The 70885-nt window shown below is 43.9% G+C and overlaps 2 protein-coding genes and 2 long non-coding RNA genes across 11 annotated transcripts in view; 1 reads left to right on the plus strand and 3 right to left on the minus strand.

The window, feature by feature from the left end:
* The window catches only part of LOC117762212, a 25182-nt gene extending 16699 nt beyond the window's left edge, over window positions 1-8483 (plus strand). Inside the window, exons 3-4 of the long non-coding RNA XR_004613968.1 lie at window positions 8110-8116; window positions 8447-8483. This is a non-coding gene — a long non-coding RNA (uncharacterized LOC117762212). The remainder of the gene's footprint in view (window positions 1-8109; window positions 8117-8446) is intronic.
* A 12343-nt stretch (window positions 8484-20826) lies between these two features.
* On the minus strand, window positions 20827-36549 carry LOC117762176 (DDB1- and CUL4-associated factor 1-like). 2 transcript variants are annotated; one of them, XM_034586687.1, is made up of 30 exons: window positions 36349-36549; window positions 35182-35378; window positions 35005-35081; window positions 34754-34827; window positions 34327-34440; window positions 33910-34047; window positions 33111-33686; window positions 32713-32814; window positions 31637-31795; window positions 30916-31095; window positions 30704-30813; window positions 30330-30429; window positions 29618-29787; window positions 29036-29160; window positions 28866-28942; window positions 28055-28219; window positions 27615-27770; window positions 26735-27367; window positions 26020-26297; window positions 25721-25919; window positions 25148-25230; window positions 24915-24999; window positions 24570-24803; window positions 24336-24429; window positions 23859-23963; window positions 23566-23639; window positions 22787-22876; window positions 22544-22696; window positions 22090-22201; window positions 20827-21246 (listed from the first exon to the last, which is right to left on the minus strand). In XM_034586687.1, exons 2-30 carry the CDS (start codon window positions 35370-35372, stop codon window positions 21176-21178), a joined length of 4725 nt encoding a protein of 1574 aa, XP_034442578.1. In that variant the 5' UTR covers window positions 35373-35378; window positions 36349-36549; the 3' UTR covers window positions 20827-21175. The 2 variants fall into 2 exon arrangements, with proteins under 2 accessions (XP_034442578.1, XP_034442579.1); XM_034586688.1 differs by lacking the exon at window positions 36349-36549 and having other exon boundaries at window positions 20827-21119; window positions 21162-21246; window positions 35182-35372.
* Window positions 36550-38125: 1576 nt separating this feature from the next.
* smpd4 (sphingomyelin phosphodiesterase 4) lies at window positions 38126-51412 on the minus strand. Of its 5 annotated transcripts, none has more exons than XM_034586691.1 (20): window positions 51296-51412; window positions 50869-50957; window positions 50230-50316; window positions 48737-48873; window positions 48558-48633; window positions 48369-48477; window positions 47967-48019; window positions 47579-47730; window positions 47135-47267; window positions 46939-47010; window positions 43987-44124; window positions 42259-42413; window positions 41754-41844; window positions 41492-41589; window positions 41251-41414; window positions 40481-40686; window positions 40133-40363; window positions 39899-40030; window positions 39654-39782; window positions 38126-39560 (listed from the first exon to the last, which is right to left on the minus strand). In XM_034586691.1, the coding sequence occupies exons 2-20, from the start codon at window positions 50905-50907 to the stop codon at window positions 39240-39242; spliced, it is 2523 nt and encodes an 840-aa protein (XP_034442582.1). In that variant the 5' UTR covers window positions 50908-50957; window positions 51296-51412; the 3' UTR covers window positions 38126-39239. The 5 variants fall into 5 exon arrangements, with proteins under 5 accessions (XP_034442582.1, XP_034442584.1, XP_034442585.1 ...); XM_034586692.1 differs by having other exon boundaries at window positions 39240-39560; window positions 44035-44124; XM_034586693.1 differs by lacking the exon at window positions 43987-44124 and having other exon boundaries at window positions 51296-51411.
* A 10765-nt stretch (window positions 51413-62177) lies between these two features.
* Window positions 62178-63981, minus strand: LOC117762206. 3 transcript variants are annotated; one of them, XR_004613960.1, is made up of 4 exons: window positions 63967-63981; window positions 63186-63261; window positions 62398-62589; window positions 62178-62297 (listed from the first exon to the last, which is right to left on the minus strand). It is a non-coding gene; the product is annotated as an uncharacterized LOC117762206 (long non-coding RNA). The 3 variants fall into 3 exon arrangements; XR_004613958.1 differs by lacking the exon at window positions 63967-63981 and having other exon boundaries at window positions 63186-63494; XR_004613959.1 differs by lacking the exon at window positions 63967-63981 and having other exon boundaries at window positions 62398-62528; window positions 63186-63200.
* Between the last annotated feature and the right edge of the window lie 6904 nt (window positions 63982-70885).

Consider the following 70885-nt stretch of genomic DNA (forward strand, 5'->3'; position numbering starts at 1 on the left):
TCCTGTGACAGTCAGCGGCTCTGAGGAGCGACTGCAAACACACAGACAACACTTGAATACTCTAAAGGGAAAAGTTAGAAAAACTATTTCGGAAAACGTCTTCCTCCCCCTCACTGTGTGTGTGTGTCTGTGTGTGTGTCTGTGTGTGTGTCTGTGTGTGTGTCTGTGATCTTAATCAATCAGATCAATCAAATACACTTTATTGTCCCCCTGGGGAAATCTTTCTTGGGCCACAGTGCTACAGCAGCTGCAGAACAGATTGTGAAACAAAAAACTAAAACCAGTGCAAAAGGACATATCGTGAAAGATCCAGATGTGCACGGTGCTGGTGTGGATCCTCCACTCAATAATTCACCAATAATTTGCCAAAAGACCAAATAAAATAAAAGGGCTGGAGACTGTGAACCCACCGAGGAGGTTTATGTCTTCAGAAGTTACAGAGAAGATTGAGTCTCAATGATAGAAACTGCTCTTCAGCTGTAAAGTTTCCTTTCTGTGCACACGGGGTTATTTGTCTCTTAAAAACCTCTGGATGTTTTTATCACAATAATGTATTTCCACATGATTTCAGCAGCTGTTTGATGATATTTCATTTGAGTGACTCTTGAAGATCTAGCCTGCAATCCAGTCCACTCACATGCATTACCCAGCATCCTCCTCTCTGTCTCTCTGTCACACACAAACAGTAGACGAGGTCAGATGCACCTTGCAGCCTGCAGCACACGCAGTGAGTCGCGAGCCTAAAAAAAGACCTCACAACAACATGTGAGTCCGTGTGTAAAGACCAGAGGACATGTGTGTGCGTGAGGATCTGCAACACGTCAGTAACTGAACACAGCGTCTGAGGCGTGTGTGTGTGTGTGTGTGTGTGTGTGTGTGTGTGTGTGTGTGTGTGTGTGTGTGGGTAAAACTCGAGAGTCCATGCACGTTCCAACAAGTCACAGAAAGTTGTTTAGCCCTGATGTGTTTGTGTTGTTGAACTAATCAACATGAATATTCACACATAAAAACACCTGATGTTAATGAGCTCGATGACAAAATCAATAAAACGTAGAAGCTGAAAAGAAGATGACGAAGATTCAGCTTCTACGTTAAAGGCTAAATGTTGATCAGCAGCTCAGACTGACGTACCTGAGCTAACTTAGCTCGTGAAGCTAATAACATGTTGCTAACGTGCAGCGGTGGGGAGGGTCAGCAGAAACAGTACTCAGGTAAAAGTATTGTTACTTTATAATTATAATCATTCAAGTAGAAGTAAAAGTACTTACTTGAGTAAGAGTAAAAAAAGTATCAAGTAGTGAGTAACTTCATTAGAATGTATTGTGTTCAAACGGGATATTAAGAGGTAATAACAGTGTAAAGAGCTCATTGAGTGTAATTAATAAAGTGATCGAGGTTGAAGACGACCAATCAGACAGTGAGACTACCTGCAGCATCACAGCTGGCCGTGTTGCACTGTGGGTAATGTAGGCACCAGGAAGAACAATGCATGGAACAACAGCTTCCACAGCTTCTGGTCAGACTCTCTCAGGTTACTGCTGTTTTATAACCCTGTTACTCTGAGTGACTGATGGAGATGAGGGTGTGTTAAAGTGTAGAGAGGCGACTGACACCGATAAGATTGAAACACATATATATAACGTGAAATCTACATATAAAAGCACTCACATCCTTAAGTGATACAAGTCTCACACACACAGACACACACTTACAGCCATTACTGCCACGGAGGCCTAACCAGGTCAATGGAAATGTCCATCGGTCCATCAACTGGAATTAGATAGAGGGGGGGGGGGGGGGGGGGGGGGGGGGGGGGTGAGAAGGAGTGTGTGATGGGGTCAGAGAGAGAGAGGAAGAAAGTGACAGAGCGACGGTCAGAGGGGAGTGAGTGGGGGGGGGGGATGAAGACGGAGTGAGAGAGTGAGAGTAACTCGTGAAGAGCAGAGAAGAGGCTGATAAAACATTTAAAGCTGAGGTCTATAATTTATGTTAATTGATGTTAATTTTGACCCAGTCTTACAGGCTCCTCTCCTACGCTTCCTCGCTCACGTTAACATGCACGCCACTGCAACAACTGTTGCCACGCGGGAAAGATACAGGCTTAAACTTAAACTACAGTCCAGCTCTGTGGTTTGTTTTTAATATTCTGTGTTCTTGTCTGTAATTTAAAGTATTTTACATTTTGGAACACCTATGAAATCCACCTAAGTATGGTGTGATTGGTTGAGAGGACTTTGGGTTTGACGTTCTCACATGCAGAACATTTCAGGTCTGAAAGCAGCTTGTGTCTCCGAGGTGCATTTCACCAGTTCACCATGTTGAGGAGGAAGGAGGCAACTAATGATGATGAAGAGCTGCTGAGGATGAGGAGCACAAATGCTCTGAACCATACAAAAGTGAAAAGTGTGGGTCACAGAATAAGGAGTTAATAAAGAATCTGATCATTTAACAATGAAACTAGTTTGTCTCTTGACAATCTGACCATGCAGGTCTCTCTCTCTCTAAACACCACACTCACACAGTCCCCGTCCTCTAACATCTATTTCAGACGAAGCTTTCACCATCAGCTCGCTGTGATGATGCTGTAAACCCATGTGACCTCCACGCTGTGAAAACCTGTCGGCTGCAGAGCGGCACGTTGACCTCCGGCTTGTTCCTGGACCCTCGTCACCCTCAACCACTCAGCGAGGCCCATTACCAGCCCATCATAGTAATTCAATGAGATGTTGTCTGCATGGACGCCTGCAGCTACCACACACACACACACACACACACACACAGACACACACACACACACACACACACACACACACACACACACACACACACACAGACACACACACACACACACACACACACACACACACACAGACACAGACATGAATACAAAGTGAATTGATCCACACACTGATGTATTAACAGTAAACACACAATCAGTCCAGACAAAATATACAAATTATCATCTGTTGGTTTGTCAAATCCTGGGTTCGGCCATTTTAGGTCAGTCTGAAACGTCCTGCTTGATTGACAGCTGAGACTGACTCTCCATTGGTCAAAAGTTTGTAACGTCACCAACACAAGATGGCGTCTCCTTTATCCAGTGGGCGGACGGAGTGATTATGTGTCTATGCTGCTGAAGTGAAGCCAAAGCATCTTGACCGTCCCAGCTCATAAACCTGCCTCCTCCATGTTAGCAGATTGCACATGGACCAAACTAAATCATCACTATTTTGCATCAGATAGATTATTTGTAAGTCAAAGCACAGTAAAAAAACAGGCATCATAACAATAGAATAATTATTTAAAATGTATAGTGCCGACATTAGATAATTGTTTGCATGATCCTGTAAAACAGCCTGGAGACGACTAAGGCTCAAAGAGAAAAACAAAGTGATTTAAAATAAGAGTAAAAGAGGAAAAATGAGAAGAAGCAAAGACAATATTTATCTTTTGTTCTGAAAACTGTGAAACACACAGATGTTTCTTATGATTTCATCAGCAGCGTCTCCGAGGTCCAATTTCTTCTTTGTTACTTCAGAGGAAACACAAACACACACACACACACAGACACACACACACACAGCGGAGCATGGATTCAGTCTAACTAAACCCATGGTCAAGCATGCATTCGACACTGCCATCCAATTTATGTGAGTGAATGAGCAGCCAGTGGGGTGAATAAGCTTTAATAGGTTAAAGGGGGGGGGGGGGTTCACGGCGTCTCTCTCACACACACACACACACACACACACACACACACACACACACACACACACACACAAACAGACCGATGAGACGTTGGTGAGAAGCAGTTTCATCTGAACCATCGTTTTAGACTAAACTGAATTTTAAATGTCTGTTGTGACCGGCAGTGCCACAGCGGTAAAGTAAGGGTGGAAATTTTTTTAAAAAAAGCTTGTTCTTCATCTCAGTCTGACATTTGCCTCCAGGTTGCTGCAGGTTGAAGAAAAGAAAAGCTCCAACAAACTGGATTTACTCAGGAAATCAGCAGGAGCACCTGAAATGTAGGAACCAAGCTGTTACTGCTGTGACGCGGCCGTGGGGATCGAACCCGTTTGTGATCAGATCAGTGAGCGTCCACTTTTCAGATTGAATCCTGGAATCAGGTCGACCACAAAACATTTGATTCAGAGCAAATAGATATCGGAAAAAACGGAAAATAAAGTCAAAGGTAAAAGACTGTGTATGTAATTATTTCAAGAATGAAGGAACTACACATCCCAGAATCCATTGCAGATTATCCTTTCCAATGACTTCCTGCTTCTTCTTGAATTGAACCTTGTTTTTATATAGTTTTGTAATATACGTCGTTTTTGTGTTTCTATGTTTGTATAGTGTTTCATATAGTATGTAGTGTAGTAACTTAGTGTAGTAACTTAGTGTAGTAACCTAGTGTAGTAATCTAATGTAGTAACCTAGTGTAATATCTTAGTGTAGTAATCTAATGTAGTAACTTAGTGTAGTAACCTAGTGTAGTAACCAAGTACAGTAACTTAGTGTAGTAACTTAGTGTAGTAACGTAGTGTAGTAACCTAGTGTAGTAACTTAGTGTAGTAACCTAGTGTAGTAACCAAGTACAGTAACATAGTGTAGTAACTTAGTGTAGTAACCTAGTGTAGTAACCAAGTACAGTAACATAGTGTAGTAACCTAATGTAGTAACCTAGTGTAATATCTTAGTGTAGTAATCTAATGTAGTAACTTAGTGTAGTAATTTAGTGTAGTAATTTAGTGTAGTAATCTAATGTAGTAACTTAGTGTAGTAATTTAGTGTAGTAACTTAGTGTAGTAATCTAATGTAGTAACCTAGTGTAGTAACCTAGTGTAGTAATCTAGTGTAGTAATCTAATGTAGTGACCTAGTGTAGTAATCTAATGTAGTAACTTAGTGTAGTAACCTAGTGTAATATCTTAGTGTAGTAACCTAGTGTAGTAATCTAGTGTAGTAATCTAATGTAGTGACCTAGTGTAGTAATCTAATGTAGTAACTTAGTGTAGTAACCTAGTGTAATATCTTAGTGTAGTAACCTAGTGTAGTAATCTAGTGTAGTAATCTAATGTAGTGACCTAGTGTAGTAATCTAATGTAGTAACTTAGTGTAGTAACCTAGTGTAGTAACCTAGTGTAGTAACTTAGTGTAGTAACTTAGTGTAGTAATCTAATGTAGTAACTTAGTGTAATATCTTAGTGTAGTAACCTAGTGTAGTAACTTAGTGTAGTAACTTAGTGTAGTAACCTAGTGTAGTAACCAAGTACAGTAACATAGTGTAGTAACCTAATGTAGTAACCTAGTGTAATATCTTAGTGTAGTAATCTAATGTAGTAACTTAGTGTAGTAATTTAGTGTAGTAATTTAGTGTAGTAATCTAATGTAGTAACTTAGTGTAGTAATTTAGTGTAGTAACTTAGTGTAGTAATCTAATGTAGTAACCTAGTGTAGTAACCTAGTGTAGTAATCTAGTGTAGTAATCTAATGTAGTGACCTAGTGTAGTAATCTAATGTAGTAACTTAGTGTAGTAACCTAGTGTAATATCTTAGTGTAGTAACCTAGTGTAGTAATCTAGTGTAGTAATCTAATGTAGTGACCTAGTGTAGTAATCTAATGTAGTAACTTAGTGTAGTAACCTAGTGTAATATCTTAGTGTAGTAACCTAGTGTAGTAATCTAGTGTAGTAATCTAATGTAGTGACCTAGTGTAGTAATCTAATGTAGTAACTTAGTGTAGTAACCTAGTGTAGTAACCTAGTGTAGTAACTTAGTGTAGTAACTTAGTGTAGTAATCTAATGTAGTAACTTAGTGTAATATCTTAGTGTAGTAACCTAGTGTAGTAACTTAGTGTAGTAACTTAGTGTAGTAACTTAGTGTAGTAATCTAATGTAGTAACTTAGTGTAGTAACCTAGTGTAATATCTTAGTGTAGTAATCTAGTGTAATATCTTAGTGTAGTAATCTAGTGTAGTAACTTAGTGTAGTAATTTAGTGTAATATCTTAGTGTAGTAATCTAGTGTAATATCTTAGTGTAGTAATCTAGTGTAATATCTTAGTGTAGTAAAGCTGAACCATCCGGTGATTTTCACAGTTGTGGTAAACACTTCCATGGTAACAGAGTGGTCTTACATGGGAGGAAAGGTTTTCTACTATAAAACTAAAAGAAAACAAATTGGAAACTGGCTGAGTTTCTTATCGAAGCTCATGTTATGAATTTAAAAAAGCCTGCAGGGTAAAGAAAGGATCCTGTGGGAACAAACGTAATGATAGAGAAGAAGAGGAGAAAAGAGCAAAACTCAATTAAATCATTACATCAAATTAGATCAGCAGGTGAATTTCTCTTCTGTGACATTAAAACGTTGATAAAAGTTGATCTGTGAAAAAAAAAAACGAATTAGTGCGGATCCTCGCTGTTGCATTAGTGACCGAAAGAGAAAATGGCTTCATCCTCAGAAGTGATGATGATTGAAAGTGACACGAAACTCAACCTCAATCTGATAACGACGGAACAAAACGTGCAGACGAGAAAGCCGAGCTTGATGGATGGACCCGAGGAACGATGTCACATCTACAAATAGACTTTCTATGTGAAATATTCATTAGACTAAGTGAGAGATGGATAGATGGAAGAGAGGAGGAGGGGGGGGGGGGGTTGGATGAGAAACTAAAAGAAAGGAACTCGGAGGTAGAAGAAGGAGACGGAGTGAAAAAGAGGCTAAGGAACGCAGGGAATCACACAGATAATTGGGCCAGGGTTTCTGCCCCCCAGCCTGCGGTGTCACCCACCATTTGTCTGCCCCCCCCCCCCGTGCACAGTGGACCAGCGGCGCTCGGGGGGGAGACGCAGTCAGAAAAATGACAGAAGCACACGGGCAGTCGTCCCTCTGCGGCACGAGAGTAAATCCAAAGTAAATGAGGAGGCGTTAAACTTTCCTCACTCCAGTGCCTGAGTAAGAGATTGTGTTTTTTCTCACCTTGAGGTCCGGCCTCATTAAAACGCAGCTCTGCTTTTATATGTGGAGACGAGTGTGAGTCACTGGGAGAGAAGCAGCATGGAAGGTACAGTGGGCGGGGGGGCAGGGATCATCTGTCCCAGAGATATTTCATCAACTAAACAGAAAAGTACGAAACTAACATTCGTCTTGACATTTAGACTTTTTATTTTTAAGAGATGGGCATGTGAAAGACTTTTATTTGAATGTTTCCTGTACCTCAGTGGACTCAGTGTCTCCCGCAGACGATTGGTCGACAAAGACGTTAGGTTGAAACTGTGGGCGGGTCTACTTGAAAAAAAATCGATTTTTATCATTTTGTCATGAAAAGCACTTTGTTACTTTGTTTTTATAAGTGCTACATCAATAAAGTTTTTTATTTTCATTATCATCGATCTACCTGGGCGGGTCTTAATCAAAGTGGGCGGGTCTTAATTTGTGTTTTCGGGCTCAATATAATAAATGAAGAACTACAACGTCAATCCACAAACGCTCACCTGGGTTTAACGCGGATGGAAGACGATACTCTGGTTATTATGTTTATTATTATGTCTCAAACACATACATGGTTCGTTATAAGTTCAACCCTTTTGGAAAATGTGTCATTTCAACTTAGTGATGTTTTTTAACACTTTTAAACAAACAAAAATAAATTTGGACACAAACTAAATGAACATTGAGTTTAGTTTGTTAAAAAAGAGCCTTTCAGGTCACAAGAACAAAATAATATATAAACCTGCTCTTTACCTAATTTACATATTTAAATAATCTGAAGATTCACTAAAATAAATGTGTAATTTAAAAGTTTATAGCATCCGACGTGTGTATTACTGGGTCAGTTCTGCCGACTCATCACGCTCCTGACTCAACGCATTTCAGAGAAGGAATTTGTTGACATCTTGTCAAAGTGCGACTCCGTTGAACCCTCTTTGGACTGCAGAGCTTTTTAAGCACGAATCAATAACTGCAGAGACAGACAGGCCGGCATCGCATTTCAGGAAACGGTCGAGAACAGCTGACTGGAAACAAAGAGTGAGCGAGAGGGGGTGAAAGAGAGGAAAGAGAACGAAAGTGAGGAGAGAGGGAGAAAGGACAGAGAAATGTTGAGGATGTTGGTCATAGACGAGCATGTTTATTTCACATCATGAGGTTAAATAAGAGTCTTATATAAAAGATGTTCGATACCGTTCCCAATCCCGATCTGATACCTGGACCTTTCATATCGGCCGATTCCGAGCACCAATCGGATACCAGTGGATTTCTAAAAACTTATAGCCATCCTGTGGTATAGTTCCCAGACTCTGGTGAGAGTGAAGCTGAACTGAGATCAGTTAAAAAGACTCAGAAGTTATTAAAAAACTGATTTTATCTCCAACATTCAGCAGAAAACCTTTAAAAATATGAAGAATTCTAAACAGAGTTTGGTGGATGTGTTACAGCGGCAGCTCTTCTGGTTCAGGAAGCAGAGGATCATGGGTAATATCCACTGACTCGGAGCTCCACAGATTGAATCCCCACTTGTGGCTGCAGGGGGCGCTGCTGCTTATATAGTGTTGCTTTAAGATGACGAGATAATATTTCTACTTGAGCTTTTCCACCCGAACTGAACAGATTCATGTTGAGAGTCACATCGAGTCGCTTTGACTTAAATGTAAATCACAAAAAAAAAAAAATCACAAATCGGTTTCAAATGAATTTGCTTAAAGACGATTCCCAGTAATTTTGAATCTGTTGTTTATTTTTTCTCAGGTGATTTTATTCTTGTGTTTTCAGTGTGATCCTCCTCTCTCCCCCCCCCCCCCCCCCCCCCGACTGCATGGAAGCTGAGAAGTTGGACCGTTGTTATGGCGATAGTGGAACCAGTCTTGCCAGGGTGTCCAGTGAAACTGAACGTAACCATAACAACAACGGAACTCTCCTCTAGAACGCTGTTGTGTTTAAGACCCTTGAGATGCACGAACAAACAAACAAACACACACACACACACACACACACACACACACACTGACTGACTGACTGCCAGATAGAGATTCAACCCACATCCAAACCAGAACTCGACACACTGGAAGGAAAAAGTTTCCCTGACCGAGCACCGCAAGAATTAAAACTTCAGGATTTTTATTCTCTTTCAAAGTTGCACATTTCTCTCTCTCTCTCTCTCTTGGTTCAAACGACGAGCCGTCCTCTTTGTGCATATTAACAAGACGACAAGCACTCGGCTGCTCGGGCCCGGCTCATGTCCCCGAAAAACCAGAACCACGGGGGGTGAGGAGGGAGGCCGCAGGAAGGAGAGAGAGAGAGAGAGAGAGAGAGAGAGAGAGAGAGAGAGAGAGAGAGAGAGAGAGAGAGAGGAGTGGAGAGCAGCGAGCGAGCGACTGATCATTACCCAGTAACCTTCAAAGACGTTTCGTGGATGGAGAAGAGTGTGTCACTACATGTGTGTTAACCTGTTCCAGTTACAGTCTGAGCATCACATTGTTTTCTCTAAATTTTTAAATGAACGTGATATTAAAAGATTTAACTTCAGGAGTCAAGATCCCAAAAGAATTCCAGCTCACGAGTAAAAACTCAAGTGAAAGCAGGTTTGTTTCCACAGGGTTTTTCATGGTTGTTCTTGTTTGTGATGTTAAATGAAGAATTAGAATATAGATCTAAAAAAGGGATGTTTGTCTTTCAGAGACGGGCGTGGAAGACCGGGGCTGCAGAGACGGATGTATCAGGAGATGGTGAGTTGTCAGATAAAGGCCATCGGCAGAGCGCGGCAGCGAGACAGTGACAGGAAGATTAAAGTCTCAAGTCGAAAGAGAATCTGAAAGGAGAGTAAAAAAAAACGAAGATTCTCCCTGAGGCCTCGTATTAAAGCTTTCGACACAGCGTCCAGGCTGCGGCAACACAAACCAACACTGGAGGAGGAGGCTCGTTAAGACACCGACATGAAAGTTCACAAAAAATAACAAACACTTAGATCAACACGCTCATGTGAATTAGAGATGTTCTAAAACCAGCATCAGAAATTCCTCTGATATGTTTCACACGGATAAAACTGCAAATTTCTTTTCCCACAAATCACATCTTGTGTTTCAGAGCAGAGGAAGAAGAGGGGATTTCCTGTGTGTGTGTTAGCCAGAGCAACTTGGCAATATCCCACCTCGTAAAGTCGTACAACAGAGACGTGAACTGTATAAAACAGCAGCAATCCCATAAAGCATTGGAGGAACCATCACACGAGAGAGCCTGAGCAGTTGTTTAAATACATGATGAAGGTTTTTATTTACCCGATCGGTTCTCGTTATCAGAAACAAACTAATCATCGATGTATGGCGGTAGCGGGGGGGGGGGGACTTCTATCGCCGGTAAAACTGACGACTGGACTAAACAGGACAAACTAAAAAAGACAAACAGGCACTGAAATCTCATCCACACATCTAGTTTGAGTTTTTGAATCTGTTGATCGAGCTGCTAAAGAACAGACATGTTAGTCCAGTACGACCCTGGAAGACCACTGGGATCACTGGGATCACTGGGGACTGGTGCTAATGGTGCCCAGGACAAAATCAAGGAGCAGCAGCTTTTAGTCAGAGTGCAGCACAGAACCGGAACCAACTGCCTGATGGCTGAAACTATTTTACAAAATCTAAGTTCATACCATCATTTTTAGTTAATTTAATTTCTATCTTTAATTTTACACATTTCTATACATTTTGTTTCTATTATTTTACTTTTTGAACTTATTTAAAGTTCAAAAATACAGATTTATTGTTTTTTATATTTTACCCGTTTTAGTCTCTTCACCCATTTAACTTGAATAATTGTTCTGAATTGTGCTTTTTGACTTTGAATTGATGTCTGTGCTGTTTTTAAACACCTTGTCTATGAAATGTGCTTCATAAATAAAACGGCCGCGTCTTGCCGTTAACACGCAGCCTGATGTTCCGCAGCAGGTCGGCCTGAGGGTTCATCTCCACTGTGATGTTACGGATGTTGATGGTGCAGCAGCATCAGTGAACGAGGTTGGAAACACGTGACGTCTCGGAGCTTGTTGCTGACACTGTTGTGAAAAGAGAGAACAAGAGGAATCCTCTCCTCTCCACCGGGTGTGTTTCAGCACCACGGACAGCAGCACTGGACTTAATCTCTAAGCCTCCTCACACGTGACACAAATACAACTTGAGGGGATGATGGAAAAATACAGCGTTGGGTGTTTTTTACAGTGTTTCCCCGCCTCTGCTTGAGAGCGACACTTGTTATTGTTTGTGTTAACAAGCTGCATCGTCCCCCCGCTGGCACCTACTCAACCAAACGTGGAGATATTCAGACCTCTCATCGTTCACTGAGGCTTCGCCAACACAAAATTATACCTCAGCAAATCAAACCAGCTGCTACTTAACAATCTGAGTGTGAGGGAGTCTCAGGATGAGGGTTCATTATTTTTCCTTTCACCGATTCCTCTGTGTGTGTGTGTTTGAGAACAACTTATTTTCATGGTGAATCATAATATGAGCAAATCGTACACGATAAATAATTCATCTGAAAGTCTACTGTGGTGGCGTGTGGTCCAGGCGTGTTTGCATGTGCTCTAAATGTGGCTCCACCCGCGCTGCCCACAGTGAAGTCTGCCGACACAGAGACTAAACTCCTTTCCCACGTACGCATCTAACGTTGAAAATAAATTGGCCCTTAGCTGAATGCGTACACACATACACACGTAATCCACAGCTGGAAAACACGACAACTTCACAATGTCGGCTCATCATCTCTCATTTCATTAACGATCTGTTTTTTATCCGTCTTCAAAACCCCCAAACTCATTGAGAGACTTTGACTTTCACGACGTCACCTGACTTCCTGCTTTGCTCTCGTCAAACCAACTAAGGCCACCAGATGTCACCAAACAACAAAATGTAACTATGGCAGTTTTCCACACTTTATAAGGGCAGAACGTCAAAGTGTATTGGTTGACACATTTCAGCATTTTCATGTTTCTACAGAGAATCAAAGATGGACGTTCTCTGGTACTTTAGAAGACACGAGTGGATATTTTACGAGAACATTAACGTATTTTGTTGAATCACACAATAAGAGGACTGCCCTGCTCAGATTCCAGTGTCTGGGGAAACACACAAGATCCTTGTTTCCAATTAGATGTTTCTCTCCCCTGAGAATAGCTTTTATTTTAAAGAAGCTGTACGATTAAAGCTGCAGATCTGGGTCAGGATAGATTCACGAGAGTCTCACAGGACTCTCTCTCTCACACACACACACACACACACACACACACACACACACACACACACACACACACACACACACACACACACACACACACACACACACACACACACACACACACTGCTGAATACAACACTGATCGTTTCACATGTTCACATCCCGCTCAGCTCATAGTGGTGCAGGTCTTCAGGTTCCAGGTCACTGAAGCTTCAGTTGAGCAAACGGGTGGAAATGGACTCACAGAGTTTTACATTTCCACATGAAGAATGTTCATGTACTGATATTTCCCAGGTCAAGTTATACGAGACACATGACTCAGCGTTTCTTTCCTCTAGTGTTCGGAAAGTTTTCGTGTGAATGTTGAAAAGTTCTGTTTAAAGAAAACACAGAAAACACTGAAGCTCCTGAAACACTTTGTCAGTCGTCCAGAACAAACTGCCTCGTCATTGTGATGTCACAAAGTTCCATCTTTATCTTTTTAAACCTTGGATGGTTAAAACATTCAGGCTGATAATCAAAATCTCTATTCAGAAAATGAACGATGGGATTTTTACTTCAGGAACTGTTGAGCTTTAAAGGCTGAGAAGAACAATCTGAATAGAACGTGAACCGAGCCGCTCTGAGCTTTAGGGCTGGTTGATACTTTCTAATTAATTGTGGTAATTTCATTTTAATGGCTGCATTACAGCAGAGAACAATCGCATCTGTGACACTCGCTGAAGCTTTCAACAGGATGACGAGAGGGGAGGAAGAGGAGGAAGAGGAGGAGGAAGAGGAGGGAAGCCTGTTTCCACGTCACCAGGGGAGATGAGAGAATTGCTGTAAAATACAACGCACACAAACCTCTAAAAAAAACAGGCCTAAATTAGCAAAGAGAGTCTGTGTGATGTGAGCTTGTTAACTCGCTGCTTTGAGATGCGATTGAAAAGGCCGAGCACCCTGAGGAGAGGAGGAGGGGGAGATGGAGCGAAGGAGGGATGGAAGCAATCAACTTGATTTGCTGTCAGTTTCCACAGGCGATGTGGATGTTGCAGCGTGCAGGACCCCAGAACTCTTCTCGCCTTAAATCGTTTGCCAGTGGGAGCGTCAGGGAGAGCGAGGAACATAATTCCTCCGACGCTTCGCTTCTTGTGTGAAAAGCTTCAGGCGTGAGCATCAGAATGTTTAGGATGAAACAAACTGTCTCTGAGGATAAAATCAGCATAAAGATTCGGTCCTGCAATTTGGTCTCCCACGCATCCGGCCAATCAAGCTAATTATTCAGATGTTGGGACGATCATCCGTCTGAATTCTGTCAGAGTTAGAGCAGCAGTTTTCAAGACTCGGACGAGACGTGACATGTGACGGATGAGGCCTGAGCCGACGGAGGGGGAAATAAATGACGGGGCCAGGGAGGGTCATTAAAGAGCGTTTAAAGACGTTTGGCAGGTTGCTCCATCATCCAGGAGGAGCCTCCACCAGGAGGCAGCTTCTGTCTCCGAACACAAGGACGCAACACTGACAGATGAGTAACGGCGGCAAAATGAAAAGCCAGCTCCGGATAAATGGGTCAGATAAAAAAAAAACGATGTGACGACGAATAAAAACAAGTGACAAAGAAAACAAAAGGTGTTTGACGTAAGAAGAGCATCCTTCAGTTTACACATCTGTCACTTCTCCCTGTGACCCAGTTCCACGGCTGTGGTTACGCTGGTGTGGGGGTGAGAAATACGGTGTGGCACATGTGTGTCGTACGTTGTGTTCGTGGCTCCGTCCACTGGTGTGTGTGCATCGTGTGTGTGTCACTTTTGTCAATTTGAGTCTTGGCCTGTTGTGTGTTTCGTGTCATTAGAAAAATATCTAGCGTCGTTTGAGTTTGTCTGTTTAAATAACATGTCAGATAAATTAGTTTGAGCTTTAGCGCAGGAATATTTCAGAATAAGGTCGATATCAGTGTCATGTGGATCTGAGTGTTTGATTCAGGCTGTAAACAAAAGATGGACGACGCGTCTCCACTTCCTCCTCAAATATCTCGGATGACGTTTGGAGTCAAAGTCGTGATCGTGGAGTGAAGCCGATCTTGACCAATCAGGAGTCAGTGTCAGCTGTCAATCATCACGTCTCAGCCTGTTTTTATATCATCAAATAACTGATTCAAACCAAACTGATCAGAAACACTTGAACAAACATCAGAGAGAGAAGAACGAGCTGAAACGACAGAAATATCTTTGACTAACATTTATTTAACATCTACTTTGATTTGTTAGTGTGGTCCATGTCCCATCTGCTAACATGGAGGAGGCAGAGTTTACGACCTATACTGTAGCCAGCCACCAGGGGGCGATCCAGGTGATTCGGCTTCACTTTTGAGATGTCGTCCATCTTTTATTTACAGTCTTTCGCAGGTGCATTTCATAAAGGGTGCGAGTCTGCGATGTGTCGTAACTCATCCTGTCTGTTTATCCATCCATCCACCCGTCTGCCCGCCTGTCTCTCTCTCTCTCTGCCTGCCTGTCTCTCTCTGCCCACCTGTCTCTCTCTCTCTGCCCACCTGTCTCTCTCTGCCTGCCTGTCTCTCTCTGCCCGCCTGTCTCTCTCTCTCTCTGCCCGCCTGTCTCTCTCTCTCTCTGCCTGCCTGTCTCTCTCTCTCTGCCTGCCTGTCTCTCTCTCTGCCCGCCTGCCTGTCTCTGCCCGCCTGCCTGTCTCTCCCTGCCTGTCTCTCTCTGCCCGCCTGTCTCTCTCTGCCCGCCTGTCTCTCTCTCCCTGCCTGTCTCTCTCTGCCCGCCTGTCTCTCTCTGCCTGCCTGTCTCTCTCTGCCCGCCTGTCTCTCTCTGCCCGCCTGTCTCTCTCTCCCTGCCTGTCTCTCTCTGCCCGCCTGTCTCTCTCTGCCCGCCTGTCTCTCTCTGCCCGCCTGTCTCTCTCTGCCCACCTGTCTCTCTCTGCCCGCCTGTCTCTCTCTGCCCGCCTGTCTCTCTCTCTCTGCCTGCCTGTCTCTCTCTCTCTGCCCACCTGTCTCTCTCTGCCCGCCTGTCTCTCTCTGCCTGCCTGTCTCTCTCTCTCTGCCTGCCTGTCTCTCTCTGCCTGCCTGTCTCTCTCTCTGCCCGCCCGTCTCTCTCTGCCCGCCCGTCTCTCTCTCTCTGCCCGCCCGTCTCTCTCTGCCCGCCTGTCTGTCTCTGCCTGTCTCTCTCTCTCTGCCCACCTGTCTCTCTCTGCCCGCCTGTCTCTCTCTGCCCGCCTGTCTCTCTCTGCCCGCCCGTCTCTCTCTCTCTGCCCGCCCGTCTCTCTCTCTCTCTCTGCCCACCTGTCTCTCTCTGCCCGCCTGTCTCTCTCTGCCCGCCCGTCTCTCTCTCTCTGCCCGCCCGTCTCTCTCTGCCCGCCTGTCTGTCTCTGCCTGTCTCTCTCTCTCTGCCCACCTGTCTCTCTCTCTCCCTGCCTGTCTCTCTCTCTCCCTGCCTGTCTCTCTCTGCCTGCCCGTCTCTCTCTCTCTCCCCGCCCGTCTCTCTCTGCCCGCCTGTCTCTCTCTCTGCCCGCCCGTCTCTCTCTGCCCGCCCGTCTCTCTCTCCCCGCCCGTCTCTCTCTGCCCGCCCGTCTCTCTCTGCCCGCCTGTCTCTCTCTCCCTGCCTGTCTCTCTCTGCCTGTCTCTCTCTGCCCGTCTGTCTGTGTGCGTCCTGTGTGAGTGTGAGAACTGAGCGCCGGGCCCTCGGCCCTGGGGGGAGGTGAAGCTGCATTCAGGAGCCTCAGTGGGAGCCACAAAGCTGCATTCATCCCACTGAATGGCTGTTTTTCTGCAACCAGGCACTAGTCATCCCGACTCCATTGGAGCGGCTCTATGAGTTACCGCTCTCCCTGCCTTGGTATGCACGGCCTCGTCCGGCGACAACGACACGGACGACAAAAGACACAACACTCACTAACATGAAAACACTGACGGGATACGTGACTCTCCTGCTCTCAGACATGGATTCTCACTCCCTGTATGAACGGAACATCGAGGATTTCCTCTTTCCTCTCGTGTGTTTATCTTCTCATTTGCCGTCACGGTGCAGAGACACTGGAGCATGAAGCCTGAAGAGTTGATGAGAACATGATGAAGACTCAACATCATCATGTTTAATATCAAACTGAGGGACTGAATATTTATTCAAACCTGCTTCCTCTCCTCCTAGTTAACTGGTGCTCCACATGTCCCAGAATGCTTTTTGGTATTCTGGCAGACTGGACAGGAAGCACAGATCATATGACAGGAACTTCCTGCTTTCACAGCCACTGTACAAACATGTCGGACGCTCTGGTTTAAAAAAGAAAACGTGCAAACACAGTGAACGCACGTCCATGTTTGTGTCACGATGTTTAAATTAACAGCAGAAAAACCAAACCTCTCGTGAAACTCAGGTAAAGTTTCTTAAAGTGAAGTGCGTGGCTCCGTCATGAATCTTCATCGACTTCCTGTCAGCACTGCCCCCCCACCCCCTCCTTCGTGGACACATGGTTTATAGTCGCTCTGCAGGTGTCGGTCCGTCGAGCTCTGGCACCGGGGTTCAGATCTTTACGGTCATTCTGTTGGACTTTGTGAGGATTCCGCTGCAGCTGATCTCTGAGGTTCATCAAAAACTCGAGTTCACGAGACGCTGCTCATTCAAAACTGCAACGGCAGCAAAGATGAGACGGAGCCATGAGTCTAGAAAGTGTCGCTGGAGGAAGAGCTGGTTGAACGGCTGCTGGGTTTCCTGAGGAGCTCGTTGAACACGAATCTGACTTTATATCCTGTTGTGTCGTTTAATCCACAACAAAGAATCAGATCATCGCTCGTCTCATTATGTGACAAACATGTGACTCTAAAGTCGCTTGAGCTCAGAGAAACAACCTGAGTTCAGCTTCTTCCAGATGATCCAAGACTTGATTTAGGGTTTGATCAAAAGTTCATCCAACGTTTATCACAAACATCCGACATCGACACGTCTGAGGGTCGTCTGCAAACTAACTCGGGCTGTCGGTCAAAAGTAATGGAGTGAAAAGTACAATATTTCCTTCCTGTACTCAGTTACTTTCCACCCCATGAGACGAGGTGTCAGAAGTTCAAAGATTTAAAGACTCAACGCTTACAGAAGCTTCATGAACAAAACCACCTTGACAACTCAAACCAAACCTACAAACCTCCCACTTCATCGCACTGGTGTTTACTGATTGGCTCTTTGTCAAAAGTCAGATAACAAGCAACACATGGAGGAGAGAGAGAGAGAGACTGGTGAGGATCCACCTGAGGATCCACCTGAGGACCAGACTCCTCCTCCTCCTCCCGCAGGCTGAGGCCTCCTCAAACAGGACACTGACACACATCTTATAAATCCTGCACAGATAAATACAGACAGATGTATGAATAAATAGAATAGACGAAATACGGCGATTGAAAAATGTAAATGAATGAGGCCAGAAGCAGGAATGGACAGGCCTCCGTCACATGGTATTATAAATACTGATCATTTCACAGACTCGCACGTGGATTCAGATGTTTTTTAAATAATAGAGATAAAAATAAAACATTATAAACTCGCAGGAGCCTCAGTGAGACTCGTGCGCTCTGGGGCCAGTCACGTGTCTCCGGGGAAACACTCCGTGGTTTGATGGGAGCATCGTTGACGCAGCAGAAAGAAGGAAACACCAGTGATAAAGAAACTCCTGCACACACACACACACAGACCCACACAGACACACAACCAGCATCTCACTGTCACGACTCCACAAAGAGACACAACGAGCAGCGGAACCAACCGCACTGACCACATTCACTTTGAAAACGTTCAATACCGCTAGTTGGGGGGGGTTCTGATTGAGTCTGACCACCAGCATCAGACCAGCTTCAGTAATCTGTAAAGAACCCGCTGGTCCACTCACCCACTCCGATCTTCTCGTCCTCCGTCGGCGTCCACATGATGCCCCGGTGTCCGCCGCGCAAAATCCCTCCGGCCAAAGTACAATAATCACCCGGTGCGTCGCGTCATGGAGATCCTGCGGAGGTTCCACCGGAGAGAGGGAGACGCGCAGCGAAAGTTACTGGAGTTGTTCAGGGTCTGGGGACAATGACTGTCTTCTGTCCGAGTCCACCCGGGTCAGGTTGTTTTCGACCGAGGAGCAGATCGCGTGTGTCCCGTCAGTGTCCTCCCGTCAGTGTCCTCCCGTCCCCGCCGCTGCGCTGCGCTGTGCGGGGCAGACCTGCGCTGATTCCGCGGAGAAGCTGCGTCACGGGGTCCGGTTGATCCGGAGCGATGCGCACACTGTGCCACAAACACCGCAAAGCTCCTGAGGCTCGGAGCGACGTTTGAACCACAGAGAATCACTGCGCACGTTTCACCACAACAGCTGACGACGCTATCACGCGCACCGGGAGCGCGCACAGACTCCAAGTGCATGTGAGGAATTGATTTCAAAATAATTATTTTCCGTTAAGTTGAGCGCAGCTTCCTCCGGAGCCTCCACCGGCAGCTCTCCGGTGCTTCTCCCGTTCTCATGCGGACGCGCACGTTCCTCCTGCTGCAGCTGACTAAGTTACTGTGCGCGCACGAAGGGAAAACACAGTCGGTGTGGGTGCGTGTGACCGAGAGAGTCGTGCGCAGCGGAGGGAATCCTGCATCAGGTTTAAGAGGATCAGTGTGTGTGTGTGTGTGTGTGTGTGTGTGTCCGCTGCACCACCTGATCATTACAGCTCATCACTGGCACAACATTGATCAATTATTGTGCACGGGGCATACACGCACGCAAACACACACTTGGCAGAAAACACTTGTGGTGGACCATCTCTCACACACACACACACACCTGTACAGAACTACATCATCCAGCTGCGCGGACACATTTACGCACAAACATGACACATGGAGCCACAGAGTGACATCACACCACAACATGACACTACACTGACATGTGTGTGTGTGTGTGTGTGTGCGCGCGCGTGGGATTTACAGCAGCCTCAAGACGTCTACAATACGCGTGCACGTCCTGCACAGAAAGGCACAGGGCGATGTTTATTGTGTGTCTGTTGTGCCACCGTGTGTACAAACCTGAGCAGCACACTGCTGCAGTGTGTGAGTGTGTTGTTGTGGTGGACACACTGTCCTTATCTCTGCTGGATCATAAGGTTACCATGGTGATCCTCATGAAGTCTGGTTATTATAAAAGACAAAAATAGTTTCAGATGTGAGGAGGAGGAGTCAGACCTGAACTACATGTTAACTTCAGTGTCTCAGTTTTCATGAAGTCACTTTAGATGTTTATTGATTCTCATCCATCATCAACGTCATCTGAGAAACCACATGATTGATTTTCCTTCTGGAGAATGAGACCAAACACTCAAGACTCATGAAGCAAAAATCAGAGAGCGCTTCAGTCGAGCTCACACCTCCAGCGACAGACCCGAAATCCAACTGCATCGAATTACATCACAACAATATCAGATTGTTTTCTACAAGATCCAACAAGTATCCTCTGAAAACCCGGTGGAAAGGTTCAAAGTCATTTCACAATGAACAAGAAAGTATAAAGAAATCCCTGCATCGGCCCTGATCCGGATCCAAGTGGAATGGGTTCTTTCTGGACTCGTACCGCATCCTCCCAGTTCAGTGCTAATCCAGCTGCTAACAATCAAACCGTCAACACACATGAGCAGCTCAGTGTCTCTGATTGATTCTGCAGCAGCAAAATGAGCCTGAACACGAATCTCAAGACCACACTGAAAACCATGTGAATCCATAATTATAAAAAGTTGCAGCCAATAATGTTCTTCAACTCTTTTTATATATTATTATTATCTTTATATTCAGGTGAGTGTTGCCACAGGGAGGAGTTAAGAACCGTGCAGAGCCATGTTCACAGTACCTCACCAGTGTAACACTGACCTCTTGTGACCAACCGGGGGAACAACACACTAAACAACCAACATCAGATCAGAGACGCTTTAAAATTGATCAACTCCTTCATCCTCAAATGAGCAGAACAATGAAACCAGCAGTTTTCGTATGAGGTCGTTTCTTTAAGTCCATGAAATCAAAGCACATTATGATAAAGATCAAAGGTCGAGTGTTGAGTTTAAGTTATATGAAACTTTGTAGCAGCTGATAATGAAATGTCAGAAAAATTAACTTTTTCCTTCATGAAGCATTTTGAAAATTGTATTTTCAGTCATTTTAAAGTCCCAAACAGAAAAGTTGTTAAGTTGTCAACCCCTATAAAGATAAAGCTACTTTAATTGAATAATAAAGTATTTGACTTTGACTGTAGAACATTAGATTAGATTGAACTTTATTTATCCACACATCGGGGAAATTCACATAAGCACACGTGTCCTTGTGAACACGTACACAGACTTTTGTGAGAAAGGTGGATGAGAGTTTTACTTCTTCAATAAAGTGTATTTTCTTTATTTACTGGATTTACAGGATTTGATTTAGTGAAGGGAACCTGGGAGAAAGTGACGACCTCCAGCACGAGAAGAAAAAACAACCCCTGCACAACGTCAGTGTAGATTTAAATTTAGATTTAAATTTAACCAAAACCTTGACGATTCATTTCTTCATTCAGTTCTTTGTCAATAAATGCAACAGTGAAAAAGAAACGTGAAAAAACCAATTAAATTAAATTATTTATTCTGCAGCATTAAATGTTTCCTCCAGCAGAGACTCAGGTAAAACATCATAAATACTTTTGTTCTTATTCAAAATTCGTACAAACACCGAGACAGGAAGCACAGAATCCAGGTCAAAGGTCAAGTCAGTGAAATGATCTGAGCCCCGCGACCGTCACTGTCGTCTCTCTGCAGTTTAAATAGAGACGATCAGTGTGTCCACAGTCCACTTGCCTGGTTAAATGAGAAACGGTGGTTTGAAAAAGAAAAAAGTTCTCGTCGAGGATCAAGGTGTCTGCTGCCGAGCGTCTTCTCCCGGGTCAGGAGAACCATCGGTCAGGAGAACCATCGGTCAGGAGAACCATCGGTCATGGAGCGACCGCAAGAGTTGAAGGTCCTCGTCATCTGATCGTTCTCCGTCAACTGCAGCGAGTACACGTACACGCACACACACACACACACACACACACACACACACACACACACACACACACACACACACACACACACACACACAAATCTAATTTCTGACGATGAAATCAAAAACTGCATGAAGGATTTTAATCTATGTCAACATGAGACGATGTCGAAACTAAATTAGCATTTAAATCTATTTTTAATCTGATTTGAAGGCACAACTGCTGATTATATTCATTTTAATCAACATTGATTTTCTGATTATTTTCTCATATAATTGTTTCCTCTATGAAAGTCGTGAATAATGCAGCTCACAACGTCTCCGACCCTGAAGTGACGTCTTGTTTTGTCTGCGCAACTTTTCCAAAACCATAAGAAACCTCTGAACTTTAAAACGAATCAAAACAGCTGCAGATATTTTTGCCATAAACTATAAAAAAGATGGGCGACATGTCTCCGCCTCCTCCCACAGAGTCTGTGCAGTAATCGTGGAGCCGTGGAAGTGTCTACTAACATGGAGGAGGCGGGGTTTATTATAGCTACCGCAGCCAGCCACCAGGGGGCGCTCAAATCACTCTGACTTCACTTTTGATTAGCCGTCGTGCCGTCTATCTTTATTTACAGTCTGTGATCTCAGCTGCCACAACAGTGATTTCTTCTTGAATTTAAAAGCTGAACTACAGTGAAATCAATCTCTAACCAGAAGGTTGACGGTTCAATCCCATTCCTCCCTATGTGCAGGTCAAAGTGTCCTTGCCCATAGACGCATTGTGTGAATGGCAAAAAAAAACTGTAAGAGAGTTTGAGTGGTCGTCATATATAAAAACAGACGATTTATCATTTACTCACAGTCGGGGTCGAAGGGATCCGACCTGTCATCACTTCTGTCGGAGTCGTCGTCGTCGTCCTCCGAGTCATCGTTGTCGTCATCGTCGCTGTTGCCTCCAAGAAGATCTGCGATCTGAGGGGAGGAGATGGAAAAACTTTACTGGGGAACAGAAACAACGGATCCAGAAACACCTGAACCGAGGACTGGTTATGAAATAAGAGCTTTAAACATCTCATTTTACTGAGCGACAGCGCCCTCTGCTGCCACACATGGGGACTCCTTCTGGGCTCCGAGCAATGAAGTGGATTTAATACTAAAACTAAGTCCATGGAAGTGCTGAGTGACCTTTGACCCTTTAACTTCTAATCTTTGGATTCAATTTAAAGAAGTTCCCTCGCAGGCTTTCAGAGATGACGTGTTCATGTGAGGAAGAGACGCACAGAAAACAGAGAAACGCGACGAGTCCACAGCTACCTCTTCATCTGTGGGCGAGTCGGCCCCGTCCCCGTTTTCCCGATTCTCTCGATTGGTCAGTTCCTCTATGAGCGGGTCTGTGTCCATATCGTCGTCGTCATCGTCGTCGTCGTCTGTGTCTGACGAGTCGTCGTCATCCTGGTCGTCATCTTCCTGGAAGAGAACAAGACACATTCAAATCTCATCATCAAATCAATGTCTGGAAAACAGTGGTAAAGTTTGATTCAGTTCCGTGTTTCTCACCTGGTCGTCGTCGTCTCCCTCCTCAGCCAGTTTCTGTCGTCCCACCTCGTAGAGACGACACACCGTGTCCAAACTCACCGTGTCCTGGTTCTACACAGTCAATTCACAAAAGACAAACACTGTCGGTAAATCTGGGGCTTCAGATCTCCTCCCTGGAGACTTTTCCCTCAGAGCTTCTCCTCTCTGTCGTTAATGTGATGGAACGTGTCGACATCTTGACAATAAAGATCGTTTTACTCTCTTTTCAGACCAGTTTAAAAAAAAAACTAAATTAACAGATAGTGATTCCTTTAATGAAAACAGAAGATGCGTAGAATTATTGAAAAGAAAAACAATATGAGCCTTTATCATCCTACAGGTGCTTGTGTCTTATCATTACATTTTATATGAGATAAAACATCATTGATCAAAACATCAGGGGAAATTAACTTGCAGCAGACCAGAACATGTATATAATAAACACCTTTGACTACAGGAATATTGTTTGTATAGAAATGTTGTTGAGGTTGTATTAATTCTAACAAGATTGAGGTTTTTTTGCTTTAATGGATTTTATAGATTTATTTGTGAGTATTTCTTCCTCTGAGCTGATCGAAACAAATTTCAATCAGCTTTATTGACACGGCAAGAAGGTAATAAATCTTGAGGCGATGCAAAACATTAACCCGGTCATATTTTCAAGGCTTTTTATTCTATTCAAATATTCAAGAGTCAGTTTAGTTCCATGTGACAGATGTTATTTCAGAAGAGGTTCTTATAATCTGTATTTATGAGCGTACCTCAATAACAGCCAGGTAACAGTCCTTGTTGTCAGTGCACAGGTCAAAGATGTTCCTCTTTACGTCCACTGTGGCTGAAAGAAAAACCACAACAACATCAGTTATGAATTGAAGTTTGAAGGTGAAATGTTATGATCAAATTCTTCTTGTTAAGAAACCATCAAGACTGTGTTTTTTTTACATTTTACAGAGCAACACATTTGTGTGTCTTATAAATAAAAAGAGAATATCAAATAGAAGTTTCAGGTGTAAAACTGTCCAATGAGCTTTAAGTCTGCAGACGAGCAGCCTACCAATGGGTTTGTAGTCTGTAGCATCAAAGGTTCTGAAGGACGAACCGAAGGGACTCTTCATCTGCTGATCCATCACATCATCCTCATCATCGGCTTGTAGCATTGCTGCGTGTGTGTAGAGAAAAAAAACCCACAACCGGTACAGTTACACACTTAATAAACCCGACGACTCCGCGTCATGTTAAAGACAAACACAGACAAACTGGTACCAACTTAAATCAGTTTGGGATAAATAACTAGAATTACTGCACTGCTGTTGTATGCCTTCGCCAGCCAGTGCAGTTTGTGTACATATATTTCTACAGACCTGTTTTCCAGATACACACAAAGGTCACTGTGACCATTGACAACTGAAACATAATCACTTTCTTATCTTTGAAAACTGATGAGTTGAAGAAATTCCCTCAAGAAGTCTTGAGAATCACATTCAAGAGGGGTTAGGGTTAACCCCGTCTACACAGACCCGCTGTTCTTTACCTCCATACATGATGGTGGCGTTGCTGTTGAAGACGAGTCTGCACTGGTCGAGGGCGGGGACAGTGTGCAGGAGGTGGAAGGTCTTCAGGTCCCACTGACACCTGCTGTCAAGGCTGAGAACTGCACGACAGCGTGAGACACTACAGCTGATGCAAAGCTCTGGTTGCCTGTTTATTCAAAGTTTATTCATAGTGAATAATTCATATTTAGATTATTTCAAAACCAGCAGGATACAATCTCAGTGTTGATGATGACCTCCAGGCTGTTGGGATGGAACACGCCGCTGATGTTCATGTTGAACTTGTCGAACTTATGGACGGCCCGTGACGCTCGAACGTCCCACAGCACGCCGTCGTTGAGCACCAGGTCATCGGTCGGGTTGAAGGTGGCGCAGTTCCTCTTGTAGTTATTGGCCAGGCCGGGGTCGTTCAGGGTCAACGTCTTCTGACCCGTCTGGATGTCGTAGATCTGCAGAAATAAAATAGTTGGGAACAGAAATATAATAGTAAGGAATATAAACGTTGTACAGCATGAATGATGTAACTGGTAACGAAACACGGAACATTCTTTGTGACCCACGTGTGCGACTTGGTCTTTGGTGCCGATGACTCTGTCCTGAGAGAGTTTACTGAACTCAACGTAGTGGTCGTCTACAAAAGAGTTCCTGAGAACAGAAACAAAACATTCAGCAACGTAACAACATCTCAGTTCATAAAGAGACAAAGCTGTGAAAGATTAACACACTGTGTGTGTGTGTGTGTGTGTGTGTGTGTGTGTGTGTGTGTGTGTGTGTGTGTGTGTGTGTGTCTTACTTCATGCTAAAGACACCATCCACACTCCAGAGAGCGGACAGGGGGACGCTCCAAGAGGCCGAGGTGAGCAGCAGCTTTCCATCCTGACAAACACACAACAAATATACATTCGCTATATTTTAGAAATTCAAATGATATAATTTCATAAAACTTTCGTTGAAGAGCAAAGACAACCTGACCCACTGTCCTGTGGTTGTAGGCCTCAGCAAACCAGTGCAGTATTAGTCCCTCCAGTATATTCCCAGTAATATTAGCATGTGAGATTATGACCACTTTATGGATCACAACACAAAAGATCATGTGATCTACATATTTCATTTCTCACAGCTGCTGCCTATGTGCAGATGTCACAGCGTTTTCTGTGATGCTGTAAATTCACCTGCTGCAACTGATGCTGTTGCTAATCGGTCATAATCACCTCAGGGGGCAAAGAAATTCAAACATTTGAACTTCTGTATTTACCTTTTGTTTGATCATTTGTGAATAATACAAATTTCTAATAGTTTATACCATCTCTACCCCTTAGTTTGGGAACCGCTGATCTACAATGGCAGCCGTTGTTCTGAAACGTACCCTGGAGGGTTCGAGGTGCGTGATGGCTGATGTGTGGCAGGTGTAGTTCGCCTCCTCCTCTCCAGAGAAGACGTTGTAGAATTTGAGTCGACCGGAGCAGGTTCCCAGCATCAGGAAACGCTCTCGGGCTGAGAAGGCACAACAGGTGAAGCCGCTCTCGTCCCCGTCGCCCTCGTGGAAGACGGACATTGGGCGAAACCTGAATCGAGGAGAAAGAAAAGGCCACGCGGAAGACGCACAAAAAAATGTTACAGAAAGACACGGTGCAGAGGTGTTTACTGAAGAGGCGAGTTCGTTACCTGCTAAATATCAGATGTCGATCCAGACACCCCCGGTCCACACCTCCGTATTTGGGGTACAGCACCCGGCTGCCCAGGCGGACAGTGAAGTTGGGCGGTGCCTGTCGCCTCTGCTTGGGCTCGGGGCATCTGTGCGGCGTGAACAGGGAAAAGGGCGGGCAGGTGGTGACGGGATTGGGGCAGCGGGCGTGTTGTTCTCTCAGGTATTCTGTGATGATGCTGTCAAGGGTCGGGGGGGAAGGGAGGTGGCGCTCCAGCTGCTTCTTCATGGCCGGAGTCTGAGCAGGAGAAATAAAAACATATGATTGAAATTGAACCTGAATCAACGGATCAGTATTTTGCACCCTGAGTGAACTGTTCTGAAACCGCTGTGATACAAACGTGTGACCTTCCTCTCGTCATGACTCTAACAGTAAATATATCTAGTTGTACTGTGAAGACATTTTTAAATAAGTATCTTTATGATGGTTCATCTGTTGTGCAGTCCAAATCTCAACATCAAAATAAATAACATAATAAAGAGATATTTACGGGGACTTATCAGACCCCTAAATATATTTGTATTCATGAAGATCCATGAATTTTTCTCTGGCTCTTGGAGTTTAAGTCTGTTGAAATTCCCCAACCACTAGAACATAAGGTCCAGTGATGACGAATGAAACTGCTCCCTTTGGACTGATCACTATACTGTGAATATCATGAACCCGTCACTGACCTGGATGAAAGCACCGTGGTCGGACTTCTGCTTCAGCGCACGAAGTTTTTTCCCTGAGTTGCAACTGGCCACTGGGCGTTCCCGTGTGAACAAAATCCGTCCAACTGGATGTGAACCCTGTCCGTGGGAATGAGGAGGCAGAGGAGTAGGGAGGGCGGAGGTAGACGAGGAAGAGGAGCATGGGGGGTGAGGCGTGACCAGGGTGCGGGAGGGAGGAGGAGAGGTGGAGGGGACCACCGAGGACACGGGAGAGTATCCGACGTGGCTGGCGGCGCGGGCCGCAATCCCACCGGCCAGCCGACAAGTCCTGGGAATCAGTGAGGAGGGGGGAGGGCTGACGCAGGACGAGGCGTTGGGACACAAGGATCCTAAATTAGCTTCCTTAACGAGCAGGCCGGCCGTGTCATGGAGCCCTTTGGCCACAAGGTGGTTCCTGACCAGCATGAGGAGTTCCTTCTCAGGGAAGGTGATCCGTGACTGGGCGACCACGTTGGCCCTCTGCAGACGAGCCAGCGACACGTCGGTGCCCATGAGCAAAGGCTTCCCAGACACTCGCTCCGTCATCTCGGCAGCGTAGCGGCAGAACCGGACGTGCTCACTGCGTTTGTCCTGCAGCACCGGATCCTTCATCAGCTGCAGGGGTCAGAAGGTCAGAAACATCACATGAGATGAACTCAATACAAACCTCTGGGAAGAAATATGTCTCTTGAATTTGAACTTTCAGTGAAACAATATAAAATATTTTATTAGATACTTTAAAATACATATAATGTATAATGATTTATTTTCTATTCACATACGCACAGTAGTCGGGAAAAGGAGAAAATGATGAGGAGGAAATTAAAATGTTCTTCCTGAGCGTTGTGATTGAACATCGTACCTGTTGAATGTGGCCGCTGGTGAACAGTGGCAGTTTGCTGATGATTTGTCTGATCGCTGAGCAGCGAGAGAGTCCGACCAGAGCCTTGCAGGCCAGAGAGCGGATCAGGTCTGCGTCTGTGATCGGCATCTTCACCGACAGGAGAGACAGGAGAACCTGGGAAACACGAGAGGGTCGGGGTTATGGGATGGTCCGAGATTCAGGAAGTGACGTTACAGTTCATAACATTCAGTGCCTGAGTTTAGTCCACAAGAATCATACAAATATAAATACTATATGGGTAATCCAGTAGTGTTTCAGTCCAGTGGGACGACACAGTCAGGGCTGAACACATTGATGCACTACGCCCAACAGAATTAATCAGCACATGTGGCAGCAGGGGGCGCTGTTGATCAGCAAACGTTACACAGTGTTGAAACATAAAATCACTTAATTCGTACCTTTATCCCGTTGTTGTTCTGCACTACCTGCCACATGTGGGCCAGCACCTTGTTGAAGGGGGTGGGAGGCTGCTGGGGGTGGAGGGACGGCCTGAGGGGGGCGACAGCGAAGGCCCCCACACTGTTCAGGCTCTGGTCCGGAGCGCACACACAGTTTATTATGACCTGGGAGGTCAGAAGCTGTGGGTTAGGGTGGTCAGGTCGCCAGGACTCATTTTAGACTGAAGTTTGTTAAAGCAGGTAAGAGAAGGATGTGATGGTGGGTTTGTGTGATAATACTCTTTATGTTTATTCATTGAAAACGACACCATGACGGTGGGAGGGTCCGTGGACAGGCAATGAAAAGGTTGTGTTTTCAAATTAAAAGACTTTAAGTTAAGAAGAAGCCACTTGACGCGTCTGATTTGCTTCAGATAAACTACACGTCACATTCCAGGCATGTCAGAAACTGATCTTTTCAGTCAGTATGAAACATGAAATCAAAACTTGGACCAGCCGACTGGTCTACAGGTAAGAAAACCGTGTGGACCGACCTGGACCACAGCGTCACACTGTCTGAGTGTGGCTACTGTTATTACTTTTCTTTCCTTACTCGCTAAAGTCCTCTAAACGTTCGTCACACCATGTTCAAGAAAGTGAAAAAACTAACTCCTGGATCTGCACTGAAATCTGATGACTTCTTCTCTGCTTCATGTCCCACCCAGCCACAAAATTTCATATAAATCCTTTGAGTAGTTTTTTGAATGGTCCTGCTGACAGACAAACAAACGCAGATGAAACCCTTTCTGGAGGTAAATAGTCATTCTCTTACCTGCAGCGCAGACTTTTGGATTTCAGCGTCGTTGATGAACACCTCGCCCTCAGCGACGCCCAGGATGACGCTCATACCTGCAGCAGAGACACATCCAGGACAAATGAGCTGAGCAATCAATCAGTTGCAGACAAGACACTGACGGAGAAAAACCAAAGAGTTTTACTGACCCACAGTGGAAACCAGCGACCTGGTCTCATCCAGAACATCGACAGTGTCTGCCAGCACCAGCTGGACTTTAGGAACCACAGTCAGGATGGCCAGGATGTCCAAGGCATAACGCACAGTGTCACTCCTGGGGAGAGGGAGAGGGAGAGAGAGGGAGAGAGGGAGAGAGAGAGGGAGAGAGAGAGAGAGAGAGAGAGAGAGAGAGAGAGAGAGAGAGAGGGAGAGAGAGAGAGAGAGAGAGAGAGAGAGAAAGATCCTCATGTCGTAAATCTTTACTCAAAAAAGATGCAACGATCGCAATTTTCTTGGGTGATTCAGATTTTGCAGATTTTGCTTCTAAGAACTATAATTTACATCATACACAAACATTTTCCTAACTTTTCTTCAATGGAAAATTCTCACATCTCAAAAATAAAAAAAAGTGAAATGTTACAGGACAAACTTTTTACATATTATATATATCTATAGATAAAAGTGATCAGGCTGGAAATCGTCCGATTCCGGTCAGTGGCCGATCGATCGGTGCAACCCAACCAAAAAGCGGAGAAAGAGAAGCCAGCTGAGAAACCGCGGAGCAGCTTTACCTGCCGTAGTAAGTCCTCCAGTCACAGGCTGTAGAGATCAGCTGCAGCATTAAGGGAACACAGGACAACTTGTAGAAGAGCTCCACCGGTTCCCAGTGGAGCTGCGGAGGTCCGCACTCGATGAGGAACTCCATCATCTCAATCACCTGCTCTCTGGTGTACGTGTAAGCCTGGAAACAGAGGCACACACATGTAGATGTTGGCTTCTTGTGACGGCAGATACAAACTGTCTTTTTTATTCTTTTTCTAAATTTCTTCAAAAAGACAAACGTACTAAAAGTAGCGTTGGTGATTAAACTGGATACTTCTAAGTTAAACTGGTTTTTTCTCTGAACTTCTTCACGACGTATGTAGCTGCTTTCAAACATCAAGTCCAGACATTTTCCTGAACTTTTTCACAGGGGCTGTATGTGAGAACGTTCCCCACATGTTCCCCACATGTTCCCCACATGTTCCCCACATGTTCCCCTTGTTGTGAACGAGTCTGACCCCTACAATCTCCTGCTGCTGCTTCACATGAGAAAAACTAACTATGTGTAAACGGGTTATTTGATGGTCTCTTGACAATAAAGCTTCTTTCTGTTTATCTCTGCTACAGGAAACAAGATCATGTACGATTGTCTATTTAACAGATTTTTTAAAATAAAAACAGTGAAATCTACTATTTGATGGGTTATTCTACAAACAGGACGATTATGAATCCACGTCGTACCTTGTAAAACTGCTGCTGGGGAACGATGGTGCCTTTGTCTGACGTGTGCAGGGCCTGCTTCACCTGCTCGGCCTTCACTGCCAGGTGAGCCTCAAAATACCTTAAAAAAGTCAGAGAAGAAATCAATAATCAGAAATATGATCAATGATTTTTTGGACCTGTACTAAGCAGCTGCTGGGACAAAGAAAAGGTACAAAGTTTGTACGAGTCAGAGCTTTGCCAAAAACCTTTCATAGCACCAACACGAAGGAAATTAAAAACCAAGAGAAGGGAAATTAACTTGGAAATTAAAATATTTACTGAAACAGTAAATACTGAGCATTTAAATACATAACATACATAACATATGTTCAGTTAATCATGCGTCGCTGTACCTGCGGACGGCCATGCAGGTATGTTTGGCCGTCTGTCGGCTGGAGAAAACCTGGTCATCACTCATTATGGACACTTCACTCTCTCTGTTGAGAATCTCCAGAGTACTAACCTGCAGGGAGAGAACGAGGCTCCTCTAAATCTTTAGCTTTTCAATAAAAGAGGAAAAGTATGATTACATACTCATAACCTGATAATAAGATTCAGCACTGACCAGGTTGACGAGCCTGCGCAGCCCGTCCTGCTGGTCGAAGAGCTGCAGCACGGCCCTGAACGAGAAGGAGATGGAGAAGAACATGGTGGCGTGGCAGACGCCGGAAGCGTGGGACGACTCCAGCAGCCACACTGCGTAGGACACCATGTCGGAAAGAACGCCGTCTGGGAGCATACACACCTACACACACGCACACACACACACACAGTAGAGATAAAGAGCAGGAAAGTGAGGCTCAGTCTGTTACTTGACTCTAAATCAAGTTTTCAGTTCAGAGAAACACATCGTGTGTGTGTGTGTGTCAGGATGAACAATGTTTACAAATGATCAGAACCATCAGAAATCATAAACCTCAGAGATTTTCAATTCAGACGAGGAGTCAAGGCGAAGAAACTTCCTGAAGAGCGGCTTCATTTCACAACTTTTGTCATGTTTGTAAAATGTTCATTTCTGGGTTAAGAATCTAGTTTTGTATCAAACATTAGCATCGCGCAGCTCGACTCAGCAGATTCTTCTCTGTGACGAAGAAAACCTGAATGAAAACAGAAGGTTGAACTGTGGAGTCACAGTTTCTACCTGATGTTCAGATTCAGGGAAAACAAAACAGTTGACACTGATCAGGAATCATTCAGACTGATGTATAGTGTGTGTGTGTGTGTGTGTGTGTGTGTGTGTGTGTGTGTGTGTGTGTGTGTGTGTGTGTGTGTGTGTGTGATCATACCCTCTCCATGGCGTCTTGGTTGTACGCCAGATAGTACAAGCAGAGTGAAACTCCGGTTGCTGCCATCGAGGGCCTCGGGATCTGCAGAAGTTTCTGGACGCCTCCATGAGCAATGAACTCTGCCACGAACTTTTTATGCAGGAGCAACGAGGCGAGATACTGACGAGAGAAGGAAGAGACCGAAACTCAGTGTTTGGTGTTTTTTATCCTGAATTCACGAAAATAATTTCCAATAAGATGATCAGTTGAATATTTGTGACAAAAAAACGAAGGAGGAGGAAATCGTTTTAAATCTGTTCTGAAAATATATTTATATATTATTTTCATCTATATTTGAATTAGCTGAACTGAAGAATAAAGTATGAACGTGATTTGATTATTAATCCAGTTACAGATCGTTTTGAAATCAAAGTTGAGATAAACCATCAGATTTGAGGTCTGTGATGGAAGAGGTCTGGTCTTTGTGCTCCTGAAAAATCTATCTGCAAGTCTACAGACAAAAATAATCTAACGCAGATTTCCTGCTCTGTCCACTGTCATGTTCCTGATGTTCCTGATGTTTCTCATGTTCCTGATGTTTCTCATGTTCCTGGTGTTTCTCATGTTCCTGATGTTCCTCATGTTCCTGATGTTTGTCATGTTCCTAATGTTCCTGATGTTTCTCATGTTCCTGATGTTTGTCATGTTCCTGATGTTTCTGGTGTTTCTCAAGTTCCTGGTGTTTCTCATGTTCCTGATGTTTGTTATGTTCCTGATGTTCCTGATGTTTGTCAAGTTCCTAATGTTTCTGATGTTGCTGATGTTTCTCATGTTCCTGATGTTTGTTATGTTCCTGATGTTCCTGATGTTTGTCAAGTTCCTAATGTTTCTGATGTTGCTGATGTTTCTCATGTTCCTGATGTTTGTCATGTTCCTGATGTTTGTTATGTTCCTGATGTTCCTGATGTTTGTCAAGTTCCTAATGTTTCTGATGTTGCTGGTGTTTCTCATGTTCCTAATGTTCCTGATGTTTTCATGTTTCTCATGTTCCTAATGTTCCTCCTGTTCCTCCTGTTTCGTGAGGGCCACAGTTTTACCAGCAGAGCGTCGTAGGTGAGCTGCACATTCTTGGTCTGTCTGAGGTCGATGTAGTTCATCAGCAACAAGCGCGTGTCCTGCTGCATGAAGATGGCAAGCAACTGAAAAAGAAAAGAAAGGTTACGGAGTTTATAGTTCATTTAAATAGAGTGTGTGTGTGTGTGTGTGTGTGTGTGTGTGTGTGTGTGTGTGTGTGTGTGTGTGTGTGTGTGTGTGAGATAAAAAGATGAACTATCAGTGTTGCTGCTTCTCATTTGTGGCTGAGCTCTTTCTCTAACTTGGCCAACGAGCCAAAACAGAAGAAGACAGAGTTTGAGTTTTCAAATGAAATCCCAGCAGTACGGCTGTAACCTGATGAGCGGCTGGTTGAGCGCTGGTGTCGGAGGCACCTTCTCACCTCTTGATATTCTCCGAGCGGCTGCAGGTACTGCAGGATGAGCCTCTGCTCCATGGCCGGGCTCAGCGGTGAAAGGCAGTAGTCAGATCCAATCACCATTGAGCTCATCTCAGACCAGGAGCTGCTGATTGGCTGGTTACTGGTGTTGGTCCTCTCCAAGCTGAGCTTCTGTTTGGCGTTCCTTCCGTTCTCCTTTCCCGCTGGTCTTTTGACTCCTCCCAGTCTGTCCTGCGTCCCCCTGGAGGCGGGGTCATTGCTTGCTTGGTCCACAAAGTGTGGAAGCATTCGTGTGGAGCTGGATCCTCCACCGCTGCTGCTGCCGCTTCCACCATTTTTCTGGGCAAAAGGTTTGGAACCGGCCTTCAACATCGGCCTGCTGCTCTCTGCGTCGCCGTCTTTTCTGTCTTTGTCCTCGCCCACGTCTTCGCCCTCTGTCTTGTCTCGCTGGTCTGCTGAGATGTTTGCGGTTTGTGTGGCTTCGACCTGAGGAAGATGCTGGAGGGTCTTGTTGGGACCGAGGTGATTCTCGGCCTCTTGAGTTTGCAGCTCTTGCAGACGCAGAATCATCATCGGTACCTGGATGTTTGGAGGACACAAGATGATTTAGGGTGATATATATATATATAAAATGCTAGAGGTGAAAGAAGGTTCTCAGGCTCATTTAGTGGTTGATGCAAAGGTTCGATAACAATGGGTAAAGTCAGTAAACAACTTAATTAAACTTGGTGTAAATACAGATTTTAGAGATCATATTCCAGCAGAGTGAACAACAGGATGTTTCCTCGTGTGTGAAACTCACCAGCTGCAGGTTCGAGGGTCTGTAGCCGGCTGCCACCTCCTGGTTGCTCATGGCTCGGGCCAGCAGCCCCGTGGCGTAGACGCACAGCGGCCGCTCGGCTTCACGGGCAAAGCCAAACAACGTCTCCACAAGCCCCTCCTGTCACACACACACACAGACACACACAGACACACACACACTGACTCAGTCACAGCTAATCTGATGCACAGTAAGACGCATCTGCAACAATTGACCTTAACGCCAATTTAAAATGAACATATAAACATTTAATAAACTATGATGCTGCTGTAAGCGGAGACAATAATATATTTGTCAAATATCAGTTCTCCTGAGTGCAGACATGAGGCTGTAACAAAAGACAATTCAATAAAAACAGGGATGATTAAGTCCCGACAGATTTTAAAGCTATTATTTGACCTTCTCTTGGAAAACGACGGAGGTCTCGAGGCCCGGCATGATGTCCAGCAGCAGACGGCAGGCGGCTGTTCTGAGGCTCAGTTCTCTGCTCGTCATGATGTACGTGTCCAACAACTAGAAAATACACAATATGAAATTAAAGCTCCACTTCTGCAGTGAAATTCAAACTTTCTATATTTACATGCGTACAAAAAAAACTATATAATAAGGTGTTCAATTCAGTTTCTGCTCGTTCATTGGAAAGATATGATATAAAGATCTGTCCGTCTTTCTAAATAAAGTGGAACAGGTGAGTTTTCACTTGAATCTCCTGATTGATCAATACGGAACATTTTAGTTCTTGGTGCCGTCTGTCAGACTGAGTTGAAACTCCTCGGTCACGTGGTGATGAACACACGCAGCAGGAAACAAATGCCTCGGTCCTCACAGCGTTAGTGAAGTTATTGTTCATGAAGAGCATCTTCAGGAGCTGTCCCAGCATGCCGTCTGGGTTCGCCCGACCTGCAGTTACACAGGAGAGAGAAAATCAACGACCACAAACATGAACAGAAGCTTCAGTTCAGTTCAGTTTCTTTCTGCAGCGTTCTTTCTTTTACCAAATCAAATTCATGAATATGGGGTTTTTAAACTTTTAGGACAAAGAACAAAAAGGTTTTGAAAATGTGTCCGGACGTAAACCTGGATGTCGATCATCAAACGGATCTGGATCTGCTTTGTGATACTCTGATGTCTCTCGTTCAATCAGCTCAGAGATTCTGCAGAAAACACAGATGAGTCACGTGTCAGGAAAACATCCAGAAACTCTGACGTTAATACGTTATATCAGTTGTAGTATATGAACAAATCGGTGCTGACTTCGTGAGGCTGGCCACCAGCTGCTCCGTGCTGCCTCGCTGTGCCTCCTCCCACTCGTCTAACAGCTGGGAAAGCTCCGCCTTAGCTTCCACCGCCATAGCCACGGCCATGGCGGCCGACACGGCGGACGACAGGGCAGACGACAGAATGGCCGACACGGCAGACGATGGTTCTTCTTCTGGGGAAGACATTTCTGCCTGGGACACAGAGGAGCGAAAGGAGGAGGAGTTAAATCATCACAGTTCAAATCAGAATAATAATACATTTTTATACACATGTATTAAATATTTCCACAGTTGTAATTACTTATTCACAAATGTGCTCAATGATTCTACAGCTACAAAAAATGTTCACATATGTAAAAGTTATTTCTACATCAACAAAATCGTTATATCCGTAGATATTGTTCTATACATAATAAACAATTTCTACAGTTACACATTGCAAATGTTCAACATAGTTCGACAACCGGAAAACCTTTTTAACAAATGTTTAAAATATATTGACAGCTACAATTTGTTTTTCACGGATGAGTAACATTCTTCTACAGCGAGAAAACTTTCATCACGCATGTACAAAATACTTCTACAGTTCCAAAACACGTGTACACGTACACAGAAGGTGACAAAGAACTGCAATACTCTTTCAGCTGCGGAAAATATTTGTGACCCAGTGAGTGTGTATACGTGAATGTTACTGTGTGTGTGAGTGTGTGTATAGGTGAGTGTGTCTGTGTGTGAGTGTGAGTGTATACGTGAGTGTGTGTATATGTGAGTGTGTACGTGAGTGTCTGTGTGTGTGTGTGTGTGTACGTGAGTGTGTGTATATGTGTGTGTGAGTGTGTGTATATGTGTGAGTGTGTATACGTGAACGTGTCTGTGTGTTTGTGTGTGTATACGTGAGTGTGTATACGTGAGTGTGTCTGTGTGTGAGTGTGTGTGTGTGTATATGTGTGTAAGCTAACACTTTAAGCTACACATTAGCTAACTCCTCGTGTTTTCCCCTCGGACTCTCTCCGCTCCTGTGGCCGCAGCCTCGGCTCAGTGTCCGGCTGAGAGCCGCTGGAGTCCCCGGGGACAGAGAACCGGAGGACGGGGACAGCAGCGTGTTGACAGCCCGCCTCATGTCACCGTGAGACGGGTCCAGCTAACGACTCGTCCCGCTCACCTGAACCGCGACGTCCTCTGACCGGACTCCCCTCGACCCTGCTCGGCCTCCGGAGACGCTCGGCTCGGTTCCTCCGGAAACAACCGGAACGACACGAAACGTTAAAGGAAAAGAAAAGTTTTTGCGTCTGTTTTCAAACTTCTCCCGGCGACAGCACGTTGCGTCACCGAGTCCGTCGACGTTAGATGACGACAGGCGGCGAGGTGCATTGTGGGACTTGTGGTGTGGGCTGAGTTAATCAGCTGCTGGAGGAGGAAGTTCAGTGTTTTCATGAAAATGAAAGTTTGTGTTTTGAATCAGCGTCAAACACATATTTTACTTTTATGTCTATTCCACCGATGTTTTATTGTACATATTTAGTTTTATAGTTTTATATCTATATACTCTTAAATAAACACAGTTTTCATAGGGGAAGGCACATAAATAATTTCATTGTACGACAATAAACGCTTTGAACACAAACCTAAGTTGTATAAAACAAATCACGTGGAGTTAAACAATACTTAAAGCAGCACTGTGTAACTTTTACTGAGCAACAGCGCCCTCTGCAGCCACATGTGCAGATTAACTGTGTTTGGCTCCGTGTCCGAGTTATTAAAATTATTCTGCCTTTGCATACGATAAAATTAAAGTCTATCTCCATCCCAGACACACAAAACAAAACATCCACTAGAGGGCAGCACAGAGTCATGTTGCCAGTGGAGGAGGTCACGATAACGTGGCTCTCTACGAAAGATTCCCAAAGGCCGGACGATGTAACGTAGACGCCAGGAGTTTCGTAACAACTCAAAAAAGTTCAAAATGTTCAATGTTTGATTTTAAGTTACTTTCATCGTTCATTTATCGAAGGTCTTCTGACGCTTTCTTTTCTCGGTTGGTTCGGTGGAAGAGGCAAAGAGGCAAAGAGGCAAAGAGACTTGAGTTCCCTCCGGGAGAATCAGGTGAAAAATAAGGCAAAGAATATTATCAACCTGATAACGTTTTGTCTCATGAGTTCACGGCCATGTCTTCGTTATTATGAACCTCCGAGGAGAACGCACCGATTCTCCGAATCTTTCATTCCTTCTGCGATCAGGCTACTAGACTCAGACAGTCGTCATTTTAAATGATTCTTACCTGACAACGCATGTAACAAATGTCTATTTATCATCTAATTGTCTATTTTTAATTTCTATTTATTTGACCTCCTTAATCTTTATCTTCACGTCCTTCACCGACCTGTGTGTTGACACGTATCATATTGGATGTTCGTTGTGTGATCGTAAGCTGCAAGTGAATCGTCCTCCTTGGGATCAATAGTTTTCTGAATCTGAATCGATTTGACTGTTTCTTCTTTATCCTTAAACCTTCAGAAGTAAATAAGTACGGAAATACAAAGTATAACGATGAGTAAGAGAGGAACAGTGCCTAAATATATAACAAGTTAAATAAGTTAAAAAGATAAAGAACTAAACTCTAAGCCTGACTAAAATAAAAAACTGAAAAGTAGTATATGAAATGACAAATGAGAACTATATTGCACAAGATCATGAATGTAATAGTGCACGTGTTAATTTAATACTGTAAATAGTAGAGGAAGCAATATTGACCTATAGCACATAATGAACGTGATATTGCACATGTTGAATTCATCTCTGCTGATTTTTACATTTCAAACTGTACATGAGACAAAGTATCTGCAATAATTACAGATGTTTAAATGTTTCTCCTCATTAGTTTGAGATTAAAAGATTGGTAAACATCCTATTATTGAATGAATTACACAACAAAACTAGAAACAAGTGCAAACAGTTTATTGAGCCTTTTGGACAAAAGGTATTTTGCTTTCACGGAGAAAAACAGTGAAGTCGAATCAATCTTCAAATGTTGAGAACTGCCTGTTTTCAGATGCATGTTGAAAAAGATAAAGCCGGGAGGTGACGCTGTGTTTGAGTGCAAAGTTCTCTCTTTACACATGAAGCACATTTTAAAAAACGGTGAAAAGCCAAAATAAAAACGTTGCCATTCATTGCAACAGGAATTCCTACACATCCTGATCAACTGTTATGTAACAGACTAACATCGTAAATTTCCTCTGTGACAAAAATAACCTTCATCATCAACTGAATTGAAAACCCATTGATCGTTTTATTTTCCGTAAATACAAAAAAGACATTTTCTTTTTCAAGATTCTCAAATATAAAACCTTGCTTCCTATCGGTTTTACTTTACCGTGAATTGAATATTTTGGGTTTTAACTGTAGACTGTGAATAACGATGGACGACATGACGCTGCCCTAAAGTCTCCCCCTGGTGGCTAGCTGCAGTAGGTCATAAACCCTGCCTCCACCATGTTATGACATGGGACTTAAAAAAAAAAAAAATCAAAGTAGACGTTAAATAAAGTGTTCATGTTTCTGATCAGGTGGTTTTAATAGATTTTTGATGATATAAAAACGGCCTGAGACGTCATGATTGACAGCTGAGACTAGTGATTTTTCGGCGGGACCTCACTTTGGAGGCTCCGTCCAACAGTCACTACTGCAGAATGTCATCGGCACAAAATGGCAGCGTTCCTATCAGAAATATTTGGCTTCATTTGTGGATAGTGGCAGGAAGTGGAGACGTGTCGTCCATCTGTATTTACAGTCTAGGTCTGAAACTGATGTTGGGTCAAATGAAAACTTTGAAGACTTTAGTTTGGCTTTAGGAAAGTGTAGAAGGTTTTCTGAATATACAGCTCAAACAATGAGTTAAGTAAACAACTGGCTGATTAATCGATGACGCACAAACAGGACCAGTCAACACTTAGTTCATTAGTTCTCACACATGTTTTACAACCATTACAAGATGGCGTTGATCGAAATTGTCAAGTGTGTGCGTTTTCTTCAGATGTGTAGAAACTCCTGGTCTCAGTGCGTTTTCAGTTTGTCTCCAAACAACGTCATGAAGAGTCCGTACAGGAAGCCCCCCGCAAGGATGATTAGCGTGCTGGACACGGGCCCGAATGACAGGAGCGCTCCGAACACATAGAGGAGCAACAGCAGCAGAATCGTCCTGTAGCTGGCCAGGGGGCGCAGGCTCAGCCTCGGCGGACGGTTCCTCTCCAGCGTCAGACGAGACACCGGGCTCTGGTTTGTCTTTGTGGTAGAATCGGGAATCGTCAGGTAGTGACAACCAAGGCGGCCCAGGAAGTCCGGCCGTGAGCAGAGCGCACTCATGTGTCCTCCGAACTGTGGGAGGACAGCAGGGGAAGAAAACACCTTAAAACAAACGCTTTTCAAACAAAAGCAGCTGTGATGACAGATGTTGCTGGAAGCACTGACCCTGTCATTGAGCAGAGAGGAGATCCTGTAAAACAGCCTGACCAGCAGGGCGTTCTCATAGCTCCTGATGGGCTGCAGCTCCGGGTCGCCTTGGTACTGAAGGTCAAACCTGCGCAGTCCATTTATGATCTGCAAAGAAACACACACACACATACACACAGACTCAGGGTTTCAGTCTTTGCTGCTGCACGCAGATCTTATCCACGATCTCCTCATGGACGTGCACAGTAATTTGAAGCACTGACCTGCCTCCGACCGAGGTCAGTGAGGATGAGTCCGTTCTCTCCCTGGATGCAGTCTGGCAGCTGCTTGCAGTTGCCGTCATCCTGAGAAGAACCCAGGTTTGAAATGAGCTGAGTCAGCTGCCCCTGGTTCAGCTACAAAACAAAGACACCTTCAGTCAGAAAGATTATTTTTCTTTATACGAGTAATCGGAAACAAAATGTTTATCATGCGGGAATAAAAGAGGAAAATCAGACCTTGAAGATCAGACACAGGTTCTCCAGAGCTCTGTCCAGGAACTCGTGGGTCTTTTTCAGACACTCGCCGCTCTCCTCTGACTCGGCTCCAGAGAAAGTGTTGTTGTGGTCAGAGGAGCTCAAACCAAACCAGGACAGGAAGGAGGAACTGGCTGCCACCTCGCTGGAGTGATCCGATATCCTCTTGGCCGTCTGTCTGGCTTGTGCAATCATCTGGATCAATTTCATGACCTGTGAAATGGACACTGGATTGAGATTTCGAGTGTTGGCCTCACACTGGAGTCAAACTGTTTGAACCCTCCGGATTAAAACACGTCGTTAAAATATAAAAAATGAAATAAAACTTACTGCTCCTCTGAGCTCGGTGCCAAACATCTGTTTGTACTGACAGTCCTGACCTTCCAAGGAATAGACGTGGCTCTTCACCCTGAACACCATGTCCGTCACCACCTTCTGCCGTGACGACAGGTAGCTGCCGCCCTGGCTCGGCGTCAGGTAGCCGCGGGGCTGACGGTGGTGGAGGACATGCTCAGGCTCCAGAAACAGCTGCTCACCTGGAGACAGACGCCTGGGTTAGTTTTTTTTCTAAATCTCATTTTATATTCCAGATATCAGAGTTTTAACTTGTATTAATGGTAAATCAGTGGAGTTGTAACACGTAGGTTTCCAACTGGAGAATTAATTACAACGATAATCCCTCAAGATGAGATGCTACAGGTGAAAAGGTTAAAGATTTAACTAATATTCAATTTTTTCATGATGAAACATTCCCAGTTGATTATTTACGGTTAAATGTTTTTCTTTTGATTTACCAGTTTCCTGAAATTGTATGTAAATGTATATTTTGGACTAGAGCCTGACGATTTATCATCTGGCTGATAAATATCTGCAGATATGAGTCTTTCAGACACATCAGTATTTGCTGGGTTGAACATTTGGAATTTACAGAAGAAACAATCCAGAAAAGATAGAAGTTTATGGTATAGAAGAAGCTGAAAAAGTGATGTGTTGTAAAAAAATATATATCTTGTTTGCTTTGAATGATGCTTGAAGATGTCAGATTATTTTCTCTCCACTGATAAAGAACGTTTTACAAAGACATGGTCACTCGTCCTGACCTTTCTGGATCATCTCTGCAAGGTTTGGCTGAGCGAAGACTTTGGCGACCCTGAAAACCATCAGTGCGTTTTTGGCGTTGACCAGATCCGTCCTCACGGTTCTGTTCAGAAAGACCTGGAAGAGCTTCGTGTACATGAGCAGGTTCTCCTGAGCAAACGACTCCCTGCAACACAGCAGAGTTAAACAGTCAGAACAACGTCGTCGCTCCAAGTGAGAACGGAAATAAAAACAATCAGTCACCATTTGTCAGGTACTGTTCTGTTTTGGTCCGGCTGAGGATTGATCTTCTCCCCGGTGTATCTCCACGGCTGAATGTAGCTCAGCCACGTCTCCAGCACCTGAACACAGGGTTGATCAGTTCTCTGAATTCACTCTTTCACCAGCAGCATTTTCTGTTAAAACTTACAGTTAAACTTATTGAAGTCCTGGATATGATGGTGAATTAATTACATGTTTAAGGGTTAGGGTTAGAAAGGGTTATAAAAATACACCACAAACATACGGCTCTGAAAGAGGCGTCCAGAGGCCAGTGACCGAAGCAGTGCTGAAGAAACAGGTAGAGTTTCTGTTGAACAAAACGCTGCACCACCACTCTGCAGGAGAGAGGGACATGAAACATGTGGTCAGCGAAGGAGTTTCAGAAACAGCTTTCAAGAATCTACAGAAACAACCGATGTTCTTTTGTGTCAGCAGGACTATGAAAATACTACAAAACGGATTTCCACAAAACATGGTGGAAGGATGGACAGGGACCAAAGAATAACCTAGGAAATGTTGGCACAGACTTTCTATTACAATGTGAGATAGGGCGCCGGGAAATAATTTGTGGATCTGGCTGAAAGAAATCTGACATTTAGAGTAATGATATTTATGAGTGTGTGTGTGATTTGGTTTGATTGAATTTAAGGGACCTTGGTGGAGGAATGAGCTGTACTAAGTGACAATCTAGCTCAACATGCGAACATGTCCAACAGCAGCATGTATGAGGAACGTGTAAAAAGTCGGACCTCTTGAACTCCTCCAGCGGGCTGGTGTGAGTGTGCGAGTGGACCGAGGGCGAAGACGACAGCTGCTCGGGCTTCAGGCTGTTGGAGAAGGCGTGCAGATGTTTCACCAGGAGACGCACGACCAGCACGTGCTCCTCTGTCGGGGTGAAGGGCTCCTGTAAAGACAACCAGTCAGCAAAGCGCTCCGCTGACACACGACACCCCGTTGTTGCAGCTCCCGCAGTCAATAGCAGCCAATCATTAAGGCGTCCCGGTCCAGAAGCAGCCAAACAATCACCAGCGGCTCGCAGCGCGTTCATTCTGTGATAGAGCGCAGGGGTCCCACACGGATCGAGTGACGATGACTGTGTGTGATTTCAGTTGCTTCCTTTTGGTTCTAAATGGGGAAAATAACTTCTGCTGATATTTAACAACAGATCTGTTTGTTTCATGTCAGCGTCTTTACAGAGTTTAAAGTCCAAATGATCGTTTTTAATTCTCACCTTTTGTACTCAGGACTACTTGGTCATGACATTTGTCTCTGGCTACATCCACACTACCACATTTCAGTTTAAAAACTCATCATTGTTAAAGTTGCGAAGAAATCCCTGCTCCTACTTTTCACCATCGCTGTATTTTCAGTAACTAAGCAACCAACTGCTGAGTAGACAATCTACTTGCTGTTTGCATCACATGACCAGGGTGCTTGACAGGTCACGTGACGGAATGGACGGGGATCATTTCTATTACAGATCCAAAAGGCTTGAGTGGACGGAGGTAATATTAAAACATATTAGCGTGGATGTAGCTTCTGTGGAGTAAAGACCATAATGAGCCCAAAAATAACAGCTTTGCTCAGTTCAGACTTACTTTACCAATTAATACTACGGCGATATATAATGAGAATATACAGGCTGTTTAATCATGAATTTGGAAATTGGGGTTTGCTAAAAAATAAACGGTGGGACCTCAACGCTCGATTACCTGCTCATAGCAAAGCTGCTCTGTCAAGCTGCTGCAATGTTTCTTCTTCTGGATAAACACAAACATTAACTCTGTTCTTTGTACATAAATTTAGAGGAACAAATAAAAATAATTACTTGATTATAAAATGATTTTAAGACTTGCATGTAAACTAAAAGATGATATTAATAACGTAGTAGTATCTTTTGCTTTACAAAGAGTCAATAGAAAGAAACAATCAACCTCATAAACATGTAGAGCCACAAAAGCACACCAGTGTAAAAAGCATGCCTTAAAAAACAAGCAGCAAAGGAAAACCACACCAGAGCCAATACAATTCTGCTCAAAGACTCCAAAAGCTTCATTCCAGGTTTTACTTTTCCTGTCAAGGATACTTCTCTGTCCAATTTCACAGTTTACTGAAATATGTTGTGTTTAAGGGTTCCCCGCAGCTCAAATCCTCATCGCTGGTTTCTGACACTGTGGGTGAGATCTTTGTTTCTCAAGCTCATTAAAATCTCTGAGTGAAAATGGGCCAAAACTATTTGATAAGGCTGAGTCGTCTTATCATTTCAGTATTTGGTGACAATATAGTGTACATCACAATTTACCAACCACTTTAACCTTTTATTTCATTTTTTCGTTTCATGCAAAAGTGACATATATAATGCAAACTAATCAGCTGTAACATCTGGAAGCATCAGGCTGGTGACAGGACTGGTCTCACAGTGATGGTCAGTAAAAGAGAAGTATCCTCGACTGTGACTTTAACTGACTGAGGTTTACCTCCAGGGGGCCCCAGAGGGGCGGGGACGAATGAAAAGGTAAAAGTACTTGGTAGGTGTGGAGGGTCCCAGAGCCTGGTGGGGCGTGGGGTTGGCACGGCATGCTGGACATACTGAGGCGGTACTGCAGCAGGGCCAGCTGTTCACCCGTAACCACCAGGGGGGGTAGAGGAGGATGAGGAAGAGGAGGGAAAGACAACGACAGAAGGTGGAGGAGGAGGAAGAGTGGAGAGAGAGGAAGGGGAGAAGTGACAATAAAGAAGGGTGAGGAAGAGGAGAAAGGGAAAAAGGAGGTGGCAGGACGAAGGTATAAACGTGAGAACAGGAGAAAGAGGAGGCAGCAAAAGAAAGGAAAGTGCAACCAGACAAACAATTGGCCAAAAACATTCAGGAGGAAAGTAGAAGAAACAGGGGAGGAGACAAACACAAATAAAATATTGACCGTGGAAACAAAACGCTGCAAATGCCGGGGCACGATGCAGAGACTTCTCCGACTCTCCAAACAAACACGGTCGCAGGGATGGGAATTATTTCACAAATTATTTAACTGGTGTGTTAAGAAAAAGGAAACAGTAGTAATTTTTTAAAACCTAATAAATCTAAATATTTCTGGGCTCTGCAGCAGAGCTATCGAGGAGGCTTGTGTGGAAATGTATTCCATCAAATGTGCTTGCTGGTGACAGAATAAGCCAAATAAAGAGGCTGAACCATAGACTGTAAGTAAATATGGACGATTGGTCGAGTGAATGTATCGACGGGACCTCGATACCACAGCTCTACTGCACAGGCTCCAAATTATCAATGGGTTAGGATTAGGCCTCAAAATGGCAAAGGTGGCAGCGTTCATGTGATATTTTAGCTCAATTTTGGTGCAGCGGGAGGAAGTGGAGACACAGCGTTGATCTGTCTTTACAGTCTATGGGCTGGACGAGCTCATCTGTGCTTCACATAAAAAGCGAGACCACAAGTCATGCAGATGTTTCTGTGTTTTACAACAAGCTAAAGTTAAATTGAGTTTCATATTCAAGCTTTTATAATTCCCATCCCTGATGTTTAACATCATAAACAGAGGGAACTCAGAACTGGAAGATTTTGTTTTTCATCATCACATACGATGAAGTGTCATATATTTCTGAAATGTTCTACTATGAGAAATTTAGATTAGGATTTCATAGCATCCAACAGTGAGCAGGTCTGACACATTACATCTAAAATGATTTGGCAAAAATCTTTCAATTCCAGTCCACTTGAAACAGGATGGACACAACAACACAGTGGTTAATACGTTTTAACAGGTGAGCATTTGACAAAAACATCTGTTTGTGATGCAGCTCATTGGTCGGTATGCTCACGGTTTCCTGTCCAGTCTCATGAAGCTGCAATGAAGCATTTGATTTGTTTTCCCAAATAAAATCTAGAGAAATCTGCAGTTTCCACAGTGTGTTCATATTATATAAAATATATAATTAGAAATAAAAATGAGTGTCAGCTCTGAAGTTCTCCACGACTTGAGATGACTTGAGATGTGTTTTTGAGTAGTAATTATGTAATCTACACAGCTGAGTGTAGAAGTATGTAATAGTATACAACTACAGGACCTAGTCATGCATGTATGTACGGTGCAGGTAAAAGGACCAAACACCAGCATTGAGTCTCAGTGCGAGTGGGTTTGATGTGTTAACAACCTGTGTACTAAACATTATACGATTAAATGGTCGTCATTCAAATGAAAGGTTTTGTACTTAAACAGGGAGGTGATTTCTGAGGATCTTTTAAACTGTGGATGCTTTAATGCTCCTCCACAAATCATCTTTATTTCATTTCCATTTTCTATGTAATACAATATCTTTCTTTCAATAAGGAACAGGACGCCCTTTGGTTTGTTGCTGGTTGGACTGACTGGTTTTTACTAAGACTGGTCTCAACTGCTATGTGAGTCTTTGTTAAGATCAGCCTTAAGAAATGGACAGAAGAGAACATAGACAGCCCTCTAACCTTAATATATGTTTAGTCTCTTTTGTCACTTGGCGTAAGACCAGTTGGTGCAACCGGCCTCAGGGCTGGAAGGACAAACTTAATTTCTGTACCTTGAGATCAAAAACTACCGCGACAGGCAGTAGTGATGAGTGTGCTGTAAGTCTCCTGCACTGAGGAGAGTCCGACTCTGCACTGTGAACCCTCTACAGTCCCACCATGTCCTGACTTTATGTTGTGTCTCACATGCATTCACACACAGAACAAAACACACACTTGTGAATCGTGACATGGACATGCAGCGTGTAAAGGACGTGAAAGAAAGCAAAAGCACTAATACTGGGAACACATGCCCAATCGCAAAGGCAGGGGTTTAACTCTTCTGCAACTATATTTACTAAAAACTCTATTAAAAAAAAAAAAAATGAGGGATTTAAAAACATTTTGAAATATAAACCAGACAATCAGATGCTTTGTTTTGATGTGTTCACACTGCAAGGAGCTCAGTACGAGTCACATCTTTGTTCTCCAAAGAAAATCACATGCTACTGTAAAACAAGCTGCTCATCATTGACGTGCTGTGTACCTTCTTCTGTTGTGGGTGAAATTGTCCTTCAGTAATAATAAAATACAAATTTTTTCGCAATTGTGGGGAGTTGATCTAAAATATGAAAACTGTAATTTTCTCTTTAACTAATGGACAACTTCACCCTATCAGGGTGTTTATTTTCAAACTCAGTTCATACACAGTCAAACAATTTCAGGGTCAGGTAACCTGGAGGCCGACCAACCACAGAGCCGCAGGCCAGAGCCGCCGTACCGCCCTGGGCTTGTTCCGACACAGAGATGGTGGAGATGGGAGGAAACAGGTGGAAGGGTTGTGGATAGCCAGTCCACAGCCAGCCGTGCCATGCTGCAGTACAGGGGAGGGAGGAAGGAGGGCAGGGAGGTGTCGGGGGACACATTTCTGTTCTCTTACCTTAACCTGAGGAGACTGAAGCTTCTGGTACATCTCCAATGAGTAGTGATGAAGCCAGACCTCTACAAACATCTGAGGTAGAGACACATTTTCATACTTAATGTAAAGCAACTCAATTAATCAGATCAATTAACAATCAAAGTCAGCAGCTGTACGTGTGAAACGCATTGACCCACAGCTCGATTCTGTCCCGTACCTGCAACAGTGTCTCTGACCTCCAGATTTCCTGAGCTGAGGGCTCTGCGTTCACTGAGGGCTGATGGAATATGTGATGTTTCAGGAGACTGGGGCTGTGGACGCCATAACCAGCGAAGGAAACGCTGGAAGATCTGTTGAATTTAAGGCAGAGGGAATTTTAAAAACTGACAGAATAAATTATCCATCAATATCCACTTCTTTTGTTAAATAAGGCAGATGAAAAAAGCCTCCTAATGATCAGGTGATCTGGCTGAAATCTTCAGGTAGACGCGACTCAAGCTGCTTTCAGACACGCACTGAACTCCGCAGTTCCTATTTTCTCCAGAGGACACGACACAGTCAGAGCTTTGTTTTCTCTCCTCATCGCTCGGAGCACAACAGAATTAATACAGAGGACACTGTTGCTCAGGTGTTTGGTTCGGAGGGTTGTTGGTGTAAATACCTTGGTGAAGGTGCAGTGACAGAACCTCTGGAGTCGGAGAAAGGAGACGGAGGCACCGTTCCTTCACTGGGGAGGAAATATTTCAGGTAAGTGTCCACCAGCACGAAGTAGGCACTGTCTGTGGAGCTTCCATGTTGGCCTTGAGGGTAGCTCTGAAGATAAAGAACAGTTTAGTTTTTCCTTGTGAGGATCAATATGATCATGATCATTCAAGGAGTAGTCATAACATTATCACTGAAAGGTTTCCATGTGAAGCTTAAAAGACGTCAAGTTAAAAATCTTTGTGCCCAGGTTTAATCCCACGATCCATCGTTAATTGTTCATTTATCTCGTTAACATGCCACATAAGTCAAACTCAAAAAGAATAGCCGCACTCTGGCAGACTCACCTTTGGCGCGATGAGACAGTAGGCAAAGTTAAACATGAAAAATTCAAAGGGATCTGCAGAAAGTTAAGGATTAAGCAATTGATTGAGGCATCAATTTAGTTTATTGATTAATAATTTCAAGCAAAAGTTAAAAAAAAGAAGTTTTACATTCTCTTACAGCTTCTCCCACTGAAGGATTTGCTGCTTGTCTTTGTCACATATGTTCTTAAACTGAACAACTGTAGGATTAAGACTGAAGCTCAGAAAAAACTATTTTAAGACATTGGTTCCAGCCCAGGGAAGTTGTGATAGGCATTTTTATACATTTTACTACTTAAAAAAAAAAAAAAAGGCTTGACTTGTCATGGTCTTCACTAATTCCACAGAGAAAACTCTGAGTCTGGTGTGTGTTGTGAAGGATACTGAGGGCGAGGTTCAGGCTCAGCAGACCGGACAGGGGGAACTGCAGCTTGTTGTGAAACAGTGGACAGTCGGGGAGGACTCCTTCCTGGATACAGGCCTTCACAGGACCCTTCATGAAACAGGACAATTAAGTAAATATGGTTGACAATATTCATTAAGCTGTAAAACACAGGACAGAAATGTTCTTACCGGGAGATAATTGACGGGTATTTCATATTTGTACTCTTCTGCTTGAAGTTTGTACACAAGTTTCATCATCGGCCCACTGACAAGAAAATTTGAAAAAAAAAAGAACGACGTTTTTGACTTGATTCTTCAAATGTACAATAAATAAACTTGGCTAATGGGTACACAGACAACCCGACTACCTGGGGTTTAGAAAATCCATAACAATGTGGTACTCGTTGCTTCTCGAGTGCAGGAGTCGCAGGTTCCAGCCGGCGATGATGCCGTCCAGGGTCCCAAACACACACTCCACCAGCCAGGGGAATATCAGGTGCAGCTCCTGAGAGGAAACACACACGACGCAGATACAACGGAATCAGACACAAGATATTTTAAAACCGATCAACTGATGAACAGACAAATCCGAAAAAGCTGTGGATAATACATTTGATAACTTGAGTAAGCAGGTCCATCGCAACCTACTATCAGTGTTTCACCATATTCTGTGACACGAAGCAGCAAAACATTAAACAGTACACACACACACGCAGGGAAACCCTCAGTTTAGTCAGCTGATATCTGTGAAATTATAAAAGTGCTATTATATTATATATATAATATATTATATTTCCACTGTGTTATTAACTCTGCTGCATCGCCACCCAGCAGTGAGCAAACAGGGTTCGCAGAGCAGCTGTGACAAGCCTTCAGCACAGCACAAATATAGGCTCATAACAAAGTAAAGGATTTTTAAAATGACAAATTGGACTTGAAAACAAAACAACAAAGAGCAGAAATCCAACATATCAGTAAACATCACACTCACTCACACACACACCCTTTGTGTCATTCACTGAAAACCCCAACAGCTGCCCTCAATCCGAACTTCAACTGTTCCACAGTAACACTCTCACATACCAAGAGGAACAAGTCGGTGCTCTTTTTGTGTCTCGAATAGAGAAGAGTTCGAACAGTTCAGTTATCTGCATCTTTTAACTTAGATTTCCGTGAATCTCTTTCAAATCACAACACAAAGTAAAGAAGAGAGGAACCTTGAACTCGGAGTGAAAGCCGGGTGACGGTGACAGCAGCTGTCTCCTCTAAATGTTAGAAAGGTCACCTCAGCTCGGCTCCCTCCAGTAAGACACTAAACCGCCAAGTTGTCTGCAACAAAGGAATCCTGTGACGGCCCTTTACAAACACTTGGGCCAATAAGCTACAGAAATGGCACAGCAGTGTCCATACGCTGGTTCATACCGTACCCTACAAGACTGCGGCTGTTTGTATTGTGGTCTTGGAATTGTCCCACTCCCACGAAATATAACCACAAAAGATGCAAATCTGTAAACATAACAGTGGATTATTTCCTCACATGTAACGCTTTACCACCAACAAGGAGGTTTTCGTTGTTTGTTTGTCTGTCAGTAGGATTATGCAGAAATTACCGTACCAATTTTCTTGAGATTTGGTAGAAGGGTTTCCACTTTCTTTAGCATTGAGAGATGGGGCGTCTCACCTTGGCGGAGGTATGCTCTCTCTGAGCACTCCTCTACTTTACTGTGTGGAGAACATTTGCTCGTATCCACTTCATCTTATCATCTCACAGGCCAAAGGCAGATTGATCTCGGCAAACAACAATCCACAACCAATACATCAGGGTGCAAAACACGAGACTGTGGTAGAGTAGACGTCTCACCTTTGCGGGATATTCATCAATGATCTTCACCAGGTCTTGGCATCGCTGGAGCAGAGGTTTGGTGGTCGCATCGGCTTTGAGGTTTGCCTGGAGCAACAACACAGAAAACAACAGAGCACGAGTTCGTTCAGCCACAGATTCATCCAGTCACGTGGCTCTAAGAAAGACTGCAGCAAATACTGCCTTATTACAAACAAAATATATATACATTGCACATTTATAAAAACAGCCTAATAATGAACGTTGCATTTCCTTTTTATATTATTTATTCTAGATCCTGTTTCTATTCTAAGTTTTGATTCTTACAATATTTGTTACTTGCTCTGCTGTGTCGATTTTTCTCAATCTCCACCACATGATCTCATTTTGGCTTAATTTTCCTCAGGGAAAATTACAACGTGCTTGTAATAAACTGACTGAAGAATAAAAAATATAGGGAACTATTTGATCATTATCACGATGTTAGTCTCCTACGACGTGTTCGAGGTTTTGAGACAGGTCCTTGCTCCTGAGTGAAGAACGTGGTTTGAGACTCTTCCCAAGCAGAGAAGGACCAACACCTGATGAAGGAGCGAGATCCACACACCAGACAAGTGCGTTGATGGGGATCTGCTGTAGTGGGAAGCTTGTATGACTCACCAGTAGGAAACTGGGCGGCTGCAGGGTGGGAGCAGCCATGGAGGAGCCTCGCGTTTCCTCTCGTCTAAGTCCCGTCCCCTCCGAGCTGCCTGTGGGGAAACACAAACACAACTTTACGATTGTGTCTTCGGGAGCCTCCTCGCGCTGCTCGGGTGTAACCCCCCCCCCCCGGAGACAGACACGAGCGGCCGGGTTGTTGTTCACACGGTTAGTCTGACCTCAGCGGTTCCTCCGGACTGGAAAACCTCCAGAGACACAAGCAACCATGAGAGTTAGCGCGAGCGGGCTAGCTAGCGACGAGCTAACGGACTTAGCTCCCGAGCACAGACGCAAGCAACCCGGGACATTTTAACACGAGTCCCGAAGAAACATCCAGGTCCGCCCCCCCAGTGAAGCTCTTTCACACCCGCCGCTGACAGAAACTCAAATTATCCTCCAGTTTACCGACGAACCGCGTTTCCGTCCATGAGCGTCGTTCAAATCTGACGCAGGCGGTCGCGCTTCTTCTTCTGCGTGTGTCAGTTCACGTTACTGCGCGTTGCCGCCGCCTACCGGAGCCTGGAGTCACTCAACGCGCACTGAGCTGCAGGCTGTTCTCACCATGGACTGTGTATAGAAAATAATGAATATATAGATATTCATATGGATGGGATACATATAAATGTAACTATTCTCATCCAGGTTTCATAGGAAATGCTACGAAAAGTGAAGCACTAGAATTTGTATGTATTCCACGTAATCGTGAGTCAGGAGGCGGGGGACACGTGATCTATGCGCTTTATGGAACATTTTATATTTTCATCATGAAATTGTGTTTTTAATCCTATTTGTAGCAGAAAATGTGCTTTTTATTTTCATAGTCGTTCAGATGGTGTGTACGATCTTTAGGTTGTTAGTTTTTGTTTAGTTTAGACGTTTATCGGACTTCTATTGTTGTGATGGTTGTTGCTATGGACGCTTCCCTCGCTGCCCACTGACCAATCTACTCCTTTGAACCATGACATCACGTCTTGGAGGATCCGTAGAGCTGGTGTGGACTGTTAGAGTCTCTGAGGAGGACCAGGGTCTTCAGAGACCCACAACATCCTTTGAGCTCCTCTGATGAGTTTCTGAAAGATCCAGATTCTCCTCAGAGGATAAACCTTTGTCAGTTGCTGGAGCCGAACAGAACCAACCTGACCTGTTGGAGCAAAGTGCTCACAGAACCACAGACTGTCTGCATCTGCTTCACTTACTGACACCGATGTACTGGGTGTGTTAGAGGAGGATAACTACACATAGTGTAATACTGTTATCCTTTAAGTTGCTTTATCCCATGTAATTAACTATGTAATAGGTTCAGAGTCAGTGTGTGTCCTCAGAGACAGTGAGTCAGTGAGTCAGTGAGTCAGTGTGTGTCCTCAGAGTCAGTGAGTCAGTGAGTCAGTGTGTGTCCTCAGAGTCAGTGAGTCAGTGAGTCAGTGTGTGTCCTCAGAGACAGTGAGTCAGTGAGACAGTGTGTGTCCTCAGAGTCAGTGAGTCAGTGAGACAGTGTGTGTCCTCAGAGTCAGTGAGACAGTGTGTGTCCTCAGAGACAGTGAGACAGTGTGTGTCCTCAGAGACAGTGAGACAGTGTGTGTCCTCAGAGACAGTGAGTCAGTGAGACAGTGTGTGTCCTCAGAGACAGTGAGACAGTGTGTGTCCTCAGAGACAGTGAGACAGTGTGTCCTCAGTCAGTGAGACAGTGTGTGTCCTCAGAGACAGTGAGTCAGTGAGACAGTGTGTCCTCAGAGACAGTGAGACAGTGTGTGTCCTCAGAGACAGTGAGTCAGTGAGACAGTGTGTGTCCTCAGAGTCAGTGAGACAGTGTGTGTCCTCAGAGTCAGTGAGACAGTGTGTGTCCTCAGAGACAGTGAGTCAGTGAGACAGTGTGTGTCCTCAGAGTCAGTGAGACAGTGTGTCCTCAGAGACAGTGAGACAGTGTGTGTCCTCAGAGACAGTGAGTCAGTGAGACAGTGTGTGTCCTCAGAGTCAGTGAGACAGTGTGTATCCTCAGAGACAGTGAGACAGTGTGTGTCCTCAGAGTCAGTGTGTGTCCTCAGAGACAGTGAGTCAGTGAGACAGTGTGTCCTCAGAGACAGTGAGACAGTGTGTGTCCTCAGAGACAGTGAGACAGTGTGTATCCTCAGAGTCAGTGAGACTGTGTGTGTCCTCAGAGACAGTGAGACAGTGTGTGTCTTCCACTCGTCTTGTTAGTAAACAACAGATTCAGATCTCGTGGCCTCGAGTTATTTATCTCGTTCACACGTTATTATGTCGTGGTCACGTAATATATTTTTACCAAATGCCACCAGGGGGCGCTGTAACTTACACATTGACACGATCCCAGATGTTTCACCAGCTGTTCTTCCTGCATTTAGCAGCTGTGACTGAGTTTCTTTTATTCTGGATCATGTGTTTGTTCTCCTCTGGTTTTTATTATAGAACAGTTTGATCCTGGTTGTGAAATATGAGGCTCTGCTGTCAGTCAAACTGTCCATGTCTGTGATTGGTCACACACACTAGACCCCGCCCCTTTTATGTGCACGCTCAGATCTCGATGAGGAAAACCTGAGTTAACTTAACGAGTTGATAACCAGCGTCATGTGACCACTTAGCCTGACTGTGTCTGTCAGGTTCAGTTGAGCTGGATCTCAGAAAGATCTCCTGGACATGTTGAAGTGTCTTCGTAGTTCAGACAGGGGCGTAGCACAAGACTGTAATAATAAGGGTACCAGCCCGAGGATGGAGTAGAGGCAGCATTTATGTCTTAGAGTTTGCAGGAGGTGAACTATTATACAAGTACAATAATGCAAACCCTTTCATGTTATACTGGTTTATGTCATTTATAAATCCACCAATAATCCCACATAGCCATAAACAAACATTGAGTAAAGACGTATTTTTGCAATTCAAGCATTTCCTGATCTACACTCAAACCAATCAACTACATTTATACTGAATTAATACAAGCTCACAAAGTTCATGTGTCTGATTTTAAACTCAAAGTGATTTCAATGTGTTTAACTTTGTGTGGAACTAAATCAATTTGTGACGTGAATCCAGGAACTTTAAGATCATAAACAAACATATACACAGAATGTGGTTCTACACACATGGAGACATACTGAGGGACAAAGGTGGACAATAATAAAGACAAACTTAAATACACTGTATGTGACTCTTTACAGAGGGTTTGTATATTCTGCTTGTGTTGTGTCATTTCAATAAACACATTCTTCATGTGAATAAACACAATCGGGGCAAGAAGGTTGCTGGTTTGAATCCGGTTCAGATGGGGTCTTCCTGTGTGGAGTCTGCATGTTCTCCCCGTGTTTTCTCCAGGTGCTCCGGCTTCATCTCACAAACACATGCAGATTAGGGGTTGTGTAGATTGGAGACTACACACAAGCTGCTGCTGCTTCAGCCTCTGGATCCTCAGGACACAGCTCAGCCTCCGTCCACACACACTGTCCTCTTCACACTCAGCTCCACAAAGATCTCCCCTCCCTCCAGCTGTTGAGAGAAGAAGACATCAGTGTTACAGAGACTCACTTCATCAGCTGTGAGTCAGTGATGCAGCACATCCAGTAGAAAGAGCAGCAGGGACTTCAGTCCTGTTCAGAGGTGGAGCAGCTTCCTCTCTGCTTCATGTTCACGTGTTGGAATGAACACGCTAAGAGCTAAGTGTGTTTCCTCTGCATGTCAAAGTGCAGAGTGGACACCTGAGAGGTGGATTTACTGCTGTTACAGGTGAAGACATGTTTCACTGTGTGTTGATGAACATCTGCTTCTGACAAACTGGGACCAGATGAGACAGATGGACCTCAGCAGAGGTTCTGCTCTGTATAAAGAGCTCCTGGTTACCATGGTGATGAGGAGAGGCTTCAGTCCCACTGATCTCAGAGCTGTGACAAAGATCCACCTGATCAGTTCTTCACTGATGAAGTGAGAGAACAAACTGTCTCAGATCAGATGAAGACGACACCGTCTCTGTTCCTCGTGTGAGGCTGTCAGCTGTGGTCCAGCTTCATTTCCTGTTCACATGAAAACAACAACAACTGTCGTCTTCACGTCAACTCAATCACATGATCCCAAGCAGCTTGTGGCTCGTCTGATTGGCCGACTGTTGTCTCTCTGTGTCTCTGTCCAATCCTGACGTCTGTCCTCATTGTCCTCTCACAGCTTCACTGAGGAAACACTGAGGCCTGAACTACGAAGACACTTCAACATGTCCAGGAGATCTTTCTGAGATCCAGCTCAACTGAACCTGACAGACACAGTCAGGCTAAGTGGTCACATGACGCTGGTTATCAACTCGTTAAGTTAACTCAGGTTTTCCTCATCGAGATCTGAGCGTGCACATAAAAGGGGCGGGGTCTACTGTGTATGACCAATCACAGACATGGACAGTTTGACTGACAGCAGAGCCTCATATTTCACAACCAGGATCAAACTGTTCTATAATAAAAATCAGAGGAGAACAAACACATGATCCAGAATAAAAGAAACTCAGTCACAGCTGCTAAATGCAGGAAGAACAGCTGGTGAAACATCTGGGATCGTGTCAATGTGTAAGTTACAGCGCCCCCTGGTGGCATTTGGTAAAAATATATTACGTGACCACGACATAATAACGTGTGAACGAGATAAATAACTCGAGGCCACGAGATCTGAATCTGTTGTTTACTAACAAGACGAGTGGAAGACACACACTGTCTCACTGTCTCTGAGGACACACACTGTCTCACTGTCTCTGAGGACACACACTGTCTCTGAGGACACACACTGTCTCACTGTCTCTGAGGACACACACTGTCTCACTGACTCTGAGGACACACACTGTCTCAGAGGACACACACTGTCTCTGAGGACACACACTGTCTCACTGTCTCTCTGGACACACACTGTCTCTGAGGACACACACTGTCTCACTGTCTCTGAGGACACACACTGTCTCACTGTCTCTGGGGACACACACTGTCTCACTGTCTCTGGGGACACACACTGTCTCACTGACTCTGAGGACACACTGTCTCAGAGGACACACACTGTCTCTGAGGACACACACTGTCTCACTGACTGAGGACACACACTGTCTCTGAGGACACAGACTGTCTCACTGTCTTTGAGAACACACACTGTCTCTGAGGACACACACTGTCTCACTGTCTCAGAGGACACACACTGTCTCACTGTCTCTGAGGACACACTGTGGTGGACACCTCTGACATCACTCCTCAATAGAAACACATGGACCTATCTTCAGGAAGCTGACTGAGTGCATCTGGTGTTTTGGTGACAGGATGAGTCTGGAGAGATTGAGATGTTCTGGGTGAGTTAGAGATCAACTGAACCAACCAGACATTGATTTAAACTTCCCTTATCCGTCCCTTTAAGGAGAGTGTGCACCACACAACAGTGGAGAGTCACTGTGGTCAGTGGGCGGAGCTTCAATACGGGTTGATCTCCAACTTAACCTGGAGCAGGTTAGCCGTTCATCAGAAGTTACCATGGTGATTTACCTCGTTAAGAAGTGGACGAGCTTCGTAGGACTGAAAAAACTAAACCTGAAGTTAACCTGATAACCACAAATCCTGCTTGGTAGCACAGACCCTGGATCTGTGATACTGACTGTGTTTAGTAACATACTGATGAAAGCAGCGTGGACTGACTCCAACCATCTACTGACCTCAGAGTCTCCAGTCGACAGGTTGGACTCTGCTTTAGATCAAGCAGCTCCTTCACTCCTGAGTCCTGCAGGTTGTTGTAGCTCAGATCCAGTTCTCTCAGATGAGAGGGGTTTGACCTCAGAGCTGAAGCCAGAGAAGAACAGCTGATCTCTGACAGACTGCAGCCCCTCAACCTGGATAAAGAATAAAACTTAACTGTAAATTAAACTGAGTTCATGTGTGAAAATAACAGACACATATTCATGTCAGCACAGACTCATAACATGGAAGATAAATATGAAATCAGACATGTTGGACTAAAAACGAGTCCTGATTCAGTAAAATAGATTATTTGGACCCGGTCTCTGTCCTGCAGATCAGTTTAGGAAATCCAGAACTAAACTCAGTGTTTTAACAAGCAGCTGAATATTTAAAATGTCACAAATTAATTAATGAATGGATTCAAGTTATGTATGAAGAGGAATTATATTAAATCAGAATTAAACGAGATCAATTGTGTATAAATGCTGTTTTATAGATATGAGATCTACAAAAGTCAGTCAGTGAACTGACCTCAGAGTCTCCAGTCGACAGGTTGGACTCTGTAGAAAACCACACAGCTCCTTCACTCCTGAGTCCTGCAGGAGGTTGTTACTCAGACCCAGTTCTCTCAGATGAGAGGGGTTTGACCTCAGAGCTGAAGCCAGAGAAGAACAGCTGATCTCTGACAGTCTGCAGCCACACAACCTGAATAAAGAATAAAACTTCACTGTAAATTAAACTGAGTTCATGTGTGAAAATAAAGGACTTTGACTAAACATCTCTGTCTCTGTTTTCAGACCTGAAGTCTGAGTCAAGTTGTTCTGGATATTTTCTGGAACTTTTCTGTTCTGGGTGAGTCCATGTGAGAATAGAGCAGGTGAATGTCCAGAGGATTCACAGAGAGCGAGTGAACGTGTTGAGGACATAAGCACGTGACGGACGTGAAACTGGAAGAACACAAATATCTCAGGATGAAGAAGAGGAGCCGTACACGTAGAAGACGAAGACGTCAACTTGGAAACACGAGGAGATTCCAGATCTTTTGGTGATGAGGGCCGACGCCGGTGTGGATGAGCTGTAAACAACAACACTGATCTTTCCACAGCAGGATTTATACGTCATGTCCGGCCTCCTGCTGCTCCACCCGTTCTTCATATGTGGAAGTCAAACTCCAGAAAATGTCCAGACACTATTTTACAGAGTTCATGACTGAAAACAGCTTGAAAGTCCTCGTGTCCTCGGGGTTCCGTTGTTTGTAATATGTAACTTCACCACTAGATGTCTCTAAATATCTTGCTGGACATGTTCAGGAGTCGTACATGTGAACAAGTGGACTACGTTCACATGTACGACACCTGGAGACGTCACTAACTCCTTCACAGTGAACCTGTAACTTAACATAACTTAACGTAACCATGGTTACCATGGAGATATGTGTTTTGGCTCCGCCCCTCGTCTGAATGTTCCCACATGTTCCTGTTGCTGTCAACGAGTCGGACCCGGACAATCTCCTGCTGCTGCTTCAGCTCCAGAAAATGTCCGACCCACTTGTCAGAACATGTTCCACAGTTGATGTGTGAAAGGGCGAGCAGTTCTATGATCATGTTTTCTTGAAGTGGCGATGATCTGAGCAGCAGTTGGACCAGTTGAAAGTGGTGCAGGGAGCCTGAGGAACACGTGTGGACAGGGCGGGACAGAGATCTAGTGGTGAAAAGATAAAGGCATGGACGACCCCGTGTAAGTCCTGAAACCAGAGGAAGGGTTTCATGTTGGAAATGAACCCAAAGTGGAAGAAACAGGGCTGAAGAACTTGGTCCTAAAAATAAAAGACATCAAATATAATCAACTTGGACTCTGGACCCTGAGCCCAGTCCCAGAACACCAACGCAGCACGCTGTCATGTGGTCAGTCCACAGGACCACCGGGACAAGTCCTGGTTAGCTTCCACAGAAACATTACATGTACACATTGTCCAGCATTGGATTGTTTCTCTGTCAGTAAAACTTCAGTCCCATTGAGCCGGACTCGGTCCTCAGCTCATTCTACAAACATCTCCCAGCTCAGTATCAGTGTTCACTGTTAGGAACACATGTTCTGCACTTTGACCTTCAAGCTCCAGTGTGGAAGATTCAGGTGAAAGGATCCATTGTTAGAAACTGAAGAGAAAAGAATCCTAGAGATGTTTTCACTAGTTTCATCTGAATTGTACCAACTGTTGTTTTCTTTACTTTAGAATGAGACATTTATATACTTTATATTTAAATACTTTATATTTAAAAACTTTATATATAAATACTTTATATTTACATGCTTTATATTTAAATACTTTATATACGTTATATTTATATACTTTATATTTAAATAATTTATATATAAATACTTTATATTTAAATACTTTAGATGTAAATACTTTATATATAAATACTTTATATTTACATCAGGAGCGGCTCCTCTCTACGGAGGCAGCCATGTTTTTTACAGTAGCCCAGACTGGACAAACTAAACCTTTTGAGTTTCTATGAAAACTGAAGCTACCACAGGTTCTCTTTCATGTTTGGAAGGGGGGGTGTTCAGCTGCAACATGACACTTCACCACTAGATGTCACTACATTCTACACACTGAACCTTTAACAATAAAACATGATGTCTGACCTCAGAGTCTCCAGTCGACAGGTTGGACTCTGTAGAAAACCACACAGCTCCTTCACTCCTGAGTCCTGCAGCCTGTTGTTACTCAGATCCAGTTCTCTCAGGTGAGAGGGGTTTGACCTCAGAGCTGAAGCCAGAGAAGAACAGCTGATCTCTGACAGACTGTAGAGACTCAACCTGGATAAAGAAATATGAATATTTGAATGTGTCCTCCTGTTGTTGTGGATCGTCATCATGTCAACACAGACTCTCAACATGCGGCTGACCTCAGTCCAGTCTGTGACCTGAAGATAAATATCAGATCAGACATGTTGGACCATTGTTTCATTCATCAGCTTCTTCTCTGTGTGTTGGTCACTGAGCAGGTTTGTGTAATTAAACACTGTTTAAAGTAGGGATGGCTCCTGACAGTCACTTCCTGTTTGTTTCTATACTTATCAACTGTCCAACGTGTTTCAATAAGAATGTGTCTTATTTTGAAAACCTGAGGAGGACGAGTGCTCGGCCTCAGTCCACATGTTATTTACTGACACTTTCTTAGTGATCAGGAGCAGGTGAGTGCAGGTGAATGGAGTTGATGAGGTGGACGTGACTGGCAGGCTGGGTGAGGGACAGATGACTGAGGGACAGTGAGCAGAGCAGAACTGAGACAATTTAAATAAATAATGACCCAATAAGAAAGAAAGTCTGAAAAGTGAAGAAGGATTTAAAGACCTCAGAGTCTCCAGTCGACAGTTTGGACTCTCCAGTCCAGAACACAGCAGCTTCACTTCTGAATCCTGCAGCTCGTTCCCACTCAGATCCAGTTCTCTCAGATGTGAGGGGTCTGACTTCAGAGCTGAGGCCACGACTTCACAGTGAGTCTCTGAGAGTCGACAACCACCGAGTCTGTAATTAAAGAAAATATCAAATCTGTGAGAATTAAATCAGAAAACACAACATTCATACAAAACGTGATCATGTGACCCTCACCCTGGTAAATCCCCTTTTTGTTAAAAACTCCTCAAGAGAATCCTTTCAGATTTGGTCCAAGCGTTCATTCAGACTAACAGAGGAACTCATTAGATTCAGGTGGTCAAAGGTCAAAGGTCAAAGGTCAAGGTCACAGAACATGTTCATGGCCTCTTGAACATGATGTCTCAAGTCTGTCTTTAGGGGATTTCTTCACATTTTGACTCAAAGAGAAACTGATTAGATTTCAGTGGTCAAAGGTCAAAGGTCACAGTGACCTCATATTATTGTGAAGTCCACATGTCAGGAACCTGGAGGGACGGACACTGCACTGGTTGGTGGTGGCGTACAAACGCAGGGTGGGAATTCAGTTTGACAAGAAAGAAGAATAAACTATATTTCCTGCTTCTTCAGTTTAAAGGAACCGTCAGTGATTCTCATCAGAATCTCAGTCTCCAATCAACCTAACTCCAATCTACCTGGATGAGGTTTGTCAGCAGCACGTTGACTGATGACCTCTGTGTGACATCAGACACAAGCTCCCTGTGGTTGAAGTCCAGAGGAAGTCTGCTTTCATCCAGGCCGTCAAAGATGAACAAAGGTTTACAGACAGCGAGCGTCTCTGCCGTGAGCTTCTGTAACGCTGGATGGAAAACACGGAGCAGCGTGAGAAGACTGTGCTGCTGGTCTTTCACCAGGTTCAGCTCCCTGAACGAAAGCACAGTCAGCAGACCCACATCTTGGTTTTCTAAACCCTCTGCCCAGTCCAGAGTGAACTTCTGCACCGAGAAGGTTTTTCCAACGCCAGCGACGCCGTTGGTCAGGACGACTCTGATGCTGCTCTGCTGGTCAGTTGAGGCTTTAAAGATGTCGTGGCACTTGATGGGAGTGTCGTGGAGGCTCTTCATCTTGGAAGCCGTCTCAAGCTGCCTCACCTCATGTTGAGTATTAACCTCTTCACTCTGTCCCTCTGTGATGTAGAGCTCAGTGTAGATCCTGTTGAGGAGGGTTCTACTTCCTGTTCCTTCAGTCACATGTTCACATCTCCTCCTCACACTGAGCTTATGTTCATCTAAAACCTCCTGCAGACCATGATCTGCTGAAAGACAAGAAACAATGTCAGAGACAGAGAATCTGAGAATCTGCTGATTGTTTTCATCAGATACAGAAAAACTACAGAAAATAAAAGCTTTTTAACTTTGTGCTTTTATAACGATGTTAAATGTTGATGCTGTATGAAGGAACAAAATAAAACCACATGTGCTGTTGTCAGAAGTGAAGACATCAGCAGACACATGTACAGTGCTGCTCTGACCGGCTGTCTGAGCTCCAGCTCCTGTTCTGGATCTTTGTCCACACTGGGGACAGGAGGAGTCTCCTGAAGAGCCAGACTGGTCCCAGTATGAGGTGATGCACTGTCTGCAGAACCAGTGTCCACAGCTGGTGGAGACTGGATCCTTCAGGACGTCCTGACACGAAGCACAGCAGGACGACTGCTCCTCCTCAGAAACATGACTCCTCTTCCTCTCCCTGTGAAGACATTTCCTGATAACTCACATGTCCCAGTCACAGGTTGTCATTACTTCTGTCAAGGAGGTTTTGTTTTCACCCAGTATGTTTGTGTGTTGGTTGGTTCGTTAGCGGGATTATAAAAAACGACAGATTACCAGTAAACTTGGTGGAAGGTTGTGGTCTGTGAACCAGATCGAGGGGGGGTTCCTCTTTCACAGACATGCTCAGAGGACTGATGTTTACCAGTGTGTGGAATTTGGTGCAGATCCAAATCAAAATGAGTCTCTAGTGAATCTCAAAGTGGTTTCATAAGGAGCGTGTTGGTTCTTGGTGGAGGTCTGAGCTCTTTGAGTGATTCTGAGAGATTAGTCACCAACTTCAATGAAGCTGTGTCCTAATGCAGGGGCCACACTAGAGGAAACTAAATCCTCTTCAGAGCAGGTCACAGTAGAAACAGTCTCTTACTCTGTGTGTGAGGGTCCAGGTTCATTACTGAAGTCTAGAGGAGTTCTCATGGACCGGTCACTCTTCAGAGACACACAGCTGGACCCTGGAGACTCTGCTCTCAGTCTGTGGTCCTGACCTCTGCAAACACAAACATGTTTTTATTCAGAACACATCATTCACTGGTTCATTCTCTGAGGATTCAGTTTGGAGGTTCACATGTTTGGAGCAGGTCTCTTACTTTGTGTGTGAGGGTCCAACTTGCTCTGAAATGTCCTCGTCCATGTTACACCGGGCCGGCTGCGGCTCAGTTGTGGTTCAGGCCACGCTGCTCTTCTAGATGTTCAAGGTCTGGTCTGTTTCCTTCTCGTCCTGCGCTCAGTTTACAGCAGAACACAGTGAAATGATCTTTCTCACCAGTTTCAATGTTTATCTGTTGAAAACGTCACAAACACAAATATTTGCAACACTTCCTGTAGCCTACCCATTTCAAAATAAAAGCACTCCAGCGTTTCTGTCGACTGAATCAATTCATTTAATTGTAAATGTTTTTATTGTGAAATAGATGCAGGGCTTCATAGTTTGTAGTACTGGTATTTATTTGAGTACACAGGACTACTTATATACAAGGAAATACAGTGAGCTCAGGAAAACCAGACAAACACGTCTGTTCAAGAAACACACCCAAAAACACACACACACACACACACACACACACACACACACACACACTCTCAGGTGACTGTAACGTATGATTGTGAAAACACGTTCTGTTATTAAACACTTGATGAACAGATGTGATGAAGATAAAAAGTGAAACTGTGAGTTAACTCTGTGAATTAGTCCTTTGAAGGCTCTTTGTTCCAGACCTGCTGTTCACATCTGTCTCTGGGGATCCGATCACATGAAACTCCGTCTGTCACCAGGTGTGAACTGACCAACTTAGAGTGGTGTGATCAGCAGACGGATGTTAACAGCAGGTGTGAGAGTGTGACAGTAAAACTTTCAGAAAGTTGTGTTCACACTCACCTGCTCACTTTTCTTCCTTCTGCTCATCCAGGTGAAAATGGAATCTGACACTTCCCTGTTCTCAGGCTTCTCCTCCCTGTTGAACCAGTTCACACATGAAACCACCCAGTTCAAAGTCCAGTTCATACCCATGAAGATGAACTGGTTCACAGTTCATGTTTTATTGGGATGTTATGATGTCGATGACAAACTTAGGATCATGTATTTAGTTAATAATGGACGGTGTGGGATCCTGAATCCAGATGTTCACTTTAACACTGAGTCCTGACTGTGAGCGTCTCCTGGGACTGAGCCGTACAATGTTAGTTTTCATGATGTTTAAATGAGCCTCAGAAACTCTGGAATCCAACACGTCTTCATCATGTGAACACGATGAAGACGTGTTTCCTTGCGATTGGTCTGATCCGTCAACAGTTTGTTAAAATGTGTAAAACTCCCAAACTGCCCAACTCCATCAAATGAAGCCGGAGCTCAAACCCATGTTTCCTCCTGTGATTTGAAGGTTGTTATATTTCGTGTTGGAGCTGAATGTGTGACTCCATCTGCAGAACTCTGCCACGTCATGTCACATTTACACAGTCCAGTCACAGTGTCTGCTTTATAGATCTAGAGAAATACAGCTGCATTGTGATGCATTATTTGACCGCTGTGTATTTCAATAATTGCTGAGATTTGCATCCCCTTCTTTTCTCTGACTAGACGAGTGTTCGATGTATAAAATGATCCAAGTAGAAACAGTCACAGTGTTTGACCACCAGGTGTCAGCAAAGAGCCAGAGTACCTGGCTGCAGACAACATGGTTTTCCCATCAAGTCTAAACTGGATTCACTGGAATTCCACCATAGAAACTACTTCCTATGAAAACAAAACATAAAACTGATGTGAGTGTAAATTCTATTTCACAGAAAACTTGACCAAAGCCTTGATCATCTTTTCATTGGATTGATTTGACATGTAAGTTGTCATTTAGTGTTTTATTCACATACAGTATAAAACAAGTTGATCTCAAAGCTTATTGGAGAATCGTGACGTTAAAAAAACAGTTTTTATTTGCTTCAAAGAAAAACACGTTTGTTTAAGTATAAACACAAAATACTAAACTCTAACACATGAAGGAAGAAAACCATAGAAAATAGAGTTCTTTAATATACATTTATTATCTGTTTGCCAATATGAAAAGTTTTATTTTATAGAATTAACAATTCAGAAAAGATGTGCATTTATTTTTAATGTTTTACTTGATTTTAAATTCTCTATTCGAGCGCTGTATACTTGGTTGTATCTGTGAGTAAGAAGTTATTGGTTAAACTGTCAAATATCAAGTCTCAATTACATTTCTTTGTGATAAGAGTTTGACAATGAGGACATTTTCTTTTTTGACATTCAACATTTTTTACGTCTTAATTTGGCAAAAGTCTGAATGGATCAGCTCAACTTTTTATACTGTATATTTTACTCAAACATGTAAAAACTACATCCTCTTTTTAAAAATTGAAACGTGAAACCATTCCCAGAGAAGAAGAAGAAGATAATGCCGGCAGGGTAATTTAATATCTTGTTGTTTGGCTCCATCTACTGGCAAAGGTGCGACATGACAGTTGGGAGAATAACTATATCTTCATAGATGAACCTTATTCCACATGTAAACAAGAGAAGAGCAATTCAGACGTTTTTAACTTTGTTTTCAAGTATTTCAGTTTTCAGTTGGTCCCAGGAACATTCAGGCTAAATCATGATTTACCCCTGAAACACATGTTTAAACTGCAGCAGTGTTTCCTGATAAGTGACCAATCACTGCAGCATCGAGACAGATGTGGTGAAGAGAAGGTCAAATAGTTGAAGTGACTAACGATCGTATCACGAAGTGAAACTCGAGCCGGTGAACATACGGTGACATGTGCGTCCATGTGGATGATGGTACTGACGTGTGTGTGCAGAGGAGAGTCAGGGGGAGATCGAGGTGAAGGACCCGTGTGCCTGTGAGAGTCTGGTGGAGTTCCAGCAGGCGACCATGAGCAGCCTGGAGCAGCTCACACAGAAACATATCCTTTCAAAGACATCTTGAAACAAATACCTGCTCTGATATTAGAGAGTAAACTGAGGTTTGTGACCATGTGAAACTAAAAGAATCTTCTCATTTGATTTGTTGAAAACGATGCCTGTTGTCCCCGGCAGCTGTTCCATCAGGGTGAATGATGTGTGAAGGAAAAGAGCAGGACATAGAGGCACTTGAGTGGTGGTCATTCAGAAGAAGGAAGAGAAACGCCAGATATAAATGTATTACACTTACCAACCATATAGAAATTCATCCAACTGGTATCGAATGTGTCAGAAACTGGATCCATATAAACCAGTTAGATGATGTTTCTTTGACTCAATGTCAGCGATGAGTGTGAATTATTCTGCTGCTGAAAATCAATAAGTCTGAATTTGTAAAGTGACAAATATCTGATGTACAGAAAATACTCATGTGTGTGTTTGTTATTCCTTAATCAACTGCCCACTGGCTGGGATGACTGCTCGTCTGGAGCAGCTGGAGAACCAGCTTCTCACCAGGAAGTGACCAGGACGCCACAAAGGAAGAAGGACAGAGTGAGGAAGAGGAGGAAGAGGAGGGCACATCCTGGAGAGATCATTTAGAGCAGGAATCAGAAATCCCTTCTGATCAATGGACCATCCAGTCTTTTCACGAAGCCTTGGGGGCCTTCAGTAGATCTGCTGATCTGCACGTTGATGAGGACGACATTTATCTGACAGCTTGTGATTAGGATTCACTTTTCTGGTATAGATGTAAAACAAAAATCATTTGTACACTTATTGCCTTTAAAAGACAACAGCGACAACAATCTACGATTCAAAATAAACGTCTGTATAAAATAGATGAATATTAGCAACACTATGCAACTTTTATTGACCAACAGCGCCCCCTGCAGCCACATGTGGTGATGACTCTGTTTGGCTCTGTGTTCGAGTGATGACACGTGTCCCACTCACCGAACTGAAATATTACCCATGATCCTCTGCTTCCTGACCCTGAAGAGCTGCAGCTGTAACAAATCCACCAAACTGTTCAGAACTCTTCATGTTTTAACAGTTTCCTGCTGAATATTGGAGATAAACTCTGGTTTTTAATAACTTCAGAGTGTTTTGAACTGATCTCAGTTCAGCTTCACTCTTCAGCTGCAGCTGGTTGTGACAGTTGAAGCTGACTCTCAGTCAGTTCTTCTCACAGGAGATGGAACCCACTCAGCAGAGTCACAGAGAACAGACGTTCAGGGAGTGAAGGAGGAAACTTTCTCATGTTCACACTCACACATCAGACTCACTTTCACCAAGCTGCTGCTTTCAGGTAGAAAAGTTGCATAGTGTTGATTTAAATGCATATTTGTGCCAACCTACAGTTTCCATGTGTCAACCAACAATCAGAGATATCCTCCAGACATCTAATCGTACATCATCAGATACAAACAGGACCAGAGACGTGTTGGTATCTTTGTGAACTTGATGGAATCGATGTAGATATTAGATATAAACAGAAAAAGAAAACCATGAGCAGCAGTTTTCAACAGTCACGAACCATCCATCTGTTTCTGTTAGTTCCCTATTTATACTTGATCTGTTTTGTACGGTTTGTTAAATATGATGTATTTATAGCATTTTTTTTACCAACAGTAGAATAGTGATTAAAGAAGGGGGGCAGGAGTTAGTAAAATGAAATGTTGTTACCACTCCCATTTTTCATACGTCATGGTTTTTAGTTTTCCAGGTAGAAAAGTCCTTTTTAGATCCTGTTGGGCTTCGTAGTGAGAGAAGTGTTGAAACAAAGGGAAGTGTAAAGTTTCACTGGAGCTGTGGTCTGGTGTTGATTGAGCTGTTCATATTATCAGAATCAGTATTTGACTCTGAATAAATGACCTTTCTGACGTAAAATCATTCTTTTCTTCACTCTGCACTTTCTACATTTCATCCAACAACAGTCTCCACATGTTTGTGGAATAATGAATTGAAATCAGTCAGTTATTGGGAAGCGTGTTAATTCATTACTAATTCATTCATATGACAATGGTCGATTTTCTAACTCTTGCAATGTTGTATAAAACAAAGACGACCATAAATTTATTCTCCTCTATATTTGAACACCTGTTATGTTTTTGTATATTTTCTAATAACTTTACTTTGTTATATTTTTCTGGTGAATCATTGTAATAAAGCACAGAAGACATTAAAAGAGTGAAATCTTTCACAGCTGAGTTTCTCCCCCCCCCCCCCAGGGTTTATGAGTTCCACCTTTTTAAGGCCTTATGATATTTCCTTGTTGCCGGCTCTCAGTATGAAATACTGTCTGTATCAAACTACACACACTTCCAGTAGTTTCAAGACAACAGTTGAAAACTCCCTCCCAGGAGACTGAGGCCTGTCATCCATGAACCTGGAGGTTGGTGGTTCAACTCCGGCTCCTTGGGCAAGACACTCGACACGTTCACATGGAACCAATAGTCTGATATTAACCAGATGAAGACATTAGTCTGAATAAGACACTGACAAGTAAACATCATTTTCTGATCACTTTAACCTGAATAAGGTCAAACTCAGACTGTGGACGTGTGTTTTGTCTTCTGTCCTCAGTCTCGTTACGTCTTCATCACGTTTTAACTCCTGTTGGACTTTTCACAGCATTTTGTGACATCAACAGACAACAGTTACAAACCGATGATGACACATGACCTGAGTTTGAGCGTAAACAGGTAGAAGACGTAATGTTATAACATGTAAACAGGAATATGAATTATTTATTCTGGTGGCAACTCATGTAAACACCATAACTGGAATAATATCTTATATTATAAATAAGATCAACAGTCAGATTATTGCTGTTTAAACGTAGTCAACAGACTTTTCACTGAACTTTTCCTGGTTGCACCTCTGATGATGATGATGATGATGATGATGATGATGATGATGATGATGATGATGAACTGCTGTAAGTACCCAGATGTTAAAGCCTGGTTTTCCTCAGAGGGTCCCCAGTGGCTTTAAGTTGACTTCATATTCTAAAAGGTGGGACGAGTCATGTTAGTGAGTGAAACTCTTCCAGGAACAGAAGCAGTTCCTCTGGGATCCTGGTGTTTGAAGAGCAGCTCCGTGGGGATCACTTCCTGCTTCCAGACACAGAGCGTCGTTACTGACGATGACCTTAAACACATGTTCTCCACGGACTGAGACGCGAGACATGTTGGTTTGTAAAAATGTTGCAGGATAATTTTGGGAATGTAAATTAGCTGTAAATGTTTCAAAGATGCAAAATACTTTGTCGTGAAGTCTGAAATGATGGAAACAACTTTTTGAATCATCACACACAAACTGTGACCTGCTCCAAAGTGTCTGTGATTAGTTTCTGCAGCGAGTCAGACGAGTGAGAAACAACAGCGTCCTCAGCCTCCGTGTGGATTTCCATCTGATGTGACCAAAGAGCACGTCCACTGAGAGCGGCTTGTTGTTTCAGAACACCTCGTTAATGTCCCTTGATCGGCTCCTCTCCACTGAGCAACTGGTTTATCCATTTATTACAAAAGCTATTTAGGTAAATGATCATCCTAATGATCACAGATAAGAAAACAGCTCCACTTTAATGATGATGATGAGAAACTCTCTCAGAAGACACATCTAATAAATCCCTTTGGTGGTGTGTGTGTGTGTGTGTGTGTGTGTGTGTGTGTGTGTGTGTGTGTGCGTGTGTGTGTGTGTGTGTGTGTGTGTGCTTAACGAGCTGCCCCAGTGTGTATGACCTTTACCGTGAGGGCCTAACGAGCTCTGATGAGAAGGAGGCTCTATGTCCTGCAGCACGACTTCCTGAACACACAGAGGGTTAAATGTCAGCAGATCCCGGAGGTTGTTCCTGTGGAAACTAAGTTGTGAAAACAGAAAGTTTACTGGAGAAAGTGCAATATTCTGGGGGGGGGGGGGGTTGAGGTGCAGAACAGAGGGAACCAAAGGTTTTGTTTCTAAAGGAAGGAAGCAGTGATATTGAGAAGAGCCTGTGATGACGTCATTAAACGCTGTTAAGTGTTGGTGGAGTTTTGACCTTTTCAGAACAAAACGTCTCAACAGACAGAGCTGACTCCCTGAAACATTACGAGGCCTCGTCATCGTAATGTTCTAACATATGAAACATTATCAAAGTTTGTATGGATGTGAATGTGACCCATAGATATAAATAACATACAGGCTCAGTAGTTTGAATCCTGCTGACAGACAGACGATGAAAACACCTGAGAAGTGGAGGAGTTGCTTGAGGAGTTCAACATCAGTGAATGTGAAAAGTGTGATCCTGTGGAATGGTCACTGTCACTGGTGCCACCACCGAGTGCTGAAGGTGAGTGTGAAGCATCACTGACCAAACGAAACATCACAAAGACGCAGTGTCACATCTTATGGGACCTGACACATGAAGGTGGGGAAGTGAACCTATGACCAGAGTCCAGCTGACCTCAGACACAGTCACTGCTCAATGCTGGAGCGAGGAGAGAAAGGAGGAGGCCAGCGAGAGACAAGGTGTCGCCCCCCCCCACCCCCCCCCCCCCCCCCCCACCCACCCCCCCCCCCACACAGTGATGTGACGACCCCCCCCCCCCAACTGCCCTGCACCTAACAATAAACACCAACTCTAATCCTAAACTACCAGGACCCGTCCAGTGCTTTGTGTTTGATTCACTGGGGAATTTATGATTTCCCATTAATACACAGATACACAAACATATTGAACATCTTTGTGCGCACGCAGTTCACCTGCCACACACACACACACACACACACACACACACACACACACACACACACACACACACACACACACACACACACACACACACTTCCTTGGATGATTGCTGACCACACAACATATAACCTCCGAGTGTCTCTGCAGCACCAGTGTTGGTGATGTTCTGCAGCGACTGAGGTGAGCTCTGTTTCCACTGTGCTCTCGTGCCACAGTGGAAGTTGATGTGTTTGATTAATGAAACAATAATGTCATGTTATTCCTTCTTCCTGTTCCTCTGACAGCTGTGAGCTGTCCTGTGCGTTGTCCTGTTTCTGAAGACGTGCTCACACAGGCTACTTTGTGGTTTTACTGGTGTGTTTCCTTTAGTTTAACGTGGAATCTTTCCTCTTTGCAGGATATTGTTTATTTCGAGTCCCTGATCACGACCGAGTCTCCTCAGACTCCTCAAACCTCAGATATTAACTATTTGAAAAAGCAGAAATGACTGAAAGCAAATGTTTATGCAGATGCTGTTTATAAAGACCTTGTTTATATATTATAATAAATTATTAATTCTCAATCATCTTGTTTTTAAGGCAAAAGCGTAAAAGACAAAGAGAACACAGTGAAAGTTATTAAACGAGTACACTTAATGTTCATTTTAGTTCATTACTGCAAAATATTATTTAATAACTGTAATATTTAAAATGAATTCACTCAAATCTGTGTCTTTCAGGCTGATGCCCTGATCCTGAGGTGAAGAGCCAACATATGTTTCTTCCTGTTGAAAAGAAATTAACGTTCTCAACTTTTAATTTACAGAAACAGTTTCTTCAGATGATTGAGTAGTTTAAAGGTGAGACGCTTCCTTCACTGACGTGGTTTTTTATGCACTCGTCAAGTTTTAAAGTTTGGCTTATTTTTGCTTCCATGTTTTCTTTCA

The sequence above is a fragment of the Hippoglossus hippoglossus genome, chromosome 5 (genome assembly GCF_009819705.1).
Source record: "Hippoglossus hippoglossus isolate fHipHip1 chromosome 5, fHipHip1.pri, whole genome shotgun sequence".
Lineage (NCBI taxonomy): Eukaryota > Metazoa > Chordata > Actinopteri > Pleuronectiformes > Pleuronectidae > Hippoglossus > Hippoglossus hippoglossus.

Bases quoted from the DNA above. Each gene is read 5' to 3' on its own strand.
- LOC117762176 (XM_034586687.1), bottom strand. From the start codon at position 35,372: ATGTCTTCCCCAGAAGAAGAACCATCGTCTGCCGTGTCGGCCATTCTG. The intron at 31,796-32,712 runs GTAAAACTGTGG...TTCTCTCGTCAG, and splicing joins TCACCTACGACGCTCTGCTG to TATCTCGCCTCGTTGCTCCT. The intron at 29,161-29,617 runs GTAAAGCTGCTC...CCCTCTCCCCAG, and splicing joins TGGAGGACTTACTACGGCAG to GAGTGACACTGTGCGTTATG.
- smpd4 (XM_034586691.1), bottom strand. From the start codon at position 50,907: ATGGCTGCTCCCACCCTGCAGCCGCCCAGTTTCCTACTG. The intron at 41,590-41,753 runs GTATGTTTGTGG...CCCTGTGTTCAG, and splicing joins TGGACGCCTCTTTCAGAGCC to GTGCTGGAGACGTGGCTGAG. The intron at 41,415-41,491 runs GTGACTGATTGT...GCTGTGTTGCAG, and splicing joins AGAACAGTACCTGACAAATG to GGAGTCGTTTGCTCAGGAGA.